The 72,089-nt window shown below is 35.4% G+C and overlaps 1 pseudogene; it reads right to left on the reverse strand.

The window, feature by feature from the left end:
* Positions 1 to 29,712: 29,712 nt before the first annotated feature.
* On the reverse strand, positions 29,713 to 31,617 carry LOC116895590 (annotated as a pseudogene).
* Positions 31,618 to 72,089: the final 40,472 nt, after the last annotated feature.

Consider the following 72,089-nt stretch of genomic DNA (forward strand, 5'->3'; position numbering starts at 1 on the left):
CAGTGTCTAGTTAATTCAGATGTAGATGATAAAATTGAACAAATGTGTACTGTGTAATCTGCATGACCTCATTACTTAAAACACACACAAAAATGCCCCATTATCTTATCATAACTTGGTTCTACTTAAAGTACACTCATTTATAAATTTGACTATTACATTGCTGGCTGGCTGGACAACTCTGTAATGAGCCTTATGCAGTCACAACTGCTTACTTATTTGCAATTGTTTAATTTTTACAAAGACCACCTATTCAATCAAAATCAAATAAATTTTTCTATAAAGTTTAGTACCCAGAACAGTTCTGAGACAATATTTTCCTGAGGTTATTTTTTTAATTGAATGAATAATGAACTGAATTTTTTACTATTTATTAAAAGGGGCAACAGCTTTAATGAACAATATTTGATATGTTTGGGAGGAAATATGAAAAATTTAGGACAGCTTATTTTAGCTTTAGTTTTTTTTCATCATAATGCATATATATGATATTAAACTATATCAAAAGAAAAGGCATATATAGCTGGGATATAAAAATATATGTCTTTATATGTATATATAAAAAAGTATATATATTTTTCTATCACCTCATAAGTCTGACAAAGTATTTTTCAATAATTTGAAAAGTTGTAAATCTCCTAAGTGTGAATTTTTTATATTCCTGTTTGAATATAAAGTGATTCTTGTATCCTTAGTAATAAATTATTTCAAATTATAAAGAGTCCATTATCATAAATAAATGTATCTTCACTGTGTGTATTAAAAAAGTATGATGGCATGAGTCCACAGTCATATCGCAGACACTGGCACTTCCTCTGTTCATTATTAAAAGCTTTTTCTTGATCCATCAGCTGCCTGTCAGCTCATTTGCCTTTCATCAGTCTTGATTTCCCACAGTGTCCACAAATCAATTCTCTGAGGCTGTCACACACTGGCATAATATTTATTTTCAGTTAGTTACCATAATCACAGTATATCCTCAAATACTTAGTCATAGTTTATAAAGAAACATAATTTGAATTTGTGAGAGTTTTCATAAAATTATCACATGTAGAAAATAATACAGAATTGTTGTTATATGTATACACATAAATATGTGTGTGCATGTAAATAGTTATCTAGAAACAAAGAATACAATTATTCATGGAAAAATAACATATATACATATCTATAATTATGGATTTTTGATTTCTAGTGCAAAACCTTTTAATATAGCCATTAACTGAAAAATTTAAAACTTAAACATTTTAGATTTCAAGATTAGTTTAATATTATAAATGGTCTTTAAGACTTTTGAAATGTGAAATGTGTTCATGTGAAATAACTTTTGTTTAGTATCTTTGAAACCAAACTATATTACTCTCTAAAACAATATTCACACAACCAAGGTATCTTCTATGTATGAGAGAAAATGATGTGTGTTTAGCATGTTCCAAGAGGTACTTATGAGTGGTCTTCAATTTCACAGAAAAAATAATACTATGTTTGTTTCTTAGAATACAATCTGGAAAAAAATAGTTTTCTTGGACTATAAAATTTCTTGCATGAAATTTTGAAATCAAATATATTTTATATATTAATGCTTTAAACCATTCTTGACTTACTTAGTGAAAGGGAGCAGTTGCCTAAAACTCCAACTCTCATGAATTTGCTATCTTGGTGAACAGAATTCTTAAATTCCTTTGTAAGTAACTTTCTCAGGTATTTTATTGCACAGCACAACTAGTGTCTTAGGGTCTTATAGCTGTGAGCAGACACCATGACCAATGCAAGTTTTATGAAAGACAACATTTAATTGGGGCTGGCTTACAGATTCAGGGGTTCAGTCCAATATCTTCAAGGCAGGAACATTGCAGCATCAAGGCAGGCATGGTGCAGGAGATGCTAAGAGTTCTACATCTTCATTTGAAGGAAGACAAGAACAGACTGAGCATCCTCAGTCAGATAGGAGGAGGGTCTCCAAGCCCATCTCCAACAAAGGCACACCTTCTAATAGTGACACTCCATGGGCCAAGCATACACAAACCTTCAGAACTAGTAAAGAGTGTATCATAGTGTAGAATATTGAGAAATAAATACCATTTTATCAGATACCTGTGTATAGGTATTTTGATATAACCACATAAACAGAGTAAGACATTTAATAAAATGTATTGTTTGTTGTCATTGGGTACATTATATATTGTAGGCTTTCTCTGTATTAACTATCCACTCTTTATCTGATAAGGACCATTTTTGGCTTTCCCTGTAGTTGTAAATTACAAGATATTAACAATTACTTATTGTAGATTCTGCAAAAATAGGTAGAAACAAAATTTTCTTGAAAGCATTTTTAGTTGGATAACTGTTTACACACACACATACACACACACACACACACACACAAACATACACATGTACCATACATAGACATATGTATAAGTGCATATATGTCCACATTTTCTCAACCTTCTTTTAGTGACAGCACAGGAGTATGTATGTGAAAATGCATGGTATGGGTTCATAAATCACTGGGAACCCCTGCCATATACTACCCCTTGCCATAAAGTTGCGATTTTTGTAAGTTATTACTAATTTCCTTTTTTATTCTTCTTACTGCTGTAACAGTGATATAAGTGAGGAAGTCCTAAATGTGTTTAACTACAGATTTAGAGAACTACTATTTTAGTCTTGGAAGGTCTGCTTCTAAACTTCTGGTAAAGATTATTAAAACTCCAATTTACATATGCATGGTTAGCATGGAATTTGACCCCATTTAATATGACTCTCACAAAATAGAGAGGGGCTAGCTAGTTTGAGGTCAACTTGACAGAAGTTGGCAATATGTGGGAATAGGGAACCGCAACTGTAAAACATTCCTCTATAAGACTGGCCTGCAGCTAAGCTTGTGCTGCATTTTCTTAACTGTAGCTTGATGATATAAGAGGGTACACCTCACTCTGGGTTGTGCTGTTCCAGCACTGGTGGTTCTGGTTTTTACAAGAAATCAGGCTGAGGAAGCTGTGGGGAGCAAACCATTTAGCGGCATTGTGTCTGCATCACTTACTGCCTCCAGGATCCTACATTGAGTTTCTGTCTTGACCTTTCTGAATGATGAATGATCAATTGTTAGGAGAAATATATTCTTTTCTCCACAAGTTGATTTGGTCATGTTATTTTATCATAGTAACTGAAATTCTAATCAATATTAGAGATATATCTTTTTCAGAAATGTTTTGTTTTATTGAAATAAAAACTGTTAATGAAGGTTTGCACAGAATTATCACCCTACAGATACAATGGTAGGTAAAGGTAGGTCAGAGAACTGGTGATTTTGGATAGGAAAAATATCATATTAAATGATATGTATGTCATCTGATATCTTTCTCATCATAACTATGAGAATGTACATTTTAATAAAGACATCATTGAAGATATAAGAATCTAGAACTTATACATTTGATCATACAGAAGCAAGAAGTTTGCTAATAGAAACACTAAATAAAACTTTCATTCTAGCATTATGTAAATATGAATCCCTTTTGATTTCAAAAGGTACAAACTAATCACAACAAACATTCTTGATGCTGTAGCAGTGGCTCATGAAAATTTAAGGAAATGCAAAGTATAGTATTAAGAATAATTAAAATAAAAAATAAGATGATTGACATATTTGTACTATGATTTGATTAATTCTCTTGCTCCTGGGAGCATGCAATTTGCCCTCCAAAACCAACTGATAAAATTTTAATGAAAATGTCCTTTCTTTATATAATGATAAAATTTTGGTGTCCGTGGAGTTGAATCATTTTTTAATTACTGTCAAGCATGTGGGAAACGAGCAAATATAAAAGTCAGTGCACACTTAATGGTTATCTTACTAAATAACCTTTTCTATAAACACAGAGTCTTAGTAAACTTCACCTCCAATGTTTCCTACTAAGAGGATATGCTATTATAAAAGTGAAATCTTAGTAAAATTGATTTAAATTTTTCTATCACAGCAATAATGCATAACTTAAAGAACAAACAGGCACATGCACTGAAAAGGTAAGAAAGAGAAAACAAATAATTATTCTAATCTGGAATTTTAGTTCTATATTTGTATTTTCTAGAATTAGGTACATGTAAGCCATGCAACTTAAAGATATTCACCCTCTATCAAACCGCTCCTATTTCTCCTTGATATCATCATGTCATGTCTCCCTTTCAACTAATAAAGAACTGAATCCAATTAGTAATGCGCACAAGAAGACAGAGTATAGGGCTTGCCCATGGTGGTAGGGAACATAGCAGGGTCAGCAACCCTGAATCTCCTTTCCTCATTCCCTTTAAAATCTGATAGCTCTTCACTTAGTGGTGATTGCTTGTGAGCCACTCCCAAATTCATTATAGATTCTTTAATATCTTGATGTTTTACAAGCAACCATTGCTGCTTTGAGATTTTAGTACAAGTGCCAAGAAGATACTGGCTACATCGTCTCCCTTCAACCTTTGACTCTTAGAATAATTCTGCTTCCATTTTCATGTTTTCCTTGTGTCTTACAGAAGGGCGTTGTGATATAGATATTCCATTAGGAGTGGATGAGAACTCCATATCCACTTACTCTATACACTTTAGCCCATTGTCTTCCTTCTTGTGGAGTGGATCTTAAATCTAATCCTAATGCAATTGGTGGCCACATGAAAGTCATATCACTATTGCACTAATGGCCATGCTGCTCATAATTATGGCCCTGAGGTTTTACAGCTGAGTAAGGCTTTTGATGTTTCCCCCCCAGTTGCCTAAATAGCACACTATTGAAAACTAGACAGCAGAATTCCTCTTTGGAATTTTATTACTTAATTAAAATAAAGAATGTTACTAATAATTAGTGATGTTGATACAAAATTCATTAAGTGAGAAAAAATAAATTCTTAAATGGAGGATCATAAAATATTGTCTGAAATGAGTAAAAACAAGAATTATACTTCCTTAGTATTTTATAAGTATCATATATTACTTTTACAACTAGGCTATTAAATGTTTAAGACAGTGATACAGATTTTGTTAGCTTAAAATAGCATCCATAAAACATATTTATTGAGATAGGTAAAAGACAATGCCTCAAAATATATAGAAGCAAATTTAGCCATAACTTGCTACAAAAAAATGAAGATATTTTTCAGTAGTAAACAAGGATGGAATCTTTGTGACATTGCATCGTGAGAGTGCTGTACCTGTTCCTCAAGAAGACGACTGAGGTGGACATCAAAGAGCACTTGGGTTCGAGTGTGCATAGTTGTGTTTGCTGATGCTGCTGACTGTGAAGATCAAAGAGACCAGGTGGGAAGACTTCCAAAAGTTTCACCCAAAGGTGAAGCTCCAAAATTCGTATTGCTACATTATTCCATTTACTAAATTTCCATATCATATTAGCAAACATTTCCATGTCAACTTAATAAATATCTCTGAATACTGAACATAGTCATACTTGGATATGGAGCCAACTTCCATTACAAATTTGCTGGAGAATATGGCAAAAAATTAAAGTCTATGACATAATTCACATTTCTCATATTTAATATATAAACTCATCTATAAATAACTTATTTATGAAGTTGATTTACTTTTAAGTATATTTCATAACACGTGGAGTGAAGCATTTTTATTCTTCTCACATAACCATGCTCTATCTTGTTCTGTGCAGTTTCTTAGAAAAATCAGATAGCTGAAGCACTAATAGACATAGATTGCCAATACATAAAAGTTTTCTTTTTACTTTAATTGCTGCATGACATTTCAGTTTACAGGTACCATGTATCTTTAATGTGACCAGCACAGCCTTTAACTCGCTAGCATTAAATGGAGAAAAAAAATGAATGACCTTATATGCGCTGAAGTCTAAGCCAGGGAAAGACGATTGACACTGAAGCATTCATCATGATATTAGCCATGAATTTCTTTTCCAAAGAAAAAGTGAGTCACCCTAAGCCATTTTCAGTGAATTTTATCTTTGTTCACTCAAGTCAAAGCCTCAAATAGAATTGTTGACATATTTAAGGCATTTAGCTAAAACACACTAAGGTGAGAGACTCTGAGAATTAGTTTATATTTTTATGTCAATTGCTCAGGAATCTCTATAGAACACAATAAATTTATACTAAATTGTTTCCAGAACAATCTCAGATATAAATATATCACAACAAATCTGTTCTTGTTTGGTTTTGTAATTTTAGTGCTAATTAAAATCCACAGTTGTCACTATCTCCTGTATACTTGTTAATTTTGAAATTATTTTATGAAGAAATTCATATATATATATATATATATATATATTAATATATTTTGTTCAAATCCATTTCCTATTCTATGCCCTCCATTTTTTCTCTATCTTCATGACATTTCTCTCCAACTTCATGTGACCTTTCTTTTTAAAAATCCACTGAGTACATTTAATGTTGTATCTATATGACTGTATGCAGAAAATTAAATTTGAATGTCACTGGATGACTATACATGGTTGTATTCAGGAAAACAATATATAATCAGAAATAATAAATATCAGCTTACATGATAATTAAAAGAGACCATGTTAAAAATCAATAAGATGACAAAACAGACTTAGATAAACAGTGACATATTTTGTTTCAGTTGTAAAAATAAAATTACTGAATAACAGTTACTTAAATGCTATTCTTTTCTTTAGCAGTTTCAATTGACAAAATGTATCCTAGGTTCTATGTGTCAAATGGCTGGTTAAGAATAGGTAAGCACATTGTTGAGGGCCCTCTATGGTCTTTTGACCATATATATGACTAAATAAACAGGAGGTTTAAGAAACTCAGTCTTAAGTGTGACTTATCATATGGGAAAGACGATGCCCTCTCAGGAGCAGCTGGTGCTATTTATTGCAATGAATCTGTAGTATACTTTAAAATTTCCTTCATTGTTAAACTTCTCTCATTTATTTCATTGCCTTCAGCTTTTTGTGTATTTTTATTTTTAGATAATTTGCCATTGTCGAGAGATTACCTTTAATTTTTTTTCCAGATATACCAATGAAAAGGTACTATTTTGAGGTTTAGCATTTTGGGGGTTAGATAACCAACATTAAACATTAATGCCAAAAAAATTAATATCAACTTAAAAAATACCTAGGGTGAAAATCCAATTTCTGTTGAAGACTTGCTGAAAAAATCAGTAGGAATTTTAGATTTAGAATATTACAAAAAGTGGACTAGGATGAATACTGTTAGAACTCTGGTAAAGCATTTGAAGAAACTGATGATCTTATTATTTATTGCAATCATGAGTTAGGGACCCCTGTGGAATATGTCCATGGGGCTTTTACTCTGTATTGCTAAGTAACATTCTCATGGGGATAGTGAGACCATTTATCTTGGAGGAGAATGTATTACTTCCACTATTATAAACCAATACATCCTGAGTGCACTTAAATACAGATAAGTGAGATCTTAGCCTTCATTAAAGATGTCTCATTATTTGAAGTAAAAGGAGATATTTGCTGAAAGCCCCAACCAGTCAAAATTAAACTGACCATGGGCTGCCCAGCTGCAACTAATCTATCAACAACACAGCTATTGCATTCACAGCTCAGATAACATCATGGAACCTGTCAGTAGAGAGAGATAGTCAGGAACGCTGCTGTAAAATTGTGCCATGTGCCTAGGAAAGGGAGGCTGTGCCCTTAAAATCTAAACAGTTGTGGTTGCCTAGGATATCCTTCCCAATGTAGATGTTGAGGAAATCTTAAAAGGTTTGGGAAGCATTTCTAGAGAAAGTGAATAAGAAATTAACAACTGGTGAGAAAGGAAGATTTAGTCTTCCCCAAGAAGAAGCCCCCTATTGCTTAATCAGTACCAAATGTTAACTCTGGAAACAAATGCACATAGACAACACTGAATGGAGTCAATAGCTTGTATTAATTCATTTATATAGATGACAGGCATTTTCTCTCCCTCTGTGACACAGATACAGGCCAGATTATTCCAAATTAAAAGTAGATTAAAGCAGGTTTATTAGGAGGCAGCTCTCAGATGGGTTCCTTGATCTCTCAGGTGAAAGGCAGTGAAGTCAGACATCCAAGGTAAAATGAAGATATTTTGGAGAGTTTAAGTGAGGAATTCTGACATGCCATCTCGGAGCTGAAACGGTGAACCATAGTCAAAAACTGAGCGCCTAGGCAGGCACTCTGGAGTGAATTGCCAGAAATGGGGAGACCAGGAGTGATAACATGTTAGGATAGAGGGATTTCTCCAGGCCAAGAAGGGATTTTGCCTGGATATATATATATATATATATATATATATATATATATATATATATATATCAATGATTAAGGATAAGTAGGCTTCAATTCAAGGGAAATAGGGAATAGACATGAGAGGAGTTAAAGGAAGGAGAGAAGAAAGGGAAAATTATTATGATTGTAACTGTTAAATATTATTTGTCATGTTATTGCTTATTTTGAATGTTTCAGCCTTGGTCTAGCCCCTGTGTATATCTGTAAGTAACAAAATGCCATCAGACTAGCTCAGTATTCAAGATAGGGACTGCTGAGTCATGGAGCAACTACATCTGTTTTCTAATAAATTTCCGTTTCTACAGCTTATTTCTTTGAGAAGTTCTTTCTTAGCTCTATAATTGAGTTCCAGTTCTTTCAATTTCTCCCTCCTTTTTATAGCACTTATGTATGGGTCTGATTGACTATTTAAAGGGATTATAGGCCATTCATGTATTTTCCTTTATTTTAGTGTATATATTGCTTGTAATTAAATAGATTCTTTTTCTTTCTTGATGAAATAATTTTGCAAATATTATGAATAAGTATATTATAAATATATGTAAGTTTGTTCATTAATAGAAAAATTACTACATGGAAAATATTAATTAAAATATTTTATTTATTACAGTGTTTGTGGGTGACATGTGTGTGAGAGCAAGTCAACGTGTGTATACCACAAACACATTTGAAACTCAGAAAACAAAGAGGATTTGAGAAATGTATGTACAAGTACTCTATTTGTATTGTACTGCCTTTCTACTGGAACTACTTTCTTGCCTCCCATTCTATCTCAAATTCAAGATCTAGTCTTCTTTACAAAGAAAATATATATGAGTCTGATTAGTGTTTTTCTCATATGCATGTGTTTACTGCTGACTACATGTGACTGGATAAGCTCTAAGTTGATCCATCCCTAAGGAAAACTGACTCTAATGCTCTCTCCAAGAACCATAGACTAATACCAAAAATACTAGGACCAGGTGCAAAAATATCCTTTGACTTGTTGGTCAGGAGTGTAAAGGTCAATTTTATTTCCTCAGATGAACTGATGAGAACTTTACCAAAGCTATGCAAATGGACAGCTTAGGCAGAACCCTCATTAATTCTTTCTCTATTCTAATTATCCCTAGGCCTAGGTCCTGAAGTTTCTAGTCTCCATACAATCTAATTTTCCAAGTTCACTTATTTAGATTAGCTTTTCTCTCAGCTTCTCACCAAATTTCTCTGCTTTGGAAAAAATGCCTCTGAATTCCAGTAACTGGAATTGATCACATGAACTGAAGAGAACTGACAGAACTGCTTGAACTTAACTGAACTGCATTAACTGAACTCAACTGAACTGCACTCTCTGGCCTGCCATCCACCCTAACTCACTCTGCTCTGCTCTTAAATTGCTTCTCTTTCCTCTCTGTTCTTGTGAGAGTTGGTCACCGTCTATCTCTGACTCATTCTGGCAAATCTTTCTCTGATTCCTCACTTTGTCAGCCCCTCAATTAGATGTCACTTTCAAATGTGGCTGCTTCCTTCTACAAACTAACTTTACCTTCATTGTTTGGTATTAAAGGTGTGTACTAAGGGTATGTCTTTATTCCAGCAAAGGGGCTAAAGCTATGTCATTCCAGCAGTCCTACACAGACCTAGAAGTTCCTTGTCAGAGCAGTCACACTGCTGGATTAAAGTTTGTCTGCACAGGCAAGTCCAAGAGACTTCTTAAAATTATACACCGTTGTTATTATCCTTGAACCTCTCTCAGAACTTGAAGGTAAAGAACATATTCCTGAAGACAATAAATACTTCAGATATCAAACTTGAATGCATCAAACCATAATAGATCTGAAATATCCCCTAAATCACTGGATCTCAGTGTTGTTTTAGTGTTGGAAGTTGCTATGGAAACTCGTAAGTGAGAAAACAAATCAACATTTCTAACCAATTCTGTAGCCTATTGATCACAATACCACAACGGTAAGCCATGTCCTATACAGAACAATAATGCATTAGATTGAGTTTAACCAAAAGCCATCTAACTGGACTTAAGACATTCATAATAGGATGTCATATCTGATGCTATAACCCTAGTTATAGCTGGAGAGACATAGATTGAAAAGGAGAATGGTATACTAAGTACTTTTCCTTAAACTCACATAAAAGGTGGCTATTATCACTCCAGAAAGATAGGATTTTATGCAATAGATGATAGATAATGTAGAGATGTACAACTGGTGAAAAGGCAGAATGTAAGCTACTCTGGTGTGCCCTGCCCCAATTAGTACATCACCAATACAACCAAGGCACCTAAGGTTTGGAAAACAAGAGTGGAAGATGGGGCAGAACAATTGTAGAAGCAGGAGGACCAAGATGCTTGCTCAAAGACTGTGCCTTCTAGAAAACAATAGATTCACTCATGGAATTTTAACAACAGAGTTTCCTCAAGAAGACATATACAACTATACCAATCAACATGCCAATATGTATGGAATAAATTTGACAAAGCAAGACCCTTAGATTTTGTCATTCTTAATATTACCATCATTCTTAATATCATCATCATCTTCATAATAGAATATATTTTAACAAATTCCCATAAACCTGCAGACCTTCAAATTCTATATGAATTTTTAATGTAATTATCATAGTAATAACTAGGCTTATTACCCAAATTCCAAAATCTGGTGATTTTTGTGTTTCCTATGCAGGTATGGCTGCATTTGTTTCTAGATGTACACTTACATTTTATTGCATCCTAGATATTTTATGTAAAATAATAGAAGAGGAATTGGGGAAGAGCCTTGAACACCTGGGCACATGGGAAAATTTCCTGAACAGAACACTCCCGCTTATGCTCTAAGATAAACAGTCGACAAATGGAACTTCATAAAATTGCAACAGATTAGGAAAGGATCTTTCCCAATCCTGCATTGGTAGAAGGCTAAAATTCAATATAGACAAAGAAGTCAAGAATTTACACCCCAGAGAACCAAGTAAACCTCTTCAAAAATGGGGTATAGAGCTAAACAAAGAATTCTCATCTGAATGATATTGAATCATCAAGAAGCACCTAAAGAAATTTTGAACATCCTTAGTAATTAGGGAAATGCAAATCAAAGCAACCCTGAGATTCCACTTCATACCAGTCATAGTGACTACGATCAAAAACTCAGGTGACAGCAGAAGATGGTCATGACATGGAGAAAGAAGAACATTCCTCCATTTTTCATGGATTGCAAGCTGTTATAACCACTCTGGAAATCAATCGCAGTCTCCTCAGAAAATTGGACATAGTATTACCTGAGGACCCAGCTATACTACTCTTGGGCATATTCTCAAAGGATGCTCCAACATAGCATGCTCCATTATGTAAATAGCAGACTTATTTATATTAGTCAGAGCCTGTAAAGAACCCTTCAACAGAGGAACAGATACAGAAAATGTAGTACATTTACACAAGGGAGTACTACTCATTTATTAAAAATGATAACTTCATGAAATTCCTAGACAAATTGATGAAACTAGAAAATATCGTCCTGAGTGAAGTAACCCAGTCACAAAAATATAGACATGATATGCAATCTTTGATGGTTGGATATTAGCCACTAAGCTCAGAATCTACAAAGTACTCAAGAGTGGTAGAGGGTGGAAGGGATATAAGAGGAAGGTAGGAGAGAGCAGGGGAATAAGTGGGGCAGTATCAGGGATGGAAGGAGAAGGGGATGATATGTCAGGAATGTATACATTGGTGTGTAGCATTGGGGGATGGAGAACATGTGGTAGTTACCACCAAGTCCCTGATGCCAGGAGAGCAAGAGGTTCCCAGAACCCAAAGGGAATGAGATTAGCTGAAATGCCCAACAAAGGGAAGAGAGAATCTGTAGAGACTATATCTTGAGATTAGACAAGGCTTCTGGCTGGATATGGGGCCATCCACTAATGTCCAAATTTCTAACGCAGAATTGAGCTTGTCTACAGGAAATAAAGTGACAAAATGTAGAGAAGAGACTGAAGAAAAAGTCCTCCAGAGACTGCTGTACCTGGGGAATGCATCCCATATACACCTACCAAATCCAGACACTTGCTGATTCCAAGAAGTGCTTGATGACAGGAGCCTGATATTGCTGTCTCCTGAGAGGTTTTGCCAGAGCCTGACCAAGGTAGATGAGGATGTTTGCAGCCATCCATTGGACTAAGTATGGGTACCCCAATGGAGGAGTCAGAGAACGGACTGAAGGAGCTGAACGGGTTTTCAACCCCATAGGTAGAACAATAATATCGACAATCCAACCCTCTAGAGCTCCTAGGGACTAAACCACCAGCTAAAGAGTTCATATGGAGGGACCCATAGCTCCAGCCATATACGAAGCAGAGGATAACTATGTAGGGCATCAATAGGAGGAGTCCCTTGGTCCTGTGATGGCTAGATGCCCCAAGGTAGGGGAATGCCAGGGCAGGGAGTCAGTAGTGAGTGGATGACTGGGGGAGAAGCCTCAGAGAAGCAGTGGGAAGGAGATAGAATAGGGGAGTTCAGGAGTGGAAACTGGGGAAGGGGATAGCATTGAAAATGTAAATAAATAAAATATCTCCCCCCAAAACAGCTATATTGCCCTGATAAATGGACTCTTGTATAATGCTCTCATATAATATTACTTGTTTGCTCTTAAATTATTTACTTTAATGTTATCATTTTGTTCTATCAAAAAACAAATCAAGCTATCTCTGCCCTCTGTGGGCTTTCAATCCAGAAAGTACAATTACCTTTGAAATTTTGTCTATGTGTATCGTTAGAGCTGCAGTGAATCTCTAGTTTCTTGCCTATGCATGGGTCTGTTTTCTATTTTGGTTTTCTTCTCATTTTTTTCTGTCACTATTTATTTTCAATAAAATTCATATACTCTTATTACTGACTATTCCTGATCAATAAAGAAATAGTATTGTTATGCTCTTAATTGCTTTCTCTTTATTTTGACATCTCCTTTGTTGTCTTCATGTTTTTTCTTTGTTTAGTTTATTGTCTGCAGCACATTGCAGTGGCTCTAAAGCAACAATACTTGATGATAATTGTTCTTAGGACAATTATTTTCTCTTAGTCATTCAAAGTTGGCTACACTATTCAGAAATCTTTCAAATCACTCTTTGGATGCAAACTTATGACTTAATCACAAAGTTACTGCAGTATAAGGGACAGATAAATTGCATGCAAGAAATCAGGAGCTCTGTTGATAAATACCAACTGTCCAGAATTCACCGAGAAGTCATATCTGTAGTCATTACTTATACAAGTCAGATATCAGATACATTTAAATCCTGTTTATTTATTTGTTTCTTTTTAATTATAAATCCTACTCAAATGAATATGACTGTAATAAAAGTTCAAAAACCATACTTTCTATAAAACTGTTCAGCTCATCATTGCTCTTATTACTGAGACCGCCAATTCCATTCTTCCATTTATGAATACTGTATGCTTATCTAGCCATCGATGTGCCTCAAATCACATATATTTCAGAATATATTTCAGGGTATTTCTTTTTTCTCTCTACTTATTTATTCATTTCTGTGTTTACATGTGTGTATAGTATGTGTCTGAACTACTAAAACATATGTTTATGTGAGTGTGTGTGTGTGTGTGTGTGTGTGAGAGAGAGAGAGAGAGAGAGAGAGAGAGAGAGAGAGAGAGAGAGAGAGAGAGAGAGAAGAGAGAGAATGTTTGCATGTGTGTATTTTTACCTCAAACTCCTGCTTGTTGAATTCTGGAAGATTTACTTGGAAGATTTAACACTACAGCAGGATTCTTTGACCTTCCAATTTAGTAGTGACTGCATGCATGTCTACACTTTGCTCTCTCTTCTACTTTCTAACACCTTTGAAGTCAGACTTAGCATAATTATAATATGTTGCGACCCAAGATGAATCATTAAAAAAAGTGTTTCATTCCTTTGGAATCTTATGAGAATAACTAATGAGCTTCAGTGAAGCAGAGCTTAATCTATGGGTGAAAGCAATACTGAACACTTCTATATTATGGCTTATTTAATTTCCTTGAGTCCTGCAGTTAGATTTAGATTTCTGTTATGAATTATATTTTAGTAAATTTCATCACAATTTATAAGAAGAAATTATTCCCAGTAATCAAAAAGGCCATCATCTTTCCTCCATTTTGCAAATGTTTCTTACAATTATAGATACCACTTTCTGAATTCATTTAATATTCATATTGGAATAAAGCATCTGCTGTGGCAGATGGAGCAAATGACATCCAGTTCAGCTGTTTAAATAACCCTTAAGGATCAATGTGAAATTTACAAAAAATAATTTGTAATTCATTTTGGATTAATTAATTTGAATTTATGGTGTTCTATAAAGGCATATTGCAGCTGTTCCCAGTACGAAACTGACTGAATTCAAATGGTTAGACAGCATAAAACATGTGCTTTGACTGACAGAAGACAATACACCCAATTTATTGTTTATATTTACAAATAAATACATCGTCAAAAAATCTGGAAAGGTAACATACATGAAACAGAACAGTTCATTTCCATAATTATTTAAATAGTTGTTTTGATAGTATGAATTTTCTATAATTCTAAGTTAGCTTGTGTCAACATATATCAATAGTCAAATAAGATCATTCAAATACTTTCAAATGTACATTTTATTGTTTTATGTGTACTCTCCTACTAATGAGAATCATTTTTGTATTATATATTACATATAAGGTACAAGAAAGCATCTTAAATTTGAAAAGCATTAATAGCTATTTTTAATACAAGACAACAAAAATATCTTTCAGATTAGTTATATCTTTCAATTTGTTGTCACTTATGAGAATTCCTTGATTATTAGAACCATTATTAAATCCTCAATGGAAGAGCTTAAAAAAGAGCAGAAAACTTACTAGCATTTACACCCGTGCAATAAATGAACTATTTTGAAAGAGAGCATTGAAGGTAGGGTCATCGTACAACTCATTTGTTTTACCTTGTGTCCTGATATGTTAACTGCTCTTCATTTTGCCTAAGTTTTCTTTCTATAATGATTAAGAAATACTGAATTCTAAGGTAATACTTAAAGTCAAGCAACCCAAGGAAGACTGAGTTGATTTAATTTAGTTATCGTTACCTACCATAGCATTTCTTTATTTATATATAATTTTAACTTTTATTTAAAACCTTTTCTTCATACAAGATATTTTGATCGTACTCTTTTATCTCTCTAGACTCCTCCCTATTAAAAAAAAATTTATATTCTCTCTCTAACTTTTCCTTCTCATAAACAAAAATCAGTGGACAGTAGTCAAATAAAGCAAACCTAATAATAAAAAAGTTAATATAAAACAAAACAAAACGTCACATGCTCACACACATATAATATTGACTATTTTGTATTTTTCCATTTCGGTTGGAAAAATACTCCTGTGCTGGGACCCTGTCATAAAATTTGACTGATATACCCAGTGCCACTTTTTTTTGGAGAAGACTGACTTTTTTCTTTCTTTCAAAGCAGGTATCAGTTACAAACAACTTCCTGGTTAAGAGTGGAACTTTGTGTCTACGTTTCTTTCTCTCTACTTGGATTTTTTTTTCTACATATTGAACTTGTGTCTGTGATTTCATTTTTTATAAGCCCTATTGGGTCAGTAAGATGCTAGTTCCTCAGTGTCATTCACCGTCTCTTACCTTCTTCTTGCTGCCTGTTCTATACAGATCCTTGAGCCTTGATGAGAGGGGTTGCTAAAGCTATCTCATTTAGGACTGAGTGCTTAAAATTTTTACTCTCAGCACATGGTAAATGGGACACTGTGTTAATTACTGTCTAGTACAAGAAGTGGCTTCCTATTGAGGGTTGAATAATGGGTTAATATAAATATATGGCAATATTATTAGGGTTCATTTTATTGCTATGTTCCTTTAGCAGAACAGTGGGCTTTTCTCCTAGAGCCCACAACCTATGTATTTTCAGGTTCTTGACCACTTTAATGAGTGTACCCTAAATTCAATTGTTCAATATGTTGTTGCTTATATGTTTAAGATTTTTGCCACTATGGCACCAGAATATCTTTCAGGTAAAAAGGTTTATAGTTAGGTTTTAATGAAGATAACTTTTATCCTCTGTGTGCAAAGTACTGTCCAGAAATATGAGTCCACTTATAAACCACATATATCAGTCAGTAGAGTGAAACTTCTAGTTGTGGTGTCATCATATTCAATAACATAAGCAAATTGTGTCATCTGCAAAGGAATCTTACCTTAGGTTCCTGAGAGTAATCAACATCCTCAGTAATAGGTAATAGTCTTTGAGATCTGGGGATGCCTATGCATCCTCTGTGTACTAAAACAGTACCAGATGTAATACATTTACGACACGCGGGGTTGCATGGTAGCACATGATATCTAGTTGAGGCATTGCATCTCCCATTATATGATGAATATATTTAAATTATTTTTGTATGTGTATGTTTAAGATTTTATTGTGTTTACTTTGTCCCTTCTTGCATTCCCTTCTTTATGCTATCCCCACAATCCCTTCCTACCTAATTCTCCTACTCTATAGCTCAGAATGTAAGAAACAAATATTTAATGTTTTCTCCTCTTCTATGGTTATTAGTTGTTAATCTTTACATATATATTCCTTAATCAAAATAACTACATTGATTAAGTGGATTCTAAGAGAGCAAGTGGAAAGAGGGGATTCTCTCATGAAAGGAAATAAAAATATAACATTATAGATACATGTGAAGTCGTTGTCTCTTTTAAAAAGTATTCAGAATATGTACCAATCAGAACAATAATTCATATTAGTTGAGATTGTTGATGATCTACTTTTCTTACCCTATCCCTTATTAAACACAGTTTGAACATCTGCATTCAAAATCAAGAGAAAGACACTCACCAATTAGGAAGTTAGTTCAGCCAGCTAATTATGCTCTGCTACAGAGACAAGATTTACTTTCTATTTTATTTAGTTGGTTTCCAAACAAGTTGTGCTATGACACTACAATGCCTATGAGATATATTATGCCAATGGCTGCCAGAGACGAGACAGGAAGGTAATGGTGGGATGAAAGAGAGTGTTGTAATAGAATAGGACATTATGGAAATGAAGAAGTAATGTCATAAAATGTACAGTCTTGTCCCAAGGTTCAACAAGTGAGAAACATCTAAGCTCTGAAGATACAAACATTTTGTTACTTATACAATGTAATAAAACATGTAATTTCATTCTTATTTTTAGTAGGGCTCTTTTGATTTTGTGATAAAAGTTTCAATGTTAAAAAAAAATGAATGGCAACACAAAAAAATATAAGATGATTCATGATTTTGTACTCATAATGAGTATTTGGATTCGGCAGTGATATTTGAGCAATGATAGACTTAACAAAATTTGATAGACATACAAATCCAATTTGATTTGGATATTTAAAATTCTTTCATACACCATGTGAATTTATTTAAAACAGAAATACTACAGATGGGTGATGGAGAGATGGCTCAGAGGTTAAGAGCACTAACGTCTTTCAGAGGTTCTGAGTTCAATTCCCAGCAAACCCATGGTGGCTCCCAACCATCTGTAATGGGATCCGATGCCTCTTCTGGTGTGTCTGAACACAGCAACCATGTACCTACATACATAAAATAAATAATTTTGAAAAACAAAGAAATACTATAGTTACCACAGGTTCGAATCAAGATTATAATGAGGTGTTTTGATCTCTACTAGCACTTGGTTGCTGCATCTAAATTCTGTCTTTTGGTCTGCCAATTTTTTATTTGTTTGTTTTTGAGACAATGTCTCACCAGCAAGGCAATTGCTATGTCCAGCGTTTTGAGATTTTAAGTGTATCACAGTACTCATTTATAATTTTCTTGAGAGTAATATCTCAAATGCTCCTAAATAATCAATAATTCAGAATATTTCTTCATTTAATAGTTTATATAGTACTACAAGCTTTTCATTATGAGGGGTAAATGTAGAACTTATCAAATGAATATTATTATAAAGAAAGCACTTGTATGACAAAAAAAAAATTCCCAAAGATTGCTAAAGTCATTGGCATAAGGTTTCTTTTGTAGTTGTTGAAATCATATCTATCTAAAGAGGAGTCCCTTTTGAATTCCACTTTCTTCACCATTAAAAGATACAAGAGAACAACATATACTCTATCATCCATCCATCTATCTATCTATCTATCTATCTATCTATCTATCTATCTATCTATCTATCTATCTATCCACATATCTATCTTACCTTCTTTCTTTCTCCCTAGACCTTTCTTGGTGTGCGTGCATGTGTACGTGCATGCGTGCGTGTGTGCATGTGTGTGTTCTTTGTTTTGTTTAATTTCTCTGATTATGTGAAAGGTAGAATAAATAATTACCAAATAAGTAACAGATATCTCCTGCTAGCCACTCTAGATGCATTTCCTGTGCACCATCATTCCCTCTGACATACTCTACTTAAAGATTCCTTAAAGATTTTACTGCAATTTCATGTGGATGGCTTCTTTCTTTCTTATTTTACCAATTTTACTACTACATGCTTGAACAAGCATTCTTCGTGTGAATCATGGCTTATTGATTTCAAGCATTATACAACCTTATAGGCCTATTCAGTTGTTAAATCATTTCTTAGTGTCTTATCTCACTACCATGATTAATCACTGCAGAAAGTTTCTTAAATCATTACTACTATTCAGAAGCTTTAACACCAAAAGTTGTGAAAATATTACATTAACTTCTATTAAATGAGTAAAATATGCAATGTGACTAAGAGCTTCATTTAGCAGAACACATAGACTGACTTACTCTGAATCCAGAAAACATATAAGGTTCCAATGCCCATAGATTGCATAAGAAATTTAATTTTATTACAAGACATAAAGAATCTCTAATAAAAATTCAAAATAAGTAGACATATACAAAGCATTAATTTAAAACAATAGAATGTATTGTTATATTAAAAGAAATATCAGCAATGATTATATACAGAATCATATACAGAATTACAACGAAAGAACTACAAATTTGTTAATAATCATGTGTAAAGGTTGTCAAGCTTCAAAATCTGAAAAAATTATTTTCATTTGGATTATACAATGACAGCATTCATGATAGTGAAAATATGATATAAAGTAAACCTTTGTGTTCCATTTATCTGTTTTTGTCTCTGTCTCCTACTCCCCCCCTGACCTGCCCCTCTCTCTCAAGAAAAAGGATATTTTCTGTAGCACTGTCTGTCCTTGAACTAGTTCTGTAGACTACATTGGCAAAAACTGCTGCTATAAATGTTTCATTGATAGTTAACAGGTAACTAAACATGTACTTCTCTAGGCTGGTGAATTCTAATGAATTTAGTGTGTAGAGGTTATACATATAATACAATAGCTCTAATTCTCAAATAAGGCTTCATAAAATACACAATGTTTCACCAGAATGTGAAGGTTACCTATATATGGCAAAACTGGTTTCAAACCAAAACCTGTTAGAAGAAATAAGGAGAGATGGTTTATACTTATCAAAGAAACACTATATTCAGAGGATGCTATAACTCTAAAAATATACACACATGTATCCTGTATCCAGTCTTATCTCAAAATCTTACTAGAAAGAATACCAGAAATTAAACTTAGGTTTTTTTTGTTCGTTTTTTGTTTGTTTGTTTGTTTGTTTTGTTTTGTTTTGTTTTTGGCAAGGATGAAACACCAGAGACAAAAAACAAGTTGAGAAGAAAAGGTTTATTTGTTTATCCACTGAAGAAAGTCAGGACAGAAACTCAATCAGGGCAGGAGCCTGGAGGCCATGGAAGGAGCTTAGATATACAGTGTTTTCCTGTGTCTTTGATTTGCACACTTAACCAACTCTGTTGATCCTACATGCCTATTTCTCAAAAAAAAAAAAAAAGCGAACTTCTTTGAGATAGTTGATGTATCAAGATGACAAAGAGAAAATAGAAGAAAAGAAGGAACAAAAAAAGAAAAGAAAATTTCTAAATATACTTTTCATAATATTCTAGTGTACTAGACAGGATACTTTTAAACAATTGAAAGCACTGGTCTCCTTACATGATATGATGATCATCATACTCAAGTAATTTTCTTATATTCATTTAACTAATAAATTTGGTTTTATACATTGTAAATAGTGTACAAAATGTATTTTTCTAGTTTGATAAATTATTATTAATTTTCATATACACACATGTATACATATAAGTATATATACACATATATGTATATTTATATTATATTATCTTAAAAGAAGGCCAGGGTTTAACAAGTTAAGTACCATAACAATTTATTCAGTTGCAACTTATCACTTCATTTAGGAGTTTATTTATGAAGCTTAACATTTGTCAATGATTATGAGGGAAAGAGTGCAATCAAAGTTCAAAGATCACATTATTAAATAAGGTCAGGATGAAGAAGTTTTGGAAAAACATGTTGTATGTCAGTGTTTGGTTGTTTGTTTTTAGAGACAGGATCTCACTACATCTTCATGCCTGGGCAGAAACTCTGCTATGGCTACCCCACAGACCTGGAACTCACAGAAATTTATGTGCTCCACCTTCACTAATATTGGGAAGAAGGTTGTGTCACCATGCCCAGCAAATGACTGACTCTTAACTTTTAGTTAGGAATTGTAAAATCACCATTTTCAGGTTTACTTTGTAGTTTATTTGTAAATGCTGCTCAATTTCCAATTTCTTTTTCCTTTCCCCTTCTTGTAAAATAAGAAAGCTGCAAAGGTAGCCCCATCTATGTTTATGATGGAAATGCACATTACTACTTCCAGGCCAAGTAAATATATTATATGAACATCATAGAAGACCTGAATTTTACCCACATTCTGGATTTTCATATATACTCCTTTCTTTAAAAAGTGTCTGTAGAGAAAAATATCCATTTTATATGGATATCTGCTTTTAAATTCCAGGAGAGAAATTTGTGTCTTGATACTACCCAACTTTGACATGTTTCCAGTTACTAATTTGTAGGGAGTAAATTGAGACAGCTTTCCTTTCCTTTAAAGCTATCCTCTTTGGCTCCTTAGCTCTCCTTAAGCTCCTTTTAGATTTCTTCCATCAGTAATCTCTTAAAATGCTGACAGAAAATCTGTCCACAGGTATTTTATCTACGCTTATATGATTTCATTTACTGCGTGCTATGATGGAGCTGGAGCAATTTCCTCACACAACACCTCAACTTTAAATTGGATGAAGAAAAGCTTTGAAATCATTTCAGTACCTAATGAAGACACTAAATGTGTCAGTTCTACCATGCTCAGCCATCAATGCACACTGTGATAGGGATAGCATGGAGTAGAGTTTCATCCTCAAAATATCTTCATATGGGAAATATATCTGTTCTTTTCAATGTGTTTAAATTATATATGATGGGTTGAGCTTTAAAAAATTAAAGAAAAAATTTCAGAAGTACAGCACTAGAGCAACAACATGTTAAACCTTGATTTTGTCCATTTGTATACTTGTATTATATGTATTCATATCACCCTCAGAAACAAACACAATTTCAATGCCTCTGGTCTGAACTTGTGGTCTCCAGAAACTGGCATATACACTTAAAATGTAAAGTAAAAAATGTTTGAATGCCTGTTTATCAATTCCATTATCCACTCATGTTTTAGTCACTTTGTTAAAAATCATACTTCATGCACCTTATGCATACAAAGGTCTACATTCTCCTGCTTAGTTTTATTTCCTTCATGAACTAGATTCAAAATGTTTTGAAGAAATTGACAGGTACAGATATGTCACTCGATATGACACTCAAATTATCAAGAGTTGCTTTTTTCTTTAAAAACACTCAGCATTATGAAATTATCTTGTATATTTAAATCTAATTTGAAAACTGTGTGTTTATTCTTGTTTTAAACAGATTCAGTCCCACAGGTAGCATGCACTCTACATGGGCACATTATGTTCTCAGAACAGTCATGGTTTTGACACTATTTTCTGTAATTCTGATGCATCCAATTATAAACTTCAATTGAATGCTACACTCATTTGGATCCCATCTATTCTGTTTTGTTTGTGTGCTGTACTTTCACATAAATTAAGACTAAAGTATTGGAACCCTTTGGATTCTTATTTTTTGAAGTAGAGAGTTTAATCAAAGACATAGACAGTTTAAGTGGCACTTTATTTAGCTAAGCAAAGAAAATATTCTCACAGAGGTTTTGAGGCTCCCAAAGTCGGGGAGCTTACAAGAAGTTCTAATTTTGTTTTTAAATGAAAATTACACAAACATGAATGCGGAATGTGGCATACTTATAAGTAAGACAAATTTTTTATGTTCCCAATAAATGATGAACTAGAGGCTCCCCTTTACTTATTTCTTTCCATGATTTTCTCAAAAAATATGTAAAAATCATAGTACAAGTGATATAATGACTTCAGGTCTTCTGCGAGAGATGCAGAACTTCCTTACTACACATGCCTGAGAGAATTCTTTGCAACTTCAAGGATGTTTAGCAATAAACTAGCATTCTGACTGTCAGAAAACATAGCTACCAAGTAGCAGTATTATTCAACTATACAATATCTAGTTCCCTGCCTATGGTCTTTCACAGCTATTTTCTCCCTATTTTATGATTTCATTTTGAGACAATAATTGTTTACACTTAATGTTCAAATTCACACCTTTGCTCCCATTACTTACTTCTAATTTAATAATATCACAGATGGAAAAGGTACTTTCAACTTTTTCAAATCATTAAATTAATTATAATCCTTTGTTACCATCTATCTTTTGTTCCCACTGATATCATCTAATTATTAATTAGCTATAAGAAAGAATCATCTCCTTCCTTCCAATATCTGTATTGGGTCTAGTTGACTGATCCCATTTTTCAAATATTCCATTTGGTTTTAGATCTACTTCTAGTTTTATTTATTATTAAAACAAGGCTACTAGAAACTTTTTTAAACATTTTTTTCTTTCCCTTTTTTCTTACTTTCTTTTAGTTTTGGGAACAAAATAGGACATTTGATTTAAAGGATTCCAAATCACCATATCACAGTGTAATTTGTATTTATATTAACATCAAAAATATCTAAATAACAGGTTCAAACTAGATATCCAACAAAGGAGGAGTAGATAAAGGAAATGAATGATACATTTGAAGGGGATGAATGCAAATAGAAATTACCAGATTAGTCACTATCAAAAAGGTAATTACCATGCTTTCTCTCATGTGTGCTTCTAGGATGCAATACAAAAATCATCTATGCTCATACGACATAAAAGTAGTCTCAGCCAACAATATCCAAGACACTGTCTTTGTGGAAACCTACTGATGAATCTAGGCAGGGAATCAGGTAGGAGATTTTCATTCTCTTTCCCATTTTTCAATACCAACTTCACAGTCTTATCCCCAGGTTTGTAGCAGAACATCTGCTGTGGGCTCTCCTACTATTATGCCATCATTCTCAAGGAACTAACCAGGTTTTTCTCCCACATTCTTTCTTTCTCACATCATTCCTTTGTCTCAGTGAACAACAATCAATGCTTTTCCTCTAAATAGCAAGGACATCACTTCCTTGCCATAGATCCAGTTTACCTCATTCTCTTTAGTCCTCTCAGACATCCACCCTTCTAACCATTCCCCATTTTTGCATTTCAGTTCCCTTTAGTGGTAAATATTTAAAACAGACTCTACCACCCCATGCTAGTTCCAGCCCCTGCAGGTCAATGGCATCTGCTCTATTTCCAATTTCCATCCCAAGTATTCGTCAGCTACACTCTAGGCCCTGCAGTGATCTCACCACCCATCTAGTTCCCAAGGCAGGTCACCGCCATGCCAGTTCCATACACAGACCACCTGTCTCACAGCTCTCTTGCTGTGGATTCTGCTCACATTCCCCGCGTCCACACCCTGTGGTATAGTCACAACTCCCAGTAACCTGTTAAAATCAAAACTCAGTAAGCTTGTAGTCAATAAACTTTATCAATCAGATTTATATCTTAAATTCTCATTCCATAAAACGTCTGCACAATAAACTCACAGTCAATTGATAATGACATAAACTGCCCACCTAGATAAGACAAATTGTCCTATAAAAATTCATCCCTGATGAAATATTCATAACTATCTGTGATCCTATAAGGCCACCCAGATTTGGGTAGTCCTTTTCTTCTATCTTGGGTCTTCTTTTTCCTCTCTGTCCTCTCTTCAAAACTCTGTGACCACCTTACTTTTTCACTGCCCAGTTGCAGCCCTTGCCTTACCTTGTGCCTGCCTTCACCTGCATATAGACAACAATCCACATTTCACCATATCTGTCTAATTAAAAAAAGAACTTTTCTCTCAAATGTAAGCTGAGCACAGGACACTTGCATATAGACCACAATCCACAGTTCCCAGTATCCACAAACAAGTTCCATAAGCGATTCACCTGGTCACACAGCATAGATTTAGAAGTACTATCACAGCCAACACATGCTTCTAAGAGTTAGAGAAGGCAACAGAATGGAAAACAACACAAAAAGGGCAAGGCCAGATAACAACACTTAAAACTACAGTCATCCAAAATCCAGATGCCTTGATGTCAGCAGCCAGCCTAATATGTCTCCATTAGGGACCAGCAACCATATTTCAGTAGGTCTTGAGGTATGCAATATATCTGAATCACAATATAATGAGTTCAAAGTAGCTCTTAAGAGTATGAGAAGCTATAGTCATCTTTCTAGCACCCTGGTGCCTCCAAAACCATCCACCCTTTCCCAGGTCTCTGGCATGTCCTAGAGATGCTTTCCCTATAACTTTCTGCTACTGCTACCCTGATTGTCTTCTACACCCTTCTTCATCTGAGTTCCCTCCCTATATCCACCTTCTATATCTATTTTATTCCCACTTCTGAGAGGGATTCAACTATCCTCCATTGGGTCTTCCTTTATATTTGGCTCTTTTGGCATTTGTGGAATGTAGTGGTTTATAGTGTGGGTATCCTGCACTTTACTCCTACTATACATTTTTAAGTGAGTACATACCACGTATGCCATTTGGGGCATACTGAGCATGATATTTTCTAGTTCCATCAACTTGCCTATGAAATTTATGATGCTCTTGTATTTAATCGCTGAGTATTATTCCATTGCGTAAATAAACCATATTTTCTTTATCTATTCTTCATTTGAGGGACATCTAGGATGTTTCCCATTTCTGATTATTATGAATAAAGATGCTATGAACATAGTTGAGCAAGTGTTCTTGTGGGATGGTGGAAGAATTTTTGGTATATGCCCAGTATATATGTCTTGATACTGAAGTATTCTCATTTTTCTGAGAAACTACCAAATTGATTTTCAGAGTACTTGTACAAGTTTGCACTCTCAACAAACAATGGAGGAGTATTTCCCTTCCTCTACATCCTTGAGGCCTCGTTTTCTCTTGCATTTTTATTTTAGCCATGCTAATGTGTGTAAGGTGGACTATCAGAGTCATTTTTATTTGCATTCCCCTGATGACTAAGGATGTTGATATATGATGATGTGGCCACTTCCTGTACCCAGGCAGGACTCTCAGAGAAGGGATAATGACAACAACCCAACCATAAAACCTTTGACCCAAATATGTTCTGCCTACAAGATGTTCAAGGACAAAGACAGATCAGAAATGGAGGGAATGGCTGATAAATAACTGGCACAGTAGAGACTTACTTCAAGGGCAAGAACCAATCCTTAACACTTTTAATGATTCTCTGTTGTGTTTGCAGACAGGAGCCTATCATAACTGTCCTCTAAGAAGCTCTACCCAGAAGCCAGTGAAAACAGATACAGAAACTCAGAGCCAAACATTAGATGGAACTTGGAAAGTCTTATAGAGGAGTTGAAGGAAAACTGAGGGATCTGCAGACACTAGAGAACTCACAGAAAGATGGAGAGATTCAAATAACTTGGATCATTGGGGACTCCCTGAGATGGAACCATCAACCAAAGAACATGGGTTGCACCTAGGCCCCTTGCACATAAATAGCCGAAATGCAGCTTCTTGTCACCCTAGAACTGAAGTGGTGTCTGTCCCTGAATCTGTTTTGTACCTGTAGATAGCATTTTCCTAGCTGGGCAGCATTGCCTGGCCTCAGTGGGAGAGGAGGCACCTAGTCCTACAGTGACTTGATATGTGTGTTTGGGAGGACACATGTCGCTCGGAGAGGGATTCCTCTTCTCAGAGAAGAAGGGAAGGGGAAATGTGGGTAGGATCTGTGGGAGAGGTAATAACAATTGAAATGTAAATAAGAAATACCCAATTTAATGAAGATGGAAAAAAGAAAAAAGAAAAAAGAAAAAAGAAGAGAGGATATGGGGGAAAAGGAGCCTTTGTTCACTGGTTTTTAGACTGTCAACTGTTATATCTACTCTGGAAATCATTGTAAGGAATTCTCAAATAAGTAAAAGTCAATCTACCATATGACCCAGCTTGCATATGGTAAAAGGAATTGACACCCTGACTCACTGATACTTGTGCAACTATGTTCATTGCTGCACTATTCACAAGATATCCTTCACATGATGAATGTATAATGAAAATGTGACACATGTATTCTATGAAATATATTCATCTGTAAAGAAAAGAAAATCATGAAATTTTCAGGTTAAAATGAAACTCCAAAAAAAAAAAAAGAATAATAGCGGCCAATTCAATATAAAGTATAAAAGCCTGAAGGACCTGCAGAGATCCTCCATGAACCTACAGAAGCTACCCCAGACAATTGTATCCCCAAAAATGTCAATCACAATAGATGGAGGAAGATGTTCCTCAATAAAATGAAATTTAAGGGGTTGGGGATTTAGCTCAGTGGTAGAGCGCTTGCCTAGGAAGCGCAAGGCCCTGGGTTCGGTCCCCAGCTCCGGAAAAAAAGAACCAAAAAAAAAAAAATGAAATTTAAGCAGTGTTTATCTATATATCCAGCTCTACAGAAGGTGCTAGAAGGAGAAGTTCAACATGAAGATGTCAACCATATCGTAGAATAACCATACATACAAATAATTTCAGAGAAACATGTGAAAAGAGGAAGGAAAAATCCACAACCACACAGCAAATTAACAGGAACGAACAAGTACTGCTCATGGTTAACTCTTAGTATCAATGGACAAAATTTCCTTATAAAAGACAAACACTAAGATTAGATACAAAAAACAGAATCCATCCTTCTGCTATGTTGAGGAAACATACATTAATATGAAAGAAAAGATACCATAGCAAGATAAAATGATCAAAAACGTTATTCCGAGGAAATGGACAAAGCAACAGGATGGTGTAGCCCTCTTAATATTTCACAAAACAAAGTTTCATACTAAAACTATTCTGAAGAAATAGAGAAGAGAATACATACTTATTGAAGGAAAAATCCACCAAGAAGATATTTCAGTTCTCAATTTCTATGTCTAACACACAATGCACCCAAGTTCATAAGAGAAGAATTACTACAGCTTCCCTTTTATTTCTATTGTCATACAGTGAGAGTGTAAAACTTCATTATCCCATTCTTTCCAAAAAAACTGTCTGTCATCCAGACAAAAAAATTAACAGAGAAATATTGTACCTTAATGGTGTCATAAACCAAAAAGACTTAGTAGATATTTACATAACATTTGACCCAAACATAAATAAATACATATTTTATTAGTACATTATTTTATTGAACTTTCCCAAAAACTGACCATGGAAGTAGGAACAAAATAAGTCTCAATAGATAGAAGTAAATTTAAACAATTCTCTATCTAACCACTGGGAATTAAATATAGAAATCAACAAATATAGAAATAATAGAAAAGTTTACAAACTCATGAAAACTGAAAAAGTCACTACTGAAAGAAAAGTGAGCCAAAACAGATTTTTTTCAAAAGAATTAAAAGTATTTTTATAATTCAGTGAAAATACAAATACAGTGTATCCATACACTGAAGATATTTCTAAGATGCAAGTTCAAAGCTCTAAATGCATCCATGAAAAAAATTGAAAAGACCTCATACTAGTAATTTAACAGCATACCCAAAAACTCTAGAACAAAAAGAAGAAATAATGCCTAATGGGACTAAGTAGCAAGAAATAATAAAACTTGCATCTTAATTGAATAAAATAGAAGTAAAAATAATAAAAAGGATCAAAGCAAGAAAAAGCTGGTTCTTTGAGAAAATTAATAAGATTTACAAACATTTAGCCAAATTACCAAAGTCAGAAAGGCAGATTCAAGTTAGCAAAATTAGAGGCAGAAGGGAGACATAGCAACAGTCACATTGGAAATCCAGACCACCATCCATAGGAGCATTCCTTAAACTGATAATCTTATCTAACTGGAAAATATAATAGAAGTGGGTAATTTTCTTGATATTTACCACATACCAAAATTAAGTAAAGGTGCAATAAGCAATTTATACAGATCTATTGCCACCAGAGAAATAGAAGCAGTAATCAAAATATCCCATTCAAACAAGTGAGATAAATAAAACAGTAATGCCAGTAATTCCCAATTTATTCTACAAAACAAAAACAGAGGGAATATTGCTTTAGTCTCTTTACAAGAACACAGCTACACTTTTATCTGAACCACAAAAAAAACAAATATGAATCTTCCTCATGAACATAGGAGCGGTTTCCTTTTTACTCTTTCACAACTGAGGTTTTATTGGTTGAGGAGCAGAATACACAGACATTTCAATTCTTAACACATGTACCCAAGTCCTGAAGAGTCATACATTGTGTACATTTACCCAATTGAAGGGCCATGTGCTGTTTCTTTGAATTTATTCCAGTGATGTTCTATCCTCAAATATGGCAAGCTTTCCTTAAGAGCTTAACAACCAACTGCCCTTAAATCGAATTGAGGAATTTCACTTCTTTTTCCTGCTCCTCCTCCTCCTCCTCTTCCTCCTCCTCCTTCTCCTCTTCCTCCTCCTCCTCTTCCTTCTCCTCCTCTTCCTCCTCCTCCTTCTCCTCTTCTTTGCCACATACAGTGAATACTCATAATCTCTAACATTCTCAGCATATTGTCCCAATTGTTAGGAAAAGGAATTATCATGACCAGAGGCATTACATTATGACAGGGCAGGAACAAAGAGTGGTTTTCTTAGGAAACAATTCTACTGGAAACTACAAGACCAGATATAGCTGAAAATAATCCAGACACTAATGCCAAATTGCCATTAGTATGCAATATTATATATTATATTGCAAGACATGAAACTAGTTCTCACTAAGGAATGTTATGATGACCCCTGATATAGTCAGAGCCTCTCCTAATCCAGTATCGCGCTATTTTTCTGGTTGTGCCAAAAAATAAACAACCAGCAAATGATGTAGCCTCTTTAAAAATCATTTGCATTAAAACATGAATTAACTGGGATTCTCCCACAATTTAAACAGTTTTATTATTCCATGTTACTTGTTTTGGGTTCCTGTGGAACAATGTTATACCTTCTACTTAGACTGACTCAATCCACCTCTTCAATGGTGGGGCCTGAAGAAGCACCACCAGATGGAGGGGCTCCTCCACCAGGGAAGCCACCAGGCATTCCTCCAGGCATGCCACCAGCACTCTGGTACAGCTTGGTAATGATAGGGTTACAGACCTTCTCCAGTTCTTTCTGCTGATGCTCAAATTCTTCCTTCTCTGCAGTCTGGTTCCTTTCCAGCCAGCCGATGATTTCATTGCACTTGTCAAGAATCTTCTGTTTGTCTTCATCATTGATCTTGCCTTGAAGTTTCTCATTTTCAACAGTTACTTTCATGTTTAAGGCATAAGATTCCAGTGAATTCTTGGAGAAAACCATATCTCTCTGCTTCTCATCCTTAGCTTTGTACTTCACAGCTTCCTGGACAAGGCACTCAAAGTCCTCCTTACACAGGCATCCCCTGTCATCGGTGGTGATGATCTTGTTCTCCTTTCCTGTGTTCTTATCTACACAGAAAAACTGAGGATGCCATTGGCATCAATTTCAAAAGTAACCTCAATCTGAGGAACCCCACGTGGTGCTGGAAGTATGCCTGTGAGCTCACACTTTCCAAGCAGGTTGTTGTCCATGGTCATGGCCCTTTCACCTCACACACCTGGATGTGTACACCTGGCTGGTTGTTAGATTAGGTGGTGAAGGTTGGGTCTGCTTGGTGGGAATGGTGGTATTATGCTTGATGAGGACAGTCATGACTTCACCAGCAGTTTCAATCCCAAGGGAAATAGAAGTGACATCCCAATCCTGAACATTCTCAGACTTTTCTCCACATAGAATGACTGCCTGGACAGCTGTACCATAGGAACCAGCCTCATCGGGATTAATGCTCTTATTCAGTTTTTTTTTCAATGAAGAAGTCTTGCAGAAGTTTCTCGGTCTTGGAGACTCTGGTAGAAATGCCCACCAGAACAATATCATGGACCTGTGACTTATCTAGTTTGGCATCTCAAAGAGCCTCCTCTACAGGGTCCAGTGCTCCATGGAACAGGTCATCATTCAATTACTCAAATGGAGCATGGGTAATGGAGGTATAGAAGCCAATTCCCTCATAGAGGCAATCAATCTCAATACTGGCCCGGGTGCTGGAGGAGAGGGTGCAGAGATGCCTGACACCTTTCTTGCTCTCACTAATGTTCTTCTCATGCTTTTGCTGAAACTCAGCAATGAAATGGTTGACTGTTCGGTTGTCAAAGTCTTCTCCACCCAAGTGGGAGTCTACCTGTTGGTTTGACTTCAAGAATTTCATCCTTTATAGGGAGGATTGACACATCAAAAGTGCTACCTCCCAAATCAAATATCAGCCCATTCCTTTCATTTCCAACTGTCTTATCTAAATTGTAAGCAATAGCAGCAGCAGATGGTTCACTGATAATTCGAAGTACATTGAGGCCAGCAATAGTTCCATCATTTTTGATGCCTGCTGCTGAGAGTCATTGAGGTAAGCTGGCACTGTGATCATGGCATTGGTACCAGTCTTTCCAAGGTAAGTTTGTACAATTTCCTTCGTCTTTGTCAGAACCATTGAGGATACTTCCTATGGATATAAACTGTTTGTGTCCCCTTTGTATTTGATTTGGACCATGGGCCTGTCTGCATCATTCACTCACCACCATGAATGGCCAGTACTTCATATCAAACAAAATAACAGCATCCTGAAAGCTACATCCAATCAAACTTTTGGCATCAAAAACTATGTTGGTGGGATTCATTGCAACCTGATTCTTGACCACATCCTCAATGAATCGTTCTGTCTGTGAAAGCAACATAGCTCGGCATGGTGTGGTTACCCCGGTCACTGGCAATTACTTCCACCTTTCCATGCTGGAAGACACCCATACAGGAGTATATAGTGCCAAGAGCAATGCCAATTGCAGGCCCCTTAGACATGGTAACTTGTGTGTAGGCCTGTCTGTGCTGACAACGAGATCACACAAATGGCTGAGAGTTGGCTCTGCATTCAATGAGCTTCACAGCTTTTTAAAGGGTTTCTTGAACTACTAGAAAATTCACATTTACAAAATAGCTAAGGAAAACATTCCTTTGGATTATAGAAGAACCACTTTGACTTGTACAAGAACCACTGACAGATGACAGATGGACTTGGCTTCTTTTCTTCTACTTCAGAGGCCAGACACTGGCTTTCCCTCTCTCCATTTCTCTGGAGGCTGGTCTGCAGTTTACTGGTCAGTCACTTCAGCCTGTTTGCTCTTTTTTCCCCTCTTCCCTTTGGTTTGTTCTTTTTTTTTTGTCTGATTATTCATCATTTCCCACACCTTGGCAAGGTGGGCTTGGATGGGATCCTCACAGAGTGGTTGTTGGGCTCCAAATTTGGTTTGGGCTTCAATTTTGGTGCTCCACTCCCTCTAACCTTCTTCTTCAGCATAGTGGGAGTGGGAGTGGGATGTGGTACGATGTTGAAAATATGAGAGAGAGGCACTGCCTAATCATCACTACATGAATTGCGACCCATTGCCAATGTAAAAATTAATAATAAAAGATATGGAAACCAAATCCAAGAACACAACAGAAACCATACCATTATCAAGTAGGCTTTATCTAAAAAATGCAAGGATAGTTCAATCTATGTAAATACATAAATGTAATCCATCATAGAAACAGACTGCAATACAAAAAATTATACATGATGCTCCTTTGGGAGAAAATGAGGCCCCCCTTTAGAATAAAAGTCCCAGAATACAAACAATGCACGATAGAATAAAAATGATGTATTTGAAGCCTAGAGTGAACAATAACCTAAAAGGAGAGAAATACAAAGCATATCCACTAAAATCAGGAACAAGAGTAGCATGTCTATCCCTGCTTCCTGCTACTCAGATTCTGTGGTACTGTACACAGGTCAGTCTGCTGAGGATGCCCTTACCAGGGTGGAAATAGACACACTGCACAGCTCTGATTCAGAAGCTATGTTCAGTTGTCAAATATTCACAAAGCAAAATGAGTTTTGTAACAGAGAGTCTCAATCTACTCTTCATTGCAAGAGCCTGTGCTCAGGACTAGAAGGCTAACAGAAACACAGAGAAACTCTACTGCAGTATTATTTGAGGTTTTGCTCATAATCTCTCTTTCCCTCCCCCCCGACCCAGTGTGTCTTAATTCTTTGCCTGAACTCTATTTATTTTACCCTACTAGTCTTTTGAATGTATATTATGTTTGATTTTGTGTTTTTATTGGACTTCTTTGTTTTACAAGATAATTGTCTCTGTGTCTATATGTATTTCTTGTGCTTTTCTTTTTCTTTTTTTTTGGCTACTTTATTTGTCTTTTTTTGTTGTTGTTCACATTTGTTTTGTTTTCATCTTGTTTAATTATTTGTTTTCTGTTTTTTTCCTTTTTCAGATGTTTGTTGGTTTTCTTATGAAAATTCAAAATATTGTGTTGATTTTGGTAGTCTGGGAGTTGAGAATCTCAGAGGAGTTGGGGCATGAGCAATCATAGTTGAAATAAATTGTATGGAAATAATCTGATTTCATTAAAAAATAAAATATTCAAATATTTTAAAAATTAAAAAAATAGAAATAAAAATGTCTTTAAAAGGGGAGAATTAAAGGAGGGTCGAATAATGAGAAAGGGGAGAATGATATGGGGATATCCTCTCCATGGATAAAAATATAAACTTATGTGGAAGTGTGCTTATGTAACACAACACTATATGCCATGAAAAATTAGAAACAAGAAAAACAAAGGCACAATTTTCTTTTCTTTAAAAGAAATTAAAAATTGGATTATTATTGATTAAATATGAATAACTAGAACCTAAGAACCTAGAATCAAGTTATATAAGATGGGGTGTTCCACCATGAAGGAGGTTAAGTGAACATTTATAGATATAGAACATGTCTATTAATGGACAGAATTCATTAATCAATGCATTGTCCAACTATGTTGGTGGGTATGATAAACAGACCAATACAGCATAATAGAAAAATCTTCTTAGTTTTCATATGATTTTTAATGAATTGTAACGAACGGCTGGTGAAGGATAAAAGTCTATTAAGTTTAGTGAAACACTTTGATAATTTTTAAATTAGAATGCTACTTTAGAAAAAACATAAGGGCTGGGATTCTCAATGGAACTAAAATAACACCATCTTGATTCTTTAACTTGGCATTCCCACATTCTTGATGCTCTACTCATCCAGCTATCTGCAACATCACTCAGTTTGATGCTAACATGACAGCAACAATGACTTGCCCCAAGTTTCTTTATATTTCAATGTTCAAATTTGCAAAAAAAAAAATGTAAAGCCATTACAAGTCTGGACTATCCAAATATTATTTGTATTGTTGCAAATCTGCTAAGTTTATAATACTCTTAACATTTATTTTGAAATGTTGCTAGTCTATTTATTTTGTAACAATTTTTTTATAATTATTTTTTGCTCAGTTAGTTTTTGATTAGTTAGGACAAAAAGTTGGAAGAAGTAATTTTAAAAACAGTGATAGACAGTCAACCATTGAACTGAGAACAGGGTCCCCATTGGAGGAGTAAGAGAAAGGACTGAAGGAGCTAGTGGGGCTTGCAACCCCATAAGGACAACAATACCAACCAACCAGAGTTCCCAGGGACTAAACCACCATCCAAAGAGTACATATGACAGATCCATGGCTCCAGCTCCATATGTAGCAGAGGAAGGCCTTGTTGGCCACCAATGAGAGGAGAAGCCCTTGCTCCTGCCAAGGCTGGAACCCCAGTGTAGGGTAATACCAGGGCAGAGAGGCAGGAAGGAGTGGGTGTTTACGTTGGGGAGAACTCTCACAGAAGAAGAGGCAGGGTGGATTGGATAGGGGATTTATGCACAGGAAACCAGGAAGGGGTAAGATTTGAAATAAACAAAACAATATCCAATAAAAAATTAGCTACTTAAAACAAAAATAAAAAACAAAAAAAAACAATGCTAGAACAACTGCATATTCCTATCCTCAAAACAAAAATTCAGTCAAAGAGTATTACATTTAACGACATTTCATCTAATTTCAATTTATTGAATGTGCAAATATTTTGACAGTTATGATATTGACACATATAACCTACCCACAAAAAGACAAAAACTGTGAATTTCTTTCAATCCTTCCTTACATTTGTCAAAAACCTAAACTGTAAAGATTAATTTTGTCACCTTTACTATAACAGAAGATATCCATCAAGAATCTTTTCAATATTAACCACCATGCCATACTACGCTGAAGCATCAACTTTAAAAAAAATACATTTTAAAATGTTTATGTTTATGCTCAGTTAATTAAATGGTTTGGACAAAAAAATGGAAAAAATAATTTTAAACAATTGAGCATTCACAAGCATGAAACAAATGGCCAATTAAATGGCACTCCATTCCAAGATACTTCACCTAAATTTTGACCTACTAGATGTGCCAAAATTTTTAGACCACCTGTGGTGAGATTCCTACTGAAGCCAAAAGAAGCCATTGGAACTGGAGACCTTGGTGGGTGTGAACCATCTGTTATGGATGCTGGGAACCAATCTCAAGTGATCTGCAAGTGGAGTTAGTGCTCTTATCCAATATACAATCTCTCCAGCCGCATACCCAGTTTTTAATACTAAAATTCCTTTAATTATACAGAAAGGAGTATCTGCCTGTCTTTGCAAAGTGAGTTTAGAATGGTTAAGTGAATAGCAGAATGTCACAGTGTTCATCACTTATTGCTTATTTTAGTTTAAAATTAACATTTTAAATGTCCACATTCTCACCCTTCCCAAGTTAAAGCTATCAGAAACATGATGGAATGGTGACTCACCAGTTGGCAGCGCTTAATTTGAGTGTCTTGAAGGCAGAAAAATAATGTTTATATCTTAGGCTCTGCTGAGAAGTCTGATCATATACACGCATTTTTTTTAAAGACTACACACTGTTTTTATATTTACATGAGTTTCATAACCTTAAAATTAAAATATTTTCAGTAGAGTAAATAATTAAGATAGTTGTATATTGAAGGCAAAACTAATTGGCCATGTGTTTGATTCTATTTAGAAATCATGACATACAAGAACCTCATCCTTATCTTATAAAGCATGGAAGCTTAAACAACTAGCTGAGGAAGTGCATCCCTCTATAGAATATGTAAGTAATAAATGAATAATGTTTTCTAAATTTTGGTCACTGCCCTTCAGTAAAGTTTACTCTTTTAATTTGCTAACTTGGGGGTAGAAAGCATAGAGAACCACACTATAAAATGGGCAGTGACTGTATGAGCAACGCAATGGGTAACCTGACTATGAATGCCAACACCATTTGATTTGCTCAGGATCATATTTAATCTTCCTAATCCTGTGCTGATGCCACTGGAAGATTCTCTTTCCATAAATCAGAAATTCTCTCTTTTGACTTTGTTTTTCTGTCATGGTAGCAACAGATAGATGGATTGCATCTAATGAGCTATAACAACTTTGACTTCATTTGAAGATCATTAAGTTGCTTAGCAAACTGCTATATTTTCACATGAGAGTTGTTTTTAAGGTCCTTTTATCTTTCTTCCAAGGAAATAATAGGAAGAGTTCCTTTACTTAAATCAGCTACCAGAATACACAAGCACATTTAATTATAGAGTTAATTTATGTCTTTATTACAGATATCCTTCCCTTTATGTTTTGAAGGCAATTTCAATTTTACAGAGAGTTTCTTACTCTTTAAAATTTACAAATGCAAGATGCTTTTTAACATATTTTATTCTTGCTTTACCTATGATGTTAAGTATACTTTATGATTCTATATTCTAAAATTGATTTTACATTAAAGCTATAGTCCTTTATGTTTTTTCTTGTTACTAATTTAATTGTCTTTTATGTAACTTTGTCATGATAACCAAATAAAAGCTAATGATCTTCAGATTGCATGTTTGATTGGATTGACACATACATAGGTTTATATATATATATATATATATATATATATATATATAACACTGAAGAAAATACACTGTGTTACTTATATATGACTCTCTGACACTGTAGAAAATTTCTTTTTTCATTTTATTTTTTTTTTTCAGGCCAGTCATTATCTCCTCCTTTATACCTCCTGACTATTCCTCATCATCCCCACCCCACCAAGAACTCCCTACTCCCTGGGGCCTCCAGTCTCTAAAGGGTTAAGTGCATCTTCCTTCACTGAGACTGGACCAGGCAGTCCTCTACTGTATATGTGTCCAGAGCCTCATATCAGCTGGCGTATGATACCTGGTTGGTTGCTCAGTGTCTGAGAGATCTTAGGGGTTCAAGTTAGTTGAGACTGCTGGTCTTTCTATGGAGTTGCCCTCCTCCTCCTATTCTTCCAGCTTTTCCCTAATTCCTTCAGAAGGTTCCCAACGTCTGCCCATTGGTTGGGTGTATCTGCACCTGACTCAGCTGCTTTTTGGCACTTTTGAACGGCAGGCATGTCAGGCTCCTCATCGGTAAGCATGAGATAGCACCTGTAATAGTGTCAAGCCACGGAGCCTCCCCTGAGCTGGATCCCAGATTGCGGCAGTCACTGAATCTCCTTTCCCTCAGTCTCTTCTCAATTTTTGTCCCTGCAGTTCTTTTAGACAGGAACGAGTATAGGTCAGAGTTTTTGATTGTGGAATGGCAACCCTATCCCTCTACCTGATGCCCTGTCTTTCTACTGGAGGTGGACAATATAAATTCCCTCTCCCCACCGTAAAGTCCTTCCCTTTGTGTCCTGAGAGTCTCTTACCTCCCAGGTTTCTGGTACATCCTAGAAGGTCCCCCAACCTTTTACATCCTGATGTTGCTTGTTCTTATTCTTTCTTCTGACCCTCAGGACTTCAACCCTGATCCCCTCAATACCTCATCATGTCACACTTTTCTCTTCCTTTCCCTCTCCCACCCAGGTCTCTTTTCCATCTGCCCCTTGTTGCTTTTTATCTCCTCCCAAGTGAGGATTGAGCTGTATCTCTACTGGGGCCCTTTAGCTTGTTAACTTACTTATGTTCTTTGGATTATATACAGATCATTCTCTACTTTTTTGCTAATATCCACTAATTAATTAGTACATACTTTGCATGTCCTTTTGGGTCTGAGTTACCTCACTCAGGATGATATTTTCTCTTTCCATCTATTTGCCTGCAAACTCATGATGTACTCATTCTTATTAGCTGAGTAGTATTTCATTGTTTAAATGCACCATATTTTCTATATCCACCCTTCTGTTGTGGGACATCTGAGTTGTTTCCAGCTTCTGGCTATCACAAATTAGGCTGCTATAAACATAGTGGAACACTTCTTCTGTGTCATGGTGGGACATCTTTTGGATATATTCCCAAGAGTGGTGTAGCTAGGTCTTTAGACAGATCTATTTCTAATTTTCTGAGCAATCTCCAGATTGGTTTCCAAACCCATTTGCGGTCTTACCAGCAATTCAGGAGTGATCCTTTTACTCCACATCCTCACCAACATATGTTGTCACTGGAAGAATTATCTCAGATGTGGTTCATATCAGGGATAACTTGTGCAATCCAGATGACTCAGCAGAAGACTTTGTGCATCTCAGTTTCCTGGACGTTTAGTATTAGCTCAGGGTCCTTCTTTCATGAGAACCATCACTATAAAGAACACAAGAGCATGTATTGTATAAAAAAATGTGGAGTCCCTTTCCAGTTCCCATCTTTAACAATTCAGCTGAAGTAATTAGTCTGACAGCCTTTCTTTGCCATTCTTATTTCCATGTAAGCAACAAAATTTTCTGGATGTAAAACCTCAATTGTTACTTTCCTGTCAGAATTTCTTTCAGCAAAATGCCTGCTTGAGTGAAAAAAAAGAATACTCTCTAGGAGGGCTGCTCTGTGCCAAAACAGCAAATATGTTATTTTCTCAGACAACATAAGGAAACAAGATGGGCAAGTTCTTTATTTTTTTTAAATTACCTTCTTTTATCTCATTATTGCACAGTAGTTCTTATGCCAAACTTCCATTTATTGTATATTGTTTTATAAACTCTGAAGAAAAATGTTCTTTCTCCAAGAAACAAATGAAAGCTAACATATCTAAGGAATTGAAGTAGAAGATTACAAGTAGGAAAAAAAAAAACAACACAAGACAAAAAGAAACACACAAAAATACCAGTTTTTACAATCTCAATGAATTAGATTAACTTTGATACAGATTGCATAATAAATAAATTTTGAGATACTTAAAATGAGAAAGAACATGTCATACAAAAGTACAATAGTGAAAATGATATGATTCATAAGCATACATAATTTGTATTATTTAATGGATTTCTTGTTTGCGTAAGTTTATGTTAAGTAATACTGGTTCTTTGATTTCATTACTCGTTCATTTGAGGCACGTTAGAGGTAATTATGTAAAATATCTTTTGTTTTCCACTGCTAAATGGTCACAGCTAAGGTGAGCTCTCTCTTGTTACTTTTGATTTGACTCATTTCACTACACATAAAATGGGAATAAATGATTCTGTTGGTTATCAATTGGTTATCTTTAAGTGTATATATTCTCTAAATATATATAAAATTTGTATCAAATGGCACAATACGTAGATTGTGTTATAAAGCAGAATGGGGAGACAGTTATATACATGCAACTCATTGTTCTGATACATTTTTCTTCAGATGGTCTCTTTGCTGTAAGTCTTGTCTTACATTGTTGTTAACATACAATATTAAAAAATATATTGAAGGCCAGCAATATGATATTCAGCATGCACTTGCTAGGCAAGTCTGATAACCTGAATTCGACCCCCTAGAACCCATTTAAATCTGTAAATAGAAAACTGAGCACACTAATTTGTATTCCTCTGTTGCACACTGTGGCACACTTTCCACCATACATACATTCATAATCATTATAAAAACAAATAAATCAATTGTGATATTTAACATAGTTTTGCAAGCTGCCTCTATACTGTTCTTTATTGAAGTCTCTTCAGATAAATTTATTAATTCTGCTTTCTACATTGTAGAACTGACAGTATGTCATTTTTGTAAAAGCCTTCTTTCTCTGTGAATTCATACCAAATTCAACATTTTTTCCACAAAGCTCCCATCTCCACATGTATCTTGCTGCTTCATCTAGGGAGCCTTGTATCCCTGCCATCCCTGCTTGCTGGAACTATTGCACAATGACCATACCCCATAACTGATGACTCGTGTTCTAGGATACTTAGGAACTTTTAGGGCCTTCCTCTGCTGTAGTTTTATGACCTTAGATCATTGACTAGCAAGTTCTATCATCCTTACCACTCATTCTTTACATAAAAATATTAATAAGGTTATGACGACATGATATTCTTCTGGAAAATAGAAGGTGAATTGACTGACCTTAAAGTATATCAGTGTGCCCAATTCACACCAAACAAATATACCTTTTAAGTAAAAATATGTGAATATCATGTACAGTAAGTTCTTAGAAAACTTTTCTTTATATTTCCATTTTCTTTATAATATATTTCATACTGCTACAATGAAACTCTTACATAAAATTATGGGTTTATTGTCCTCATATGCTGGAACACTGCTTCATTAATTGTGTTTTCTGTAGCAAATAGAAAAGATGTTACATTTGTGTTCATTGAATAAATGGAAAAGGAACATCTATTATGCTGTATTTGAATATTAATATAAATCTCTTAGTAAGGAAATATGTTACACTCTTTAAGTTAGGAAACAATTTCCATAGTTAATATAAACAATATCATAACCCTTTGCAATTAAAAATACACACACACACACACACACACACACACACACACACACACACAAGCTTGCCCTAGCTCATTGCACATCTGGAAATTGGTCTTAATGCCTCCTTATCAAGTGTATCAAAGCTGTAATGTTCTTCTCTGAGACCTTTCAGTGCCCATTATTAAGTGGCATTATTTATCACACAATTATCAGTAGAAGATTAAAGACAAGTAAAGAAAGAGATAATTTCCTTCCAAATGATAGTTTTATTAGGTGCGGGAATTTTATATAATAAACAAACTTGTAGAACATTAACTAGGAAGAAATGAAGTCCCAAACTGCACAAAATCAGTCTACATAAATAGCTCCTGATGGAGTGTGACCTAAAAAGTGACCTACAAGGCTGATACACATTTTTATTAGCAATTTTTATAACTAGGTTTTGAATTCTGACAGTAATCCTCCAAACAAATGCTGGCTAATAAAGAATGTTGATTGAAAAGAATCAGAACAATATATTAAAGAGTTATCTCTGAAATATAAAAAATAATCAGGGTAAAATCAGACTGGAAATATCATCTCTTGTTCTCTGAACTTGTTCTTTAAAGTCTGTGTTTAAATTATTGTCTTCGTAATTACTGTCTTTAAATGTCAGAACACATTGTCATTATTTTTAGTATAATACTTTTTCTGTCCTCTAAAGATTGCCTATTGTTAGAAAAGAAAGGAAGATGATAAATAAAAAAAGCTTACACTGACGGTCTTCTATATCTGAGTTTTCTGGTACATTTTTATGATAATTCTACATGAACAGCAAGGAGACGGAATGTTACTACCCATGCTTATGTCATAACAATGAGATGCAGGAAACTGAAAATGGCATACTCTTTGATAAGGGAAAGAAAACCTACCAGATGCAAATCCAAAAACAAAGACTAGGTTGGGACTGAGGTGTTTTTAAGTAGGCAAGACTCTCCTGAGAAAGTGACACTATCTGGAAGGTGCAGTAGGGAAAGATGTAAGATGGATAGGATGCACTGATGAGAAAGAAGGAAAAGAGAGAGGATTAAGAGCCTCACAACTCATCACAATTAAAGAAGAGTAACATGAGCTGATCATATCGAGGAATTCAGAAGAGCTTGCTAAGACTTTAGCTAAGCAGGGTAATACATTCTTATTGAGAATCCTTGGAAAGAAACCACAAAATAAAAGTGAAAATTCTTTACAAAGCAAACATGTGGATGAGTTGAGACAGAAAGAAAAGAACATCATATGGCAAAATTTAACCTAAGAAAAATTAAAAACTCAACTAGTTCTACATAATGTCCAACATGATTAAATATCCTTAAGAAACACAGGTATAAAAAAAAATCTGCTCAAATGATTAATAGAAAAACTCAAAGAAAATGTGGTTTAAATGCATAAAATCTTGTCAAAGATTATAGTGGAGAAAGTGCAGATATTGCATTCATCAAATCATTCAGGCTACTGTTACCAGTCAAAGTTCATGTCAATATCACATAACCTTTCACATAATGTGATGAAAAGGGCACTTCAGCTCTGTGATATTAGTCTCAAAAATCTATAACCCAGAATAATAATAAGAAAATATCAAGCAAATCCAAGTTAAGAGATATTTTTATAAAATGCCTGAGTCCTTGGCTCCCAAATGTTAAGGTCATGAAAGGCAAGGAAAGACTAAGACACTGCCAGATATTAAATTATACCAAAAAGTTAAAGTGCATGAAACGCTAAGTTGAAAGACCCACCATATTAACAGAAAAGCTGGTGATATACAACAAAATCTATAGGTAAACTGAGTATTTTATTAATTTTATTCTATTTATGGGAAATATTACATTAGTATTAAACAAAGATGCATGCATGGACCAGAAATGTTCTATTATTGTTTGGTTTTTGTGTAAATATAAATTAATTTCAAAATACAAAATTAAGAAATACCAATAAATAAGTAGTAAAAAGTAAAATTGTAATAGTATAAAAAATTTTGGGCTAATATCCAAAATATACAAAGAACTCGAGAAATTAGATTCCAGAAAAGCAAATAATCCAATTAAAAATTGGGGTTCAAAGCTAAGTAAAGAATTCTCACCTGAGAAACATTGAATGGCCTAGAAGCACCAAAAAAATGTTCAACTTCCTTAGTCATCAGGGATATCCAAATCAAAATGACTCTAAGATTCCATATCACAGCAATCAGACTGGCTAAGATCAAAACTCAGGGCACAGCAGATACTGGTGAGGATGTGGAGAAAGAGCAACACTCCGCCATTGCTGGTTGAACTGGAAGCGGTAAAACCACTGTAGAAATCAGTCTGGCGGTTCCTCAGAAAATTGGAAATAGTTCCACCTGAAGACTCAACTGTACCATTACTGGGCATAGACCCAAAAGAAGCTCCAACAACGTATAACAAGGATACACGCTCCCCTATGTTCATAGCAGCCTTATTTATAAAAGAAACAAGCTGGAAACAACCCAGATGTCCTTCAACAGAAGAATAAATACAGATAATGTGGTACATTTAAACGATGGAATACTACTCAGTTATTAAAAAATGGTGACTTTACAAAGTTTGCAGGCAAATTGATGTAACTAGAAAATATAAGCTTGAGTGAGGTAACAGACACAAAAGGACATTCATGGTATGTATTCACTGATAAGTGGATGTTAGCCCAAAAGTTCAGAATACCCACCATAGAACTCAAAGATCATGTGAAGCTTAAGAAAGAGGAAGGCCATAGTGTGGGTATTTCAAACCCACTTAGAAGGGGGAACTAAATAATCACCAGAAGCAGAGCAACGGAGGGGTCTGGGTTGGAAAGGGGAGGGGGAAGAAAATAATGGAAACAGGATGGAGCAGGACCAATTATGGGAAGATACATGATAGAAGTCCAGAGGGCCAGGAGAATGAATAGAAATAAGTAGCAGTGGGCGATGGAAAACTTGGGGAACCTCTAGAAACTTCCAAATGTCAAAAAAGTAAGATGCTCCCAGGACTGAATTGATATGAATTAGCTGAAATACACCACAGCAGGGAGGTTGAACCTGAAGAGAACACCTGCAAAAGATAGCCATGGTCCCAAGTGAAGGGATGGGGCCACCCACCCATCTCAAAAATTTTAGCACAGAATTGTTCCTGTCTAAATGTAATGCAGGGACAAAATGGAGCAGAAACTAAAGGAAAGGTCATCCAGAGCCCGACCCACCTTGGGATCCACCCATCAACAGACACCAAACCCAGACATTATTGCTGATGCCAAGAAGAATGGGCTGACAGGATCCAGGTATAGCTGTCCTCCGAGAGGCTCTGCCAATACCTGACTAAGACAGAAACAGATATTCACAGCCATTGGACTAATCATGGGGTCCCCATGGAAGAGTTAGGGGAATGGCTTAAGGAGCTAGAGGAGATTGCAACTCCACACAAAGAACAACAGCATCAATTAACCAGATGCCTCAGAGCTCACTATAAATACACTTATGTAGGTCCATGGCTCCTGCTACATATATAGCAGAGGATTACCTCATCTAGAGTCAGTGGGAGGGGAGGCCCTAGGTCCTATGGAGGCTTGATACCCCATAGAAGGGTGATGCTAAAAGGATAGGTGGGGTATCACCCTCTTAGAGTCTTAGAGGCAAAAAAGAGGGAAATGGGGTGGGGAGTTCAAAAAGGAGAGACCAGGAAGGGGAATAACATTTGAAATGTAAGCAAATTAAATGATTAAAAGAAAAAGACAAAGTCACCAATATGTCAGGACACCATAGAATAATCTGCAGACTCTTATTGGTCATACTGAATCATAATGAATAAGAGCATAAAAAACCAAAGAAAATGAAACTAACTTTAAAAACATTGAATATTAGATGGGATGTGGCTAGTTTGGAAGCGAGGTAAGGAAGACAAAATTAGTTCAGACACCTGGGCTCCTCAGATGTAACTGACCTTTAAATAGTGAATTTTAAATTTTCCGGAACTGAAAGAGAATCTCAATCTGTTCACTACAAAGGCCACAGTTAAGATTTGTTAACAAAATATTGGAGCTAAAATATTCTAGTTTCTCCAGCTAAAAACATCCAGTTACATATAAACAGGATTCTGTGGGGCCAAGAGAAGACTGCAATTCAAAGTCGGGTAGGGAGGGCAGGAAGGGTAGAGAGCATGGCTTTGAGTATGGATCTGGTAGGAAGGTACCAGTATATGTGAGTGTGATCAAAATACATCATGTGGAATTCTCAACAAACTCTTGAAACATTTTGAAAGATTAGAGATGAAAAAATATAAAATGAATTAACAGAGTGCAATTTTTACATGTCTAAAGATATTTTATTACTCAAATTTAAAATGGTTCCAACCATTTATTCTGTGTGTTAGTCAACTTCCAAATTTTCATATTTATTCCTATAATTATGATCTCATGCTTTGAGGATGAGACTACAATGTGTGTGCAGAAATTAGCCTAGCAGGATGAGGGATGATTGCCATTTATTAAGAGGAATCTTGGTGATAGCAAAATGGAGGATGGCGAAATAGAGATAGCATAATCAGTCTGAGCCACTTCCAGTGGTAGAATGAGTATTGCTTAAATGTCTGGTTTTGATAAGAATCAGTCATTGTATAAAATATGTAAAATATTTGATATAGTCAAATGAAAGTAATGTTTAAAATTAATACCAGTCAATAAAATTAATATCAGTACTAAACTTCTATTTAAGAATTGCCTTCTCTGGTGAAGTATTTCAACAGAGAAATGGATACAGAAAATGTGGTACATTTACACAATGGAGTATTACTCGCGATATTAAAAAAACGGCTTTATCAAATTCTTAGGCGAATGGATGGAACTAGAAAATAACTGAATCACAAATGAACATACATGATATCCACTTACTGATAAGTGGATAATAGCCCAAAAGCACTGAATGCCAGAGATAGAATTCACAGACCACATGAAGCTCAATAAGAAGAAAGATCTAAGTGTTGATGCTTCAGTCCTTCTTAGAAGGGGGAACAAAATTCTCACATGAGGAAACACAAAGTATAGAGGAGAGACTGAAGGAAAGACTGCCACACATAGGAATCTGTCACACATTCAGTTACCAAATCCAGTCACTACTGGAGATGCCAAGAGGTGCACGCTGACAGGATTCTGATATGGATGTCTCCCCGTAAGTTCTGCCAGAGACTGACAAATATAGAGGCCGATGGTGGCAGCCAAACATTGGACTGAGAACGGGTCCCCAACGGAGGGGTTGGAGAAAGGACTGAGGTAGCTGAGGGGGTTTGCAACCCCATAGGAAGAAAAACATTACCAACCAATCAGACACCACAGAGCTCCCAGGGACTAAACCATCAACCAAAGAGTATACATGGAGCTACCCATGACTTCAGCCGCATATGTAGCAAAGGATGGCCTTGTCTGGCATCAAGGGGGAAGAGGCCCTTGATCCTATGAAGGCTGGATGCCACAGTGTAGGGGAATGCCTGGGTTGGGAGGAGAGAAGAAGTTGGTGGATGGTTGGGGGGGCCCACCCTCATGGAATCAGGGGTTAAGGGGATTGGATGAGGGGTCTATGAAGAGAAACCAGGAAAGGGGATAATAATTGAAATGTAAAGAAAATATCCAGTAAAAAAAAATGAAAAAAAAAACACATAGAAAAAAGAATTACTTTCTCCCCATTAATAGAAGGCAACATTTTAAGTAAAAGAAAAATTGCATATTATTTGCTAAATTTTTATGAAAACAGCTAATATCCAACCTGTAAGATTACTACATATAAATTCAATTGTTTTCTGGGAGTGCATGGTTAATAGAGATAATCACCCTGATTCATGTAGTAAGTTTTTATTGATTTATTTTGTATTTGCAATTTTATTGCCCAATCATACAGTTTGGAATACAATACTGAGTTAGGCAATGACAACCATAAATTTCAGTAAAATTCATGATAAAAAATTGAATACGTCTTTGTCTTTCTATGTGCAAAACAAAATTATAAAGAAGTTAACTTCATTAATTTTATTATCCTGATACGATTTAATATTAGTTTTTAAATTATTTAAGAACAGGACATTTCTTTATTAGAAAAAAGGTAGTTAGGAAATATTAATAATGCAAAATAATATAAAAGTAAACATATTTTAAATGCTTAATTTTATTGTATTATATAAGAATCCATAACTTTTAAAAACTAAATTATAGTATATTTAATAACTGTCAGTGTGATAATATGAGTTCATTCAACAAAGTAAAGGAGTAATATTCATAAATAATAAGATGTTATATTATAAATGCTAAATTATATTATATGCATTAAATATAATTTTCATAAATATATATACTAATTTATAAATGATATTATTATTTCTGGCTAAATCATATACTCACCAATACTATTACGTGTTGAAATATATTTCACTGACCAAAGAGAGAAATGAATATGGCATTTTTTCGGTTATATCTGAATGCTCTAAACTTCACTAAATCATTTCCCCCAGGTGTCAGATTCACAGCAGTGATTAATGACATACTAATAAAATTCACCTGGCAGGTTGAAACTAAAATGTCATTTCTACGGGTAAGAATAATTTTCCAGTTAGTAGAGCTTTCTACCAAATGAGATGTATGATCTCTGAAATATTTCAAATATTTTTAAAAGCAACCAAATGTAAATCCAATATAGTTGCAATTAATTTGAAATAACATTTTCTGAAACATTGTCTTGAACACATCAACATTGAAAGATCTGAAACTTGTTGATGTGCTGTTGCTTACTAGAGTTTCTTTTATTTGTTTTACTGAAACCTTACATTTCTATTAGTTTCCAGGTGTCAGGGAAACTCACCTTTATCATAAAACTCACCATGATCATAACCTTGAACATGTCTATCACTTATGGGCTTATTTTCCTGTTGTCAACCTTGTCTTTAAATGAACCCAGATATACATAATCCTGTTTGTGCCATGGGTCATTATTAACACAGTAATTTGACTATATTATTAATTCACAATAGAAATACATTTTTATCAATCATCCCATTCATTTACATCTCAAATGGTATCCCACTTCCCAGTTAGCCCTCCAAAAACCCCCATCCCACATCCACCCTCGCTGCCCTCTCCTACCTCCCCTTTGCCTCTATAAGGGTTCTCCCCCACCCACCCACCCTCTCTTGTCCCACCACTCCAGAATTCCTATATGCTGGGGCGTCAAAGCTCCACAGGACCAAGGGCCTCCACCCCCACTGATGTCAGACAAGACCATCCTCTGCTACATATATATCTGGAGCCATAGATCCCCGAGAAATATATTTTAAATGAAAGCTTTTATTTTTTTCTCAGCTTTTAATTCTTTACACATAAAATGCACGGGTTTAAATTTGACATTACAAGTTCTTCATATATTTATATTTGAAGTGATAAGTTCTTTGGAAATATTGATATACTTATTAGCATATGGTATTATAGGTAGTTTATAATAAATATTAAATTTTGGCACCTAGATTACACAGATGCTAGTATTTTTTTCACATTTACAGTTGTCTTAAAAATCAAGATAAACAGAACAAAACAAATAAAATATCACTTTGGGTTCCCAACCTTTCTCTTACTATTTGTCAATACATTTGTAAAATGCAAGAGAACAAGCAATGTTGGTTCTCACAGGTTCAAGATTTTAGAATGTTTATCTAATATTAGTTGCAGTTTTAGCTCCAGCTTTTCCTAGGCTCTTTGTATTATGCAGTTAACTAGCAAAGTTTGTTAGCTGAATTAAACTGTATTGTCAAGGATTGAATGCTTCAATTTTTGTCCTTGGAAATTTAACTCCATGTAAAAATAGAGCTACCATTAACTTTCAACAACATTACTATCATTTTAAAATAGCTTTTTAAAAAATTGCTAAACACATCAGTTCAGGAAATTTAATGTGACAAAAAAGAAAAACATGGATGACAATGGATGTGTCATTTCTGAGAGTTGGCCAATCTCACACTTGAGGAAGCATTCAGGAGAGCTAGCCTATCACCTTTCAAGGAAGCACAATGGAGTTGGTTCTGGTGAGTAAGGTGTGGGTAAGCTAGGACTGACGTCATGATTCTGGGAGAGCTGACCCTGCCACTGATCTGCCATGGGGTGGCACAAGGACATAGGTGATGACCGCTTTCTTACCACTTTAGACAGTTGGAAAAGTTATCTACAGATCCTTGAGGTTGGAAGAGCTCTCCTTGCCCCTCATTAGCAGCAGCATTCAAGAGAGTAGGTTGTGGACAGAGAGGTCAAACTATTGAACCACAGTAAGAAGGTCCTCTCTGCCAACAACAGGTGACCTCCCTAGATCTGGGAGATATATATTAACAAAAGATTGGGATGGTTCTCTAAGGCCAGAAAGAAATTTCTACACCAGCTTTGGGGATTCCAGAAGTGATTTCCATCTCTTCATGGATAAAATATCTGAGATAGTGAAAGGGATATTGACTCAGACTCTGAGCCCTGGAACCAGCCAGTAGCCTACCTGCTAAGAAATTAGACCTAGTTGACAGAGGCAACTGTTTAAACATCATCACAGCCATGGCCCTCCTGGTCAAAGATGCTGATAAACTGTCCTTGGGCCAAGGCCTGATCATCACCAAAGACAGAATTACTCATTGCCAGTCTCTCCTCCTACATCTACCCAGGGTAGTAATCATTCAGGCATCAACTGTCCTGAGCCCAGACCTACATGGCCACTACATAAGTACTCAGACATTTTGGCCTATATCCAGGGGACCAAACCAGATCTTCAGAATACCCCCTTGATTGATACAGAGGTAACATGGTTCACCAATGACAACAGCTTCATTCAGAAGGACAGAGGTATGCTAGTTTAGTGGCAGTCTCAAACACAGAGATCATGTGGGAGAAGCCACTTTTGACAGAAATTTCAAACCAGAACACTGAACTGATAGCTCTAACCAAGGCACTAAAACAGAGAAATCACAAAATGACTGCTATTGCTTGTGTCCATGGGCCTATTTATAGGAAGACAGGCCTTCTGATGACAAAAGAAACAACTATCAAAAATAAAGAGGAAATCCTTTATGCGCTTTATGGGGACCTAAAAAGCTGGGCATCATCCACTGCTCAGGACACCAAAGAGGGAAGAAACAAGTTTCAGAGGGCATCAATCCCTTGGCTTTCCTGGATGCAGGGATTCTATGCTCCCTGACCACCCTAAACACTCAAAAGATGACATAACCTATTCTCTAAAATTGCCCACATCCCAAAGTTATGGCAGATGGCAGAAAACAGCAGATTACAAACACATCATGACAGAAACAATGAAACTACACGTCCTTCAGAACATCCACTCACTACTCTTCCCACGTGGGCATCCACAGAATACAGGGTTTCTCATTTCAGGATTAGAGATGCCATCTCAATGGTAGCTGAGATTGTCAAGAAACTATAAAGCCTGCCAGCTAACTAATATAGTGGCTAATGAGAAAAACCCTGGTAATATGTTCAGAGGCACAAAGCCTAGAGCCTACTGGAGACAGACTTCACAGAGATAAAACCAGAAAACTTAGATATAAATATTTACTGATATCTTTTCAGTTTAGACTGAGGCTTTCCTGTCAAGAGATGAAACTAGATCCACAGTGATGAAAAAAAAAAAAAAACCTTAATTGAATTGGCCTCAGAGACTGACAACTGAGTGGCTCTCCTTCCCTTGGCTCTCTACTGGGTATGAAAGTCCCTTTACCAAATGTAACTCACCCTTTTGTAAATCATGTGTGAGATACTACCCTCCATCCCCAATTGTTCTTAACACACAGGCAGAGGTCATCTCTGAATTTGAGGATCTATATTTGCTAGATGATTTCAAAGGTATTCAATGGGCAAATAAACATATGTGGCCTAAACTCTGTCTTCTTTATGAAATAAATCTCCATTTAGCCAGGGGTCATTAGAGCCTCCTTAAAAGGTCCACATGTTATCAAAATCCTACATTCTTCAGCAACCCGTATGATTGGGCCTTCTGGTTACCAGAGAAAGCGGGGAATGAAAGGTCAAATCTATTCCATTGTGGAACTGGTCTCCATTTGAAAAGAAAAAACAAAACAAAACAAAAAAAAAACCAAAAAAACAAAAAAACCATGAGAACTTGGTCCTAGGCTGAACCCAAGATGTTTGCCAGGATGGACCCATCCCTCACTTGTTTCCATTTTTTTATAAAACCTTGTCCTGATGAGAGTTTGGGGCTGCTTCACCAAACTGTCCTGTGAGACAGCAGTAAGTAAAACCAAACTCAAGTTTATAATAAAAACACCCTAAGGAGATTACATTAAAAAACAAAAACAAAATGGCTCCATGGTGGTTTTGGGAGTGTATAAATGCTTCCTAACACAACACTTTCTCACCTGGGCAATGCAGTAGAGCTGACCTGATGGTGAAGGCACAAGTGAGCCTACCCCAAGAGTATGAGAGTAGGAGGGCTGGCCCAGCACCTCCCAGGCTGCAGCACTTGGAAGTGTGGGCCCTGTATCTTGACTGGGCAGCACAGGGGAGCTCTCTGGAGGCATAGGTGCAAGTTAGCAGGCCCCCAAGGGCATGAGAACAGGAGAGCTGACCCTGCCTCCTGCTGATGGGAGCTGTAGGTGGCCTGGCCTGAGCAGAGCTGGAGAGTACAGATAAGGGAGAGCTGGTAAGTGGACCAGGTCCGCTACCACCCAGACTCAAATCTAGGCCTCCGAAGTGACTCAGACAAAAATCAATCTCATCTGAGAGCAGTTGGTTGTGAGGACTGAAAAGACCAGTTGTTGATTCAAAGCTGCAGGATCTCCCTGACACAGAGTAACAATGGAATAATGGTGGGAGGAGTCCTGATAAAGATCCAATATTGATGGTGTCCAAAAAGCAAGAGACCACTTCATTGCAATGACCATATTCAAGAGAAGATGTGTAGACAGAGGGATATACTGTGAGACCCCCTGTGACATACTACTATAGAGTCCATGATGAGAAGTTTTTATACTTTAATTTTGTGCCTGTGGTTATTATTGTTGTTGTTATTGGTGGTGGTGGTGGTGGTGGTGGTGGTGGTGGTATGTGTATGTGTGTGTTTTATTTTGAGGGGAAGTTTGCAGGGGAAAGGGGAGCATATGAGGACAGGGAAATGAGCAGGATTCAGATTAGATTAGTGGTACATGATAGGGAATTCACAAAGATTCAATTAAAAGTTAAAAAATAAATTAGAACTGACTTCCACAAAGCATCTTCTGACCTATACATGTGCCATGTCACCATATCTTCCTAGCATACATAATACAAAAAATAACTAATAGATACTTTGTTTTCATTCATAATAAAAATTCGAAAAAAAACTAACCTTTCCTCAAAAGAATTGTCTTGAAATACAAAGATGAAACTACATTATAATAAATGGGTGATGGCAGATGCCAAGAAGATAGGAATTCAAAGAAACCTCAAGAATTTCAAAATAAACAGTATAGTAGGGAGAATAGAAGATCATATTTTGATAATGGTCAGTGCTACAAGGAGTCAAAATCTTTAACATGCATGTAAGTAATCAAGTAAGTTTAAATTATGTCAGGCAAAAATGTTCAATTCATTATGCTCCAGTGGTAACCTCATACCCATGAACATATGGGCAGTGCAAATGTTATTCAGTGACTCATAAATTAATTAATGCATAGATATCAGAGGAAGAGTGGCATGGATTTGGCTGGAGTCATCCAGAAGAATGTTGGGCAAATATGATCAAAATGCATTGTGTGCATGATGGAGCTCTCAAAATTAACAAAAATATTGTATTTAGCAAGTGCTTATGATCATAATTCTAAAAAACGAAATTTTAATGTAAAGTATATCAGTTCTAGCATCCTATTCTCTTCTTTCATTACTGAAAATAGATTCTTCTTTCATAAAACACTTCCAACAACAATTTTGCAGCCCCTACTACTCCTAAAAGCTTGACTCCCTAGCCATGATACCCACTCCTCCCTTCGGAAAAGAGCAAGCTTCCTAGAGACAAACAACAAAACATCATCACAAAACAAGGTACGGTAAGACAAGGCAAAAGTCCTTAAAATTGAGGCTGGACAACGCCTATGGACACATGTTTTTTTATTTTTAAAAAATGCAGATATATATGGTAGAAAAAGGTAACAAGTTGAAAATATGCTACTGTTCTACTGGATGTCTGCATGTTAAATAACCATCACTCTGCACAAAATGCAGGTCCAAGTAGAGCAAGACTGCACCATAAAACTAGATACACTGAAGAGATAGTGCTGAGTAGCCTCAACTGCACTGGCACAGGAAAAGACTTTTTAAACAGAATAACAATAGTCTAAACTATGATATCAACAAGGAGTAGATGTGACCTCTTGAAACTGAGAAGCTTCTATTAGGCAAAGACACTGTTAAGTGGGAAAAACAACAGCTTACATTTCTTATGATTCCATAGAAACCATACTAAAGTCTTTATTATTTTTAGAGTTAACTTTCATTTTAACGATATGAAAATTAAGTATTTTCATGGGACATGGGGAGAAATTAAGTTTTTTAGAAATTAAAAACTTGTGTTGTGTTCTTCTTGCTGAGAATTGGAGTGCAGTTCTCAAAACACATGTCAGGCACCTTACAATTGCCTGGAACTCTGGGCCAAATATATTAGATTTCTCCTTCTAGTCTCTATGGGTAGTATACATGTGCACATGCAGTCATAGATTCATATACATACACATAAGTAGAGTAGCTAACAATGAACCTCATTGAACAATTTGCATTAGACAAATTCAGAAGAATGGTCCCAACAATGGTAGTGTCTTCAGTTGTAGGCATATGGTATATGCAATAAAAGTTACTAATTCATCAACTCTAAATTCAAAATAGTCCCCTAAAGATGCAATGCCAGTTATAACATCTGATTTAAAAGTGAAATTGTACCTTAAGGTATTAACACCATATTAAAGATATAAATATCTTTCTTACATGAATTTATCAAATGGACTGTGATGGATATTTTTGGTTGTGAACTAGACTACATCTAGATTTAACAAATAACCCAAAATGAAGAGCACACTTCTAAAGAATTTCTCCTTAAATTTAAGTTATTTTCTAGAATTGAGGCCATTTTCAGACCCCGATACCCTCAAACGAAGGGACATTGCTGAGGAAGGACTTTGTTCAAATATCTAAAATTTCCACTGTTAGCCTTTCTCCTATAACCCCTTATGAGGGTACAGTGGTGGGCAGGAATCAGTGAGAATTTGTGGCAAGTATTGGATACTGGTTCTAAGTTAACACGTCAGTTAAAGAAACTTATGGAGATCATATAATTAATGCAGATTCTGCCAATATTTGACTCACAGTAGGTACTCCGAGACTCTGAACTCATTTTGTGATTATTTCCGCAGTCCCTGAATATAAAATTTGGATCGATATACTTGGAAATTATAAAAATTCTCACATTTGTTCTTTGACCTGTGTAATGAGGGTGGTTATGATTGGAAAAGCTACAGGTTTTTAGAGGCCAAGGGAAATTTTGAGTTCCTCTATAAAAAAAAAACTTGAAAAGCATCAGGGGTCCTGATTCCTACCATCTTTCCCTTTAACTCTCCTATTTGGTCAGTGCAGATGACTAGTACATCTTGGAGAATGATAGTTGATTGTCTCCTGGTAATGGTATATAGCTACTGATATAGCATCTTAAGGCTTTATTACTGTGGAGAGATACCATGAGCATAAGAACTCTCATGGGAACTGGGAAAATTTCTGAACAAAACACCAATGGTTTATGCTCTAAGATCAAAATCAACAAATGGGATCTCATAAAACTGCAAAGCCTCTGTACGGCAAGAGACACTGTCATTAGGACAAAACTGCAACCAACAGATTGGGAAAAATTCTTTACCAACCTATATCTGATTCAGGGCTAATATCCAAAATATACAAAGAACTCAAGAAGTTAGGCTCCAGAGAGCCAAATAGCCCTATTAAAAATGGGGTACAGAACTAAACAAAGAATTCCCATCTGAGGAATATCGAATGGCTGAGAAGTACCTAAAGAAATGCTCAACATCCTTAGTCATCAGGGAAATGCAAATCAAAACAACCCCGAGATTCCACCTCACACCAGTCAGAATGGCTAAGATCAAAAACACAGGCAACAACAGATGCTGGCGAGGACTTGGAGAAAGAGGAACACTCCTCTGTTGTTGGTGGGACTGCAAACTGGTACAACCTCTCTGGAAATCAGTCTGGATGTTCCTCAGAAAATTGGACATAGCACTACCTGAGGATCCAGCTATACATCTCCTGGGCATATACCCAAATGATGCCCCAACATATAAAAAAGACACGTGCTCCACTATGTTCATAGCAGCCCTATGTATAGTAGTCAGAAGCTGGAAAGAACCCAGATGCCCTTCAACAGAGGAATGGATTTAAAAAAAATGTGGTACATCTACACAATGGAGAACTACTCAGCTATAAAAAACAATGACAATGAAATTCATAGGCTAATGGATTGAACTGGAAAATATCATCCTGAGTGAGGTAACCCAATCACAGAAAAACAAACATGGTACTCATTAACCGATAAGTGGGTAATAGCCCCAAAGCTTGAATTACCCAAGATACAATTCACAGAGCAGATAAAGCTCAAGAGGAAAGATGACCAAAGTTCATATGCTTCATTTCTTCTTAAAGGGGGAACAAAAATATTCATAGGAGGGGATATGGAGGCAAAGTTTGGAGCAGAGAATGAAGGAACAGTCATTCAGGGCCTGGCCTACATGTGATATATATATATATATATATATATATATATATATATATACACACACACACACACACACACACACAGACACCTGGACTAGATAAGACTGATGAAGCTAAGAAGTGCATACTGACAGGAACCTGATATAGATCTCTCCTGAAAGATACAAACAGAGCGTGTCAAATACTGAGGCAAATGTTAGCAACAAATCACTGAGCTGAGAATTGAACTCCCATTGGAGGAGAAAGGACTGAAAGAGCTGAAGGGGTTTGCAAACCCATAAAAACAAAATTTGGTTGGTGTGGAATTTTGTCAAATGATTTCTCAGTATCTAATAAGATGATCATGTTGTTTTATTTCTTTGAGTTTGTTTACATAGTGGATTAAGTTGAAGGATTTCCATTTATTGAACCATCCCTGAACCCCTGGAATGAAGCCTACTTGATCATGATGGATGATTATTTCGATGTGTTCTTGGATTCGGTTTGCAAGAATTTTATTGAGTGTTTTTCCATCAATATTCATAGGGAATTTGGTCTGAAGTTCTCTTTCTTTGTTGGGTCTTTGAGAACAGCCTCCAGAAAGAATCAGGAAAGAGCATACATTAGCAGTTTGACAGCACATCTAAAAGCTCTAGACCAAAAAGAAACAAATACACCCAAGAGGAGTAGAAGTCAGGAAATAACCAAACTCAGGGCTGAAATCAACAAAGTAGAAACAAAAAGAACTACACAAAGAATCAACCAATCCAGGAGCTGGTTCTTTGAGAAAATCAACAAGATAGATCAGACCTTATCCAGACTAACCAGAGGGCAGAGAGAGAGTACCCAAATTAACAAAATCAGTAATAAAAAGGGAGACATAGCAACAGAGTCTGAGGAAGTTCAAAAAATCATCAGATCCTACTACAAAAGCCTATATTCAACAAAACTGGAAAGTCTGGATGAAATGGCCAATTTTCTAGACAGATACTGGGAACCAGAGTTAAATCACTATCAGTTGAACCATCTAAACAGTTCCATAACACCTAACAAAATAGAAGCAGTTATTAAAAGTCTCCCAACCAAAAAATGCCCAGGACCAGATGTGTTTAGGGGAGGATTCTATCAGACCTTGATAGAAAACCTAATACCAATACTGTCAAAACAGAAACAGAAGGAACGCAACCCAATTTTTTTTTTAATGAATTCACAATTGCGCTTATACCTAAGAAGCATTTTCAGGAAGGATTTTTTCACAGTGCTCTTTGGTCTTCCTGGGTGGTACTAACAGACTGTATGCAATAGCAAGGATTATTTGTTTGTTTGTTTGTTTTTTGTTTTGGTTCTGTTTTTTAAGATAGAAGTCGAATTAAATGGTTAGCTTCATTTATCAGAGAGTGAACTGAAAAATTAACCGGAGAACTTTTCTGAGTCAGTAAGATAAATTGACAATATTGGACAGAGCCTAATTACAGCAGAAAAAAATAATGGCTACACAGGTGAATTTGATGAACAGAGAAGCTAAAAATTATCAATTAGGCTTTGGTTTAAGAACAGTACTCATGAGTACGTAAAATTAGTAATAATTTTCTTCAATTATCTCAGACAAAAATCAATAGAAACTAAGTTTGAAGAAAAAGCTAATGAGAAAAAGCTGCATAATTTTAATTATCGCAGAATGAAAAATGGCTTTCCTTGTAAATTAGCATCTGCAACTTCATTTTCTTTCTCTCTGAAAATTATATTTAATGTTCTTATAATATCTAGTCTGTAATAGAAAAAATAGCAAAAAAGTTAATAGGCATTCAACTTAATAAAAAAGTTTATATTCAACCATAATTGTGTTACTTAGTACTGTTTTAGGTTTCCCAAATACCACAGCAGATCAATTGAAGAGATAAATTAATATTAATGTTTGAACCCGTGGCTTGCATTCTCATGAGACCCTATGGAAAATAGAGATTATTATATCACATAATTTTTGCTTTTGTAAAAATATAACTCATGTTAAAATGATAAAACATATAATCTTTACCTCACACAGATAATATATGCTTTTAATAATATACAAGGATCCAAAATTATAATCATTAACATTTCTAATTATCATCAAAATATGTAGACTTCGAATTTACAGGAAAATTAGTTTTGTTTTGTCTCATCTACTTGTTTGTAGTCTATTGGTCAGCATGCTTTTATTTCTGGGCTTAAATTTCTCAATAAAATTTAGCATTCTATGCTATTGCATTATGCTATCTATCACATAAATATGTTCTAAAATGTAATTTTATTGTAGCAAAATTATTTTCTTCTCAGCGGACAAGGATGATTTAGTTCAGTCAACAGCCAAAAATTAAGTTATATAACTATGGTCTATTGAACGACTAAAGGGTAGTTATAACTAATCGTGAATTTTCCCCTGCTAGGGAGAATATATAGACGATAAGATAGAAACAAAGGTATTTGACTACATACAACTCATATAACTATGGGAAGTGAAAAGCATATGTTGTTTGCAGATTTAAATTATAAGAACCTATGTAACACTGTTATTTATAGTTCTAGTCAATAAAGGAGGCAATTTCTTAAAATAACTGCATATTTTCTTCATTTAGTCAAGAAGAGTTACCAGTTTCTCTACCATATCTTCTGGAATATCTATCTAGAATTTTATCTTTCATACAGAAAAAGTCTTGGTCATGTAATTACTTCCTGTGGCTCTTGAGCATCTATTGTAACATGGGAACTTTTCTGTGAATTATTACTGAGGAAGAGCTGGATAAGTTTTTGTTGTTGTTGTTATTGTTTTTTTATCATTTCTGATTCCTTATTGTCTTCTTCAAATAATTGTTACCAAATTCTGTTTAAATCCTCTCACTATCCCTACAGTGCCTATAAATTGTCTCTCAATCTTAGAATATTCGTGTCATCAATCAAAATGAAGCATTGGTGCTTTATGCTTAGTAGATGCTTTATGAAATAAATGAATAGCTAGAATCATTTTTATCTAAATAGTACAATGTTTTTTCAAACTATAAGTTTTATACAGATGCTTAGCAAATGTTCACAATTGATGTAAAATTTCAAAGACTTCTTACTATCTGTAAAAAGAAAAATCAAAATAAAACAAAACTCTTTGATACTCCAATCATTGTTTGGGAACATTCTCCTTTGGTTTCCTCTGCTTCTTCTACCTCTTATCCTCCCTATCCTACTAATCAAAAACTCTGAAATCTACTCTGATGTTTTCTGACAGAAAATAGAGAAGCCGTAGATCCAGGGGAGATTGGAGATGGGGGGAGGGAGGGTATTGGGAGTAGAAGATGGGGGGAAGACTGCAATCATGATATATTGTATAAGAAAAGAATAAAGAAAACAAAAATGTAATAATAACCTCTGAAAAATGATAATAGTCTTTTGGTTTATTTGCTACTTCCGCACTATAGATAATACATTGTTTTAGGGGGATGAAGTGACAGAATGAAGCACTTTGATGAGAGATTTTTTTATGTTAGGTTATTTACCATCTTTTAAGAATAATAAAATACAGCAAATACAGAGGCGAAGGCCAGCAGCAAACCACTGAACTGAGAATAGGGACCCCTGCTTGAAGGAATCAGAGAAAGAACTGAAGAGCTTGAAGGGGCTCGAGACCCCATATGTACAACAATGCCAAGCAACCAGAGCTTCCAGGACTAAGCCACTACCTAAAGACTATACATGGACTGACCCTGGACTCTGACCTCATAGGTAGCAATGAATATCCTAGTAAGAGCACCAGTGGAAGGGAAGCCCTGGGTCCTGCTAAGACTGAACCCCAGTGAACTAGACTGTTGGAGGGAGGCAGCATTGGGGGAGGGTGGGGAGGGGAACACCCATAAGGAAGGGGGGGAGGAAGGGGATGTTTGCCCGAAACCGGGAAAGGGAATAACACTAAAATGTATATAAGAAATATTCAAGTTAATAAAAAATAAATAAATAAATAAAATGAAACCATGAAAAAAAATAAAAAAAATAAAATAAAAAAAACTCTTGACAAAAAAATTAACAAAGGAATAATTTGTACGCAAGACAGTGTCTATTATGTTCCTAATAAAGAGATGCTTATAGCATAAAAAAAAGAATAATAAAATATATTATTCATATAAAGCAGTAGAATTTTGTTGTTTTGTCACTATCATTTGACCATATAATCAGGTTATAATTTGTCTACATGTGTTTAATAATAACAATGATCAATTGCTGGTTTCTATCTCAGTGATAGTGATTGTACTCTTTGTCTGCGGATTGATTTCCAACTCATAAATTTAAGGTAAATAAAGCACTTCTTTCTTTTTAACTATTTGAAATGTTGATTCGAGTCCAATTTCTTATTGTTAGGAGAAAATATAACACACACACACACACACACACACACACACACACACACCACACTAAGAGAGAGAGAGAGAGAGAGAGAGAGAGAGAGAGCATCATTTCATAGAATATATGCTACATGATTCACATGACTCAATGTTATTTTTAAACAAATTCTAACTGCTACTGGATCCAATTTTTTCTACTAAATTCTTGATATAGGGGGTAATTATTTCTTTCAGCATTTCTCTCAATTATTCAAAGTGCTTGGATAATTGGATATACTCATTCAAATTTATTTCTAATTGTCTCTCATTTGAATAATTTAGAAGATAAACCTATCATATTAAACATTTTAAATGAAAGATATATTAATATTTTCTATAACCTTCAATATCATAACACAAATCACTTAACTGTTCTTATATTTAATTAATTAGTGTTTTATTTAACACTTTCCTAGTGGTGTGCCTATATATTTGTATGTATGTGTTTTGCAAGACATATATGTGGAGAAGACAACTTAATAGAATCAGGTGTCTCCTAAAATTTGCATGGATTCTTGTGATCAAACTGAAGTCATCTTAGCAAAAAGCAACTTTAGCCACTGAGGCACCTCACTGGTCCACTTGTCTTCCTTTTTTTTAAATGTGATTTTTAATTCATGATTTATCATAATTACTTGTTCTGTAATAACTGTACTTAATATTTTAGTGTAAACCATACTTAAATTATTCAAGCAAATTATGTTACAATTCCAAGAGAAGATAATGATTTTTCAGAATTCAAGTACTATATAACATTTGGATTAAAACAAGGAAAATAGAGCAAATCTCATAAATATGTATTGAAATCACAAACCATGACTGAAGGAGATTGTCTGACTGCTGGTTTTCACCTTTTCTTCTTCCCCTCACAATCCAGTCCTCCCTGTCTCATACCTAACACTGTAGCTGAACACTTGTGGTATGCTTTTGCTTTATGACCTCCTGTCTCAAAACCAGGCAGAGTACCTGTAGAACTACTCTTCTTCCTGTGTTCTCCAATATTCTACCCTGTTTTTATACCCAGCTCTTCAGCAGGGCCTGTGGCAGCCTCACTGCCCACTGCTCCTTCTCCCTCCACTCTCATCTCCAGTTTTGTAGCAGACTCCCTGCTGCCGTTTCTTTTTCCTTTCTGATCTCAAGAACTATTCCAACCCCCCCTTTCCAGCTTATTCCATTTTTCTCAGTCTCTAATTCCAGAATGCCTCGCTTGGCAACACACCATCTGAGAAGGGATAAACATAAGCTAATTAAAGACCCTCATCACCCCATTCTCCCCTCTCACTGCCCTCTGAACAGTGGCATCTCTTAGCTTTGCATTAAAACACCTGCTGCATCCTTCATCTCCAGCCCATCTTTCCAGTGGATGTCACAGACCATTGCCTGTTCACCACCCCAATTCATTGCTTTACCTCTGTCAGCAATTGCGAGCCATGCCTGCCAGAGAACAAGGTAGACTAACTGTAGATCTTCAACTCTTCCCATTCTCCAAGTGCCAATCCCCTAGTTACATCCCCAACTCTGCAGCAAAACAGCAATGTCAGACCCCTTCTGTATCTCCTGCTGATCCTTTTTTTTTATCCATATACCCCCACTTGTTTATTTGCCCCAGATCCCAACACAAACAGATACCCCTTGCTAACCTCAAAGCTACTCCCTAAAGGGAAGCAGGCAGGCTGACTGCTGATCTCCCCTCTGCTTCTGTTCCTGCAGACCTAATAGTTCTAGTTTCAGCTCCAGAATTGTGGACAAAAACCATCATGGTTTCTCTTACTTCTCTGAGAAGTCGTCAAGAGTGCTACATATTTATCAAAGAAAAATTCCGTGAAGATTATTTTCAATCATTGCCATCTAAGCCCCAAACACCTGGGCACCCAAGTTTGTAAATAAACACCACTACAAGTTAGATCATATATTGATGCACACACATTGAAATTAAAATACCATACTCCTATCAAAGACAGGCAATTCAGACAAAGTTTAGAGAGAAATGGCTATCTAATATATATAATAAACTAAATTCACCTAACCTATATTTACAGAATATTTCAGACAAACACAGAAAGAATATGCATCATTCTCTACACCTAATGGAACTTTCTTCAAAATTGAACAAATATTCAGATACAATGCAAGTCTCAACAGAAACAGGAAAGCTGTAATAGTTCCCTGCACCCTACAAAACCACTATGGATTGATGCTAGATACCCAAGAAACAAACAACAGAAAGTTTACAAAACCATGGAAACTGAACAACTCCCTACTGAGTTAAAAATGGGCCAATACAGAATTAGAGAACTTAAACCTCTTTAGCATTAAATATAATTGAACACATAACATAGCCACCTTATGGGATACAATAAATATGATGCCAAGAGGAAAGTTCATAGTATTATGTGCCTACCTAAAAAAAAAAAAAGGAGAGATCTCAAACCAGATATAACCAAATACAGAGAGACACACAGCCAGACCTACATGCAAACAGAGGGCAGTGGGGTTGATCCTGGAAAATAGAGAACTCAGTGAGATTTCTCTATGAAATCCCTTCACTCAGCTCAGAGAACCCCCAGGAAGAGCAGAGAGAAATGTTGTAGAAGCAGAGGGGATGGAGAACACCAGGCAAACAAGGCCCTCTAACCAACTTACCAAAGCTCTTATGAACTCAGAGGCTTAGCAGCAAACACAGGGCTGAGATTGGTCTTCACCAGGCCCTCTGCTTATGTATTATATCTTTGAGTTTAATAATTTTATAGGACCCATGAGTGTGTGAATGAGTGTGTCTTTTATTTTGGGACTCTCTTGGGACTTTTTCCTCCTATTGATTTGCCTTGTCTAATTTAGCTGATGTCTTTTGTTTTATCATACTACATTTTGTTAATAAATTAAAATTCCTCCTGGGGGCTCCTAGAGAAAAAAAACTACAGGTTAAAAATGACTAAATATAGATACAAATACAGATGAACGAAAGGACATTAAGATTAACATGTATCTCTAAAATGCAGAATTGTCATTTGTTCCATATCAAAAAGATTTATTGTAATACTTTCATTAAAATTACATGCTTTCATTTCTTCTGGTAAAACCTTTTTCTCTATTAGTAAAAGTCAATTTTGGTCTGGTTTTCTCTTTCTGCCTGCAGATCTCAGCACTATCTCTGTCATGAATGTCTCCCTTCACTTCAATATGATCGCAATAAAATACTATGCTGAATTTGTAAGCAAGGGTCCAAATAATTGTTTCCTTTTATATTGAAAAAAGAAAATAAATCCTCAAAATTATATTTAAATGATTTTATGCAACAGACATTTTTAATAAAAATTACCATGAACATTCAATTTTCAATGTAATATATACTGTGTGTTATTTCATAAGATAATTTTTTCCTTCACATTTAATATGTTTTCCTATATAAGCTAAAGTAATTTTGTAAGGCTATACGAAATTTTAAGAAAATCAAGATATTATTTCCATAATTTAAAGAACATATCTGATATGTGTGCAGGGCACTGTGAGGGAGAGAAGTGAGTAGAATACACAGGATAAGTCTTTAATTCCATAGTATGCTGGCATTTGGATTAAAAAGAAAAAATCTACTATACAATGTTGGATGAAGGGAATGTTCAATAAAAGCAAGGAATCAGCAACAAGAACAATAGCAAAACCATGATGAAGAGAACATACATGTATATCAGGTACAAAAAGGTGTTTCATTTCAAAAAATACTTAAGTTCAATTTGTGATAAAATGATATCCTTTAAAATAATGGATGCTGAAAGAGAGATTTTTCTTTTCTAGGGAAGACCTCTCTCATAGATTATCCATTCTTAAGCAATCAGCCTTAAATTAACCATACACAAACAAACACACATATGCACATACATACACAAACACACATTTACAAAATATGAGTAAAAATTACAGAAGGTTGTATATGCCTGTATATATACAACCATCATAATTTAATAAGATCTGAGATCTGAGACTTTTTTGCATATATAGAGCCCGGGAGACAGTTGGCTCTATCAGAGGGAATAGTCATCAGGGACCTGTGATCATTTCACAGGGCTGGGTGCAAAGAAGAGCTAAGAAGCTTGAAGGCTGAAGTGCTTCATAGATCTTAACCACAAGCTGAGATCTTCTTAAAAAGCATTGTAATTTCCTGCGCTGTTTTGTGTGTCAGAAATCATAAAGCAAAAATGGTACATTGTTTTTCCATTCATCCATCCAGAATATTCAGTGTTCTTCTGGTAATGTCTTCTATGCTGCCACCAACAATATTTTAGTCATGGAAGAGGGTGCTTCATTGGAAGCCACATTATGTTAAGCCATTAAAGAATGTTAACAAAGTCTGTAAAATGATGACCCTGGCATTTGGAAAAACTTCCCAGGGCAGGCTGGAGGATGAAATACAGGGTGAGGAAGGCAGATACTCTTTTCTTTTATGCATTAGATCTCTGCCAAGTATTTGTCTTGTTAGAAGAAAAACGTCTTCAGTACTGAAAAGATTCAGTGTTTTGAAGAGTATCCTAAAGTAGCAGTGAAGATATAATGAGGTTCACAGTACTGAAGTTGCTAAAAGCTAAATTTTACATGTATCTATATAGAACTTCTGCGAATTCAACACAAGGGGGAAAATGTGTTTTAATCATCAGATGTAGGATAAAAGCAGTTCAACACCTCTCCAGTTTAGGATTACCTGCTAGTCTAACCTCCAGCAGTTAAGTCATTCATGATGAAGATATTCTTAATAGAGATAGGGGGGGTTTTTGCTGCCTTGGTGAACCTGAAAATCAGGCACAATAAAGAATCTAATTATATAAAAGGAAATCAGCCCCTCAATATGTTAAAACTTCCTGACATATCAAAGGCATAGATTTTTTTCTAATGCTATTATAAAGTTATTTTGTACTCTTTTGTTAAACTTATTTATGTTTCATTTTATGGACAATAGAATATATTGCCCTTAATAATAATATATCCGATATTGCTACATTTCCTCTGCACTTTCCAGTTTCTTTTTACCTATCCAGATCTACCCCCCTTGTAGTCTCTGATTAGATAACAAAGTAATGTCTAAAGGAGAAAAATAATAATTACTATATTATACTGTACTGTATTATACTATACTATACTATACTATACTATACTAAAAACACAGCACATCAGAATAGGACAAAACAGACAGAAGAAAATAGATGAGAAAAGGGACAAGAAAAGGATATAGATGCAGAAATTTTGTTCACATGTTCAGGAATCCTGTAAAAACAGTATCATGCTCCTGTTGACACAAGCAGTGTTTGATATGAGTTCCATCTATGAAATAAACTTTAAGTTAAATCAGATATGTCTCTGTATTTCCACAGATTTCTGCTACTATTGTCTTAGCATATCTTGGAGACAGAATACCATTGTGAAACATAGGGTTGTACCTGCTTTGGTGCTTGCATTGCTCCTTTAGCTCTGTAGGAATGTCACTAACATAGACAGGTGATCTATGTAAGGATCTGTATGATTTCTCCATGCTCATGGTTTCTCTGGGTGTTATAATTAGAAATACACCTTACTGTCAGTAATGGAGTGCAACCTATAGACATGCCAGTAGCCTGGGTTGTTTGAAAATTTCCACTGGACCACTTGGACAAGAACTCAATTATATGCAACTCAACCCCAGTGCTCGAACCTTGATTTGGTGACAAAAGATGTCCAGTTGGAATTCTGTCTCCTCATTATTTGGCAATGCCCATTTAGAAAGACTTCACATATGCACATAGTTTTACGTTCCTCTATTCTAGTAGACTTCCATATTGCCCTTAAAGGACCCTTTTATCTCTATAGTTCTTATTTTATTTGGTTCCATTCCATTCTCCATACCCATCTAGCCATAACTATTTATTCTAGTTCCCATTTAATAAGAGATGCATTTGTCTCTCCTAATCCCTTTCTCTGTATTTAACTTCTATAGTTCTGTAGAATAAAGCTTTCTTATCATTAGCTTAAGAGCTAATACATGCTTTTACTTCTCTCTTTGAGTCTTGATACTCACTCATCATACATTTTTCTAGTCTCATCCATTTCCCTGCAAATTTTGCTTTCTAAATACCAAATGAATGCTACCGCTGATATTATAAACCAAATAGACATAGCAGATATTTGCAAAATAATTCACCAAAACAAAACAGAATATATATTCTTCTTAACACATCATGGAGTATCAGTCAAACTGAGCATATATGTAAATACAAAGCTCATTTCTACAGATACAAGAAAATCGAAATAAATCTTATGACATACCTGTCTACCACATATTGAAAGTGGATACCAATGGCCTAAACAACAGAGAGCTTAAGAAATCATGGAGATTAAAAAACTCACCAGTGAAAGAAAAAAAATAGGTCAAAATGAAATTAAGAGAGAAATAAAAAGTTTTCTAGAGTTAATTGAGATTCAATTAATAACATATCCAGACATTCAATATAGAATAAAGATGGTTCTGTTCATTGTACCATGTAACTAAAATAAGAGAAAAAAAATAGAGAGATCTCATAGTAGCATCCTATCAGCATACCTGAAATTTCTACAACAAAAAGAATAAATAACACCCAAAGGAATGAAAGAACAAAGAAGAACTAAATTTTAAAAAAGAAAAAGAACAACAATAAGACTACAAAGAATCATTGGAACAATAATTTTCAGCAGTATACATGCAAGTTGAATCCAAGAACACAGTAAAGATCATGCATCATAGTAGCTTCAAGATCAAGGTAGCTTCATTTTAGAGATGTTTAGAAGGTTTAACAACATAAATTGATTATATAATTCCCATATAAATAGAATGAAAAAGAAAAACTAGATGATCATGTCATTAGGTGCAGAAAAAGCCTTTGATAAAATCCAAAACTCCTTCATGATATAAGTCCTAGAGAGATTAGGAGTACAATGGACATACCTCAAAATAATAAATGAAGATTACATAAAACACATAGCCAACATCAATACAAAAGAAGAGAATGTCAAAACAATTCCAGTGGAATAAGCCAACAAGACAAGATTTTCTGTTTTCTCCAACCTATCTGAAATAGTAGTTGCAGTCTTAGTTAGATGTATAAGATAACAGAAGAAAATTAAGGAGATATGAATTAGGAAGAAAGAAGTCAAATTATTTTTTTCCAGATGACATAATAATATAATAAAGGACCTTGAAATTCTACTGGGAAACTCCTACAATTGATAAACACTTTCAGCAAAGTAGGTGGATACAAAATTAAATCCCAAAAATTAAAAATAAATTGGAAATGAAGAAGTCATACAAGTTGTTTGTCTGTTTGTTTTTGCTTTTGCAGTCAACATAATAGTATAAATCAGAGTCCTAAAATTATACTGGGTAATTGCTACAACTGATGAATATTTTCAGAAAATTTGGTGGATACAATACTAAATCACAAAATATAGAAGACCTCTAATATACAAATAAGATACTGGATAATAAAATAAATTAGTAAAACAATATTTTTCAAAATAGCCTCAAAAATATAAAATATTCTGGGATGACTAGAAGAAAGAAAGCGAGTGACTTGTAACAATAAAACATTTAAGGTAGAGAGCTGAAAGCCAGTCACCAGAAGCACCGATATGCCTGAGAGCAGAGATAATACCAATTCTTCTGCTCCGAGCAACCTTCCTGGAGGCTTCAGGACACAAAATCTCAGGACCATCCATCTGTTCCCAGATCCAGCTGAAATAAAACAAGTCTTTAGGAGTACAGGTTTACACAGGTCTTTTACACAGGTTTACAGGAGAGTCAGGAGGGTAAGGAGGGTCAAGCTACTGTCAGAGACAGCAAGACCAGCTAAAACCAGAGACAACCTCATGGCAAGAGGCAAACACATGGAGATAAGCAACAGAAACCAACACTACTTGGCATCATCACAGCCCAGTTCTCCCACCAAAGCAAATAATGGATATCCAAACACACTGGAAAAGCAAAATTTGGATTTAAAATCACATTTCATGATGATGATAGAGGACTTTAAGAAGGACATAAACAATTCACTTAAAAAAATATGGGACAACACAGGTAAACAAGTAGAAACACTTAAAGAGAAAATGCAAAAATCCCTTCAAGAACTACAGAGAACACAACCATACAGGTGAAGGAATTAAACAAAACCATCCAGGATTTAAAAATGGAAATAAAAACAATAAAGAAATCACAAAAGGAGAAAACCCTGGAGAGAGAAAACCTACGAAAGAGATCAGGAGTCATAGATGCAAGCATCACCAACAGAATACAAGAGCTAGAAGAGAGAATCTCAGGGGCAGAAGATTCCTTAGAAAACATCAACACAACCATCAAAGATAATGTAAAATGCAAAGAGCTCCTAATCCAAAACATCCAGGAAATTCAGGATACAATGAAAAGCTCAAACCTAAGGATAATAGGTATAAAAGAGAGTGAAGACTCCCAGTTTAAAGGGCCAGTAAAGATCTTCAACAAAATTATAGAAGAAAACTTTCCTAACATTAAGAAAGAGATGCCTATAAACATACAAGAAGCCTACAGAACTCAAAATAGATTGGACCAGAAAAGAAAATCCCCCTGTCACATAATATTCAAGACACCAAACTCAAACACACACACACACAGACACACACACAGACACACACACACATACACACACACACACACACACACACAAAGAAATAATAAAAACAGTAATAATAAAAAAAAGTAAAAGTTCAAGGAACATATAAATGCAGACCTATAAGAATTACACCAGACTTCTCACCAGAGAGTAGAAAGCCAGAAGATCCTGGGTTGATGTCATATAGAGCCTAAGAGAACACAAATGTCAGCCCAGGCTACCATATCCAGCAAAACTCTCAATTACCAGAGAAGGAGAAACTAAGATATTCCATGACAAAACCAAATTTACATTATCTTTCTACAAATCCAGCCATACGAAGTATAATACATGAAAAACTCCAACACGAGGAAAACTACACACTAGAAAAAGCAAGAAAGTAATCTCCTTGCAAAAAAAATCAAAAGAGAGAAACACAAACACAATTCTGCCTCTAACACCAAAAAATAACAGGAAACAACAATCCCTATTCCTTAATATCTCTTAATATCAATAGACTCAATTCCTTAATAAAAAGACATTTACTAACAGACTTGATACTTAAAGAGAACACAGTACTTTGCTTCTTACAGGAAACACACCTCCGTGACAAAGATAGAAACTATCTCAGAGTAAAAAGCTAGAAAAATTTTTTTCTAAGCAAATGGTCCTAAGAAATAAGCTGAAATAGGCATTCTAATATCAAATAAAATCGACTTTCAACAAAAAGTTATCAAAAAAGTTGAGGAAGGACACTTCACATTCATCAAAGGAAAAATCCACCAAGATGAACTCTCAGTCAAGAATATATATGCACCAAATGCAAGCGAACTTACATTCATAAAAAAAAACCTTACTGAAGCTCAAAGAACACATTGAACCTCACAGAATAACAGTGGGAGAATTCAACACCTGCTCTCATCAACGGACAGATCATGGAAACAAAAACTAAACAGAGTCACAGAGGAACTAACAGAAGTTATGAATCAAATGGACTTAACAGATATTTATAGAACATTTTATCCTGAAACAAAAGGATATATCTTCTTCTCTGCACATCATGGTGCCTTCTCCAAAATTGACCATACAATCGGTCACAAAACAGACCATAACAGATACAACAAGACTGAAATAATCCCATGCATCCTATCAGATCACCACAGACTAAGGCTGGTCTTCAATAACAACAAAAAAGACAGAACACCTACACATATATGGAAGTTGAACAACACTCTACTCAATGATAACTTGGTCAAGAAAAAAATAAAGAAATTAGGCTTTGTAGAATTTAATGAAAATGGAGGCACAGCATACCCAAACTTATGGGATACAATGAAAGCAGTGCTAAGAGGAAAAATCATAGCTCTGAGTGCCTCCAAATAGAAACAGGAGAGAGCATATATTAGCAGCTTGACAGCACACATAAAAGCTCTAGAACAAAAAAAAAAAAAAAGAAAAAAAGAAAAGAAAAAAAGCAAATATACCCAAAAGCAGGCAATAATCGTGACAGGGTTGAAATCAACTAAGTCCTATAAAAGTCCTATACAAAGAATCACCAAAACCAGGAGCTGGTTCTTTGAGAAAATTATCAAGATAGAAAAACTCTTAGCCAGACCAACCAGAAGGCACAAAGAGTGTATTTAAATTAACAAAATCAGAAATGAAAAGGGAGACATAACAACAGAATCTGAGAAAGTTAAAAAAAATCATCAGATCCTACTACAAAAGTCTATATTCAACAAAACTGGAAAATCTGAATGAAATGGATACTTTTCTAAACAGAGAACAGGTAGTAAAGTTAAATTAGGATTAGATAAATCACCTAAAGAGTCCCATAACTCCTAAAGAAAGAAAGCAGTTATTAAAAGTCTCCCAACAACAACAACAACAAAAAAAAAAAAAAAAAAAAAAAAAAAAAAAAAAAAAAGACCAGGACCAGATGGGTTTGGTGCAGATTTCTATCAGAAGTTCAGAGAAGAGCTCATATCAATAATGTCAAAACTACTCCCCAAAATAGAAACAGAAGGATCACTTCCCAATTCTTTCTTTGTAGCCACAATTACACTTATACCTAAACAACGCATATACCCACAAAAAGAAAGAGAACTTCAGAATATTTTCCCTTATGAATATTGACGCAAATACACTCAGTAAAATTCTCACAAACCAAATCCAAGAACACATCAAAACGATCATTGATCATTATCTAGTAGGCTTTTTCCAGGGATGCAAGGATGGTTCCATATACTGAAATCCATCAATGTAATCCATTATGTAAACTAACTCAGAGGAAAAGAAAACACATGATCATCTCATTAGATGCTGAGAAAGCATTTGACAAAATTCAACACACCTTCATGTTAAAAGTATTGGAATCATCAGGAATTCAAGGCCTATACTTAACCATAGTAAAAACAATATACAGCAAACTAATAGACTTCAAACTAAATGGAAAGAAATTTGAAGCAATCCCACTAAAATCAGGAACTAGACAAGGATGCCCACTCTCTCCCTACATATTCAATATAGTACTTGAAGGGCTAGCCAAAGCAATCAGAAAACAAAAGGAGGTCAACGGCATACAAAGACCTCTCATGATCATGGATTGTCAGGATTAATATAATAAAAATTTTGCAAAAGCAATCTACAAATTGAATGCAATCCCCCTTCAAAATTCCAACTCAATCTTCATAGAGTTAGAAAGAGCAATTTACAAATTCATTTGGAATAATAAAAAACACAGGATAGCCAAAACTATTCTCAAGAGGCAAAGATTAAAACAGAGACTGAAGGAACACCCATTCAGAGCCTGCCCCACATGTGGCCCATATATATACAGCCACCCAATTAGACAAGATGGATGAAGCAAAGAAGTGCAGAAGTGTAGATCGCTTCTGAGAGACACAGCCAGAATACAGCAAATACAGAGGCGAATGTCAGCAGCAAACCACTGAACTGAGAATAGGACCCCCGTTGAAGGAATCAGAGAAAGAACTGGAAGAGCTTGAAGGGCTCGAGACCCCATATGTACAACAATGCCAAGCAAACCAGAGCTTCCAGGGACTAAGCCACTACCTAAAGACTATACATGGACTGACCCTGGACTCTGACCTCATAGGTAGCAATGAATATCCTAGTAAGAGCACCAGTGGAAGGGAAGCCCTGGGTCCCATAATACTGAACCCCCAGTGAACTAGACTGTTGGGGGAGGGGGCAATGGGGGAGGGGGGGAGGAACACCCATAAGGAAGGGGGGGGGAGCGGGATGTTTACCCTGAAACCGGGAAAGGGAATAACACTAAATGTATATAAGAAATATTCAAGTTAATAAAAAAAAAAAAAATAAAAAACTTGGGAAATCACCATCCCTGACCTCAAGTAGTATTACAGAGCAATTGTGATAAAACAAACAAACAAACAAAAAAACTGTATGGAAGTGGTACAGACAGACAGGTAGATCAATGGAATATCACTGAAGACCCAGATATGAACCCACATACCTATGGTCACTTGATCTTTGAGAAAGTACCTAAAACCATCCAGTGGAACAAGGTAGCCTTTTCAGCAAATGGTGCTGGTTCAACTGGAGATCAGCAGGTAGAAGAATGCAAATTAATCCATTCTTATCACAAAACTTAAGTCCAAGTGAATCAAGGACTTTCAAATAAAACCAGATACACTCAAACTAACAGAAGAAAAAGTAACAAAGTGTCTTAAACACTTGGGTACTGGGGAAAATTTCCTGAACTGAACACCAATGGCTTATGCTCTATGATCGATAATCGACAAAAGGAACCTCATAAAACTGCAAAGCTTCTGTAAGGCAAAGGACACTGTCATTAGCAATCAAATGATTGGGAAAAAATCTTTACCAATCC

The sequence above is a fragment of the Rattus rattus genome, chromosome 3 (assembly GCF_011064425.1).
Source record: "Rattus rattus isolate New Zealand chromosome 3, Rrattus_CSIRO_v1, whole genome shotgun sequence".
Classification (NCBI taxonomy): Eukaryota; Metazoa; Chordata; class Mammalia; order Rodentia; family Muridae; genus Rattus; species Rattus rattus.